Source organism: Anser brachyrhynchus (genome assembly GCF_964034855.1).
Source record: "Anser brachyrhynchus genome assembly, chromosome: 6".
In the NCBI taxonomy this organism is placed as follows: Eukaryota; Metazoa; Chordata; class Aves; order Anseriformes; family Anatidae; genus Anser; species Anser brachyrhynchus.
The window spans coordinates 38,594,838-38,655,785 of NC_137700.1; the positions used below are offsets into that span (position 1 = coordinate 38,594,838).

At 40.8% G+C, this 60,948-nt stretch overlaps 1 protein-coding gene across 5 annotated transcripts; it reads right to left on the minus strand.

Annotated features, from left to right (window-relative positions):
• Window positions 1-6,709: 6,709 nt before the first annotated feature.
• Window positions 6,710-60,647, minus strand: PRLHR (prolactin releasing hormone receptor). 5 transcript variants are annotated; one of them, XM_080598523.1, is made up of 4 exons: window positions 60,620-60,647; window positions 47,255-47,330; window positions 16,322-17,765; window positions 6,710-11,245 (listed from the first exon to the last, which is right to left on the minus strand). In XM_080598523.1, the coding sequence occupies exon 3, from the start codon at window positions 17,398-17,400 to the stop codon at window positions 16,366-16,368; it is 1,035 nt and encodes a 344-aa protein (XP_080454649.1). In that variant the 5' UTR covers window positions 17,401-17,765; window positions 47,255-47,330; window positions 60,620-60,647; the 3' UTR covers window positions 6,710-11,245; window positions 16,322-16,365. The 5 variants fall into 5 exon arrangements, 4 of the variants coding, with proteins under 4 accessions (XP_080454649.1, XP_080454651.1, XP_080454650.1 ...); XR_013953214.1 differs by lacking the exons at window positions 47,255-47,330; window positions 60,620-60,647 and having other exon boundaries at window positions 6,710-7,223; window positions 9,759-11,245; window positions 16,322-18,797; XM_080598525.1 differs by lacking the exons at window positions 47,255-47,330; window positions 60,620-60,647 and having other exon boundaries at window positions 16,322-17,532; window positions 17,699-18,797.
• Between the last annotated feature and the right edge of the window lie 301 nt (window positions 60,648-60,948).

Consider the following 60,948-nt stretch of genomic DNA (forward strand, 5'->3'; position numbering starts at 1 on the left):
TTCACAGTATGATAGGGGGGAAAAAAATACCCTAAAACACAGGCACAGTCCTAGAGGTATGAAAACTAGAATAAGCATCACAGTTTTAATAGGATATTTATGTTGTTGTAACACCATCCTGCTCTTCTTGGCCATGATACAGAGTGAGGCACTGGTGGGTCTAAGCCTCTCCTTGAATTTCAAATTGTAATATTAATACATTTGTAACAACTCAGACAGATTCGTGATGTATGTAACTAAAAATGCCTTTATCACAGTTAGCTCACCGTGTCTAGCTCGTAACACTGGATTTCAACTAAAGCCAACAACTTCTAAAAACACTAGAGGTCCATACACTATTTCCATCAACACTTATTTTCTAAAATCAGTAAAAGTAAAGATTAGGTGCCAAAAGTTACAGTAAAGTTTACAGTTAAGTTTACAGTTACAGTAAAGTTACAGTAAAGATCAAGTGCCAAAAAAAAGAAAAAACTATTTTTTTTATATACTTGTTAGATTTTCATGGTCGTTTGACACTTTCATTACCACCCTGCTAATAATGTCAGGTTAAAGCTCAATGGGCAGAGGTTAGGCGAAGTCCCTCTAGTTATGACCAGAAGGTGGCAGTGAAAGAGCACCCAACGCTTGGCAAGCCTGGTCTGCGAGCTCAGGTGCCATTTAACATCCCGGGCAGAAATAAGGAATACTTTACATGCCAGCACAGCAAACAGCGGCATTTTAGGGTATTTTAAGAGGTATCTTCTATCTGTGATACTCAAAGTGCCAAAATCTGTGGTCCCATAGTTACTAAGATGCTAATGTGTAAGGAAACACGTGGTCACTTTAAGAGAAGAAAAACTCTCCTCAAAGTGTTATTGCAAAAGACTGAATTACAAGACAGCTTTAATCATCTTAATTAATCAAACAGGTAATTAAATTTGAAAATCTGAATATCAGGTCCACTTTAACTGCCTGAAAACACAAAGGATCCTCACAGTAAGCAAAGGTCTCCGAATTTACCCAGCATCATGATTTACGTCTATATTAGTTAAGGAGCCTGAGCCCCCTTCTCTTTGCCTTTATTGCAAGGAAAACTTAATCAAACCCTCCACAGGGAAAGACAATGCTGTTTTAACATTAATTTAAAATATGTTACCATGAATAACATTAGTGTCCTGCAAGCTGCTGCAGGTGGAGGGACCTGCTGGAGTCTGGTTTTAATCCCTTAAAATGGAACTGGCACCTTGCTCACTCATCTGTTTTGTATTTTGCCGTTTAAAGAAATAGCTTGTAAAAGATCTTGCTCAAAAGAAGTGTGCTTGTGGGAAGGGGATTTGTCTGCAATCAGAAGGCAAAGCGATCTCTGCAAAACCTTCCACAAAAGAGAAAAATCCAGTAGAAAAACTGACCGGGATGAGATGGCAACTTTCTGCCTTGTTTCTTTTCTGAAGTGAAACTTCACTCATAGCCCTGGACAATCTGGGGCTCTCCAAGCTTCTCGAACCCAGGGGCTGGTCTGGCCCACCCCGCAGAGGTGCTGGGAGACCCCTGCTGCCAGGGGAGCTCCATGGTGGGGCTGCCAGGAGGGACAACCTGCGGGCATGGCACCATGGCCTGCCCCTGGGGAGCCCCAGGTCTGTCCCCACATCTGGGGGCTCAGAGGATGGGGTAAAAGTTCAGATTTGCTCACAGATACGGTGAATGGGGAATGCAAGGTTGAAGAAAAGGGACATTAAGTCTGAATTAGGCCATGCAGAGGTCTGCTGGCACTTCTCAGGGAGATGGGAGGGTGTGCTTTAAAGCTATGGGGTAATAAAACAACAACAGGGTAAAGAGACACAAGTAAACTGATGAGTTAAGGATAATCTGATGAAAAAATATATAGTGGGCAGAGCCTCACATCTGCTACAGCTCTGGTGGGCCTGACCTACTGGCGGTCCTTTGGTAGGCTGCGTCAAGGGAGATGAGTCCTGTCCTGACATCCTGATCATGAGCAGTAGGTGGGAGGAATGGGAACTTCTTCTTTCTTTTCCTAAATGTCCATTCCATCCATGCATCTTACCTCTTTCTCATCTCACCTTCTGTTTCGGAAGAGCCGGACTTCATCAAGACAGCTTCTGCCACAAGGCTGCTGTGAGCCCAAGGGCAGAAAAGCAGCCGCCGTCAGCAGGAGAGGCAGCGGGTGTTTGTACGTGCTTGCCAGACCACAGGGTGCCAGATCAGATGCCAGATCACAGGGTGCAGGATCAGACCACACGCTCTGCCTGTGCAGCTCCTGCAGCAAGGCTGCAAGTAAAAGCCAGCGCCAGCGAGAGAAATGCAACGCTCTGTCCCGTCCCTTGGTGAATGCTTGTCTTATTCTCTACTAAAGAGGGCAGGATCAGACAACACAGCAAAGAGACAGTAGAAATCCTTCCTATTTCATATTTTTGAAGGATACTTGGCTTTGCTTTTCCTCTTCTATGCTGTGTTCAAATAGAGATTTCTTCTTTAAAAATACCCCTTCAACAGGAAGAAAACAGACGGTAGTTGCTGTGAAAATCTTACAAACACCTATGATTCAAATGTCTTAGCCTTTTTAATTTTTTATTTAAAATTCAGCAAAAAAAAAAAGGACAGATTTTTCTTTCAGGAAAAGATTTTTGATGGATGAATGAATAGGGCGAAACAGGGCAGAACTCTGAATCAGGCTTTTTTCCTTTTTATTGGGCAGAGCAGAGACATTAATGCCTTCTCTTCTCAGCACATCAGAATTAAAAGCACAACCCTGTGAGCCAGCCAGAGATGTGGGAGAAGGTTCAGAAATGTGGGGAAAAGTCCTGAGTTCTTCATTCACCTTAAACATAGAAGTACCTACACAAAGGAGAGGCTAGATCAGGCTGCTGAGGCAAGTATGAAAGAATAGAATAAGCATGCAGAGAGAAAATTTTAAAACAACAAAGACACCGCATGGGAGATAAGGAATATCAGGGCTAGCAAGGAACAACTATAAATATACATGGGAGAGAATGAAAGAGAGCAAGCAAAGTGTTTATTCAGTAGCAAATCAAAAAGGGAAATCATCAGCACAAAAAAGCCAAGAAGGCCAGAATACTCGCTGTCTTATTTTGCATTTCTAAGTGAAAAGATCAAGTGCAAACGATGGCTGAAGTAAGCAGCAGCAGCAGCAGCAGCATTGGAGCCGTAGGATCTCCCCACAGAAGTGCACAAGAAGACATCAGTGCACTTAAGGAACTCCAAGGGTCTCATGATGCCTGAGACTGATGGATTTATTCCAGGAACCTGAACAAGAAGATGACAGAAGTAATGTCAGAACCACTTGTGGTTATCTGAGAGAAGTCAGGGAGTGTAAATAAGCATCAGAAGACTGGAAAAGGGCAAATGTATTCAGTTTCTAAGAAAGGAAGGAAAAGACTAATCAGGGATTTGTATATCAGTCAGCTTACCTTCAAATGCCAGAAAAACCCTGGAATGAATAAAATCTTTGTGAACACATGAAAGAAAACAAGGAAATAGTAAGAGTCAAAATGGATTTGTCAACTGCAAATCCTCTCAGAGCAAACTCATTTCTTTTTCTGAATGGGTTGAAGGTCTGGATAGAGAGAAAACAATAAATGTCATCTAAAATCACAGAATGGACTTTGATACCTTCACTAAAGACCTTCTAATTCAAAAGGTAGAAAAATGCATTCTACATGAAATGCTGATATAGCACAGGTCAAACATGCTGAGTGAACATGTCAAGCTAAGCAAAACGTAGCTGGCATCAGTGGCTCTTGGTCAAAATAAAAGAGCATAATTAATGGGATCCTCTGACAACTATCATGGAGTTGGCTGGATTAAAAATGCTTTTATTAATGACCTGGTAGGTACAATCGGGAGCTATACTGTTACAGCTCTAGGAGGAAAAAAAAAAAAAAAAAAAAAACTATGAAGAGATGTAAGTACATTAAGAACAGGCCTAGATACCTAAATGAGCTACACAAACTACAGAAGTTATATGAAGACAAACACTGGATGAACCCTTATAGAACCAAGTAAAATACGTGCAGTAGGTGGGAGTGATAAACTGGAAAAATAAGAGATGCAGAACAAATAGAAACTCCAGGAATCCAAGACTGTAGGAAATCATGAGCAGAACGTGAGCCAATGCTTTCCCGTGGTGTTGCAAAATGAAGGTAATCATCACTGCAGCCCAGGATACTGTTCTCTGAACAAAACTCATGATGTTTGCATATAATGAAGTGACATTCACACAGCACAACACTCAAACATGCATTTGAGCCGTTGTACAATGATCCATTTCCTCACATCATGTACTTTCACAGAGCAATTAAGCAAAATTGCTCATGTTCTGTGAGAACGAACCTTGCTGGAAGGGACTGCACTAAAGGAAGAACCTACCTCCCCTAATGGCACTAACTTGTTTCCCAAAGGCTGAAATTGCTAAATAACCTTCTGTGAGTAAAAGGTTTGACACATTTAAAAAAAAAAAAATAACAAAAAACTTTTCCTTCAGCTGGCCACTGCTGAACCTTCCCTCTGAGTTGCACATGAAGCTAATGCGATATCTATTGATTTGGCACTTTTGTAGCACATGCATACGAAAACAGAACCTTCTGCCATAGATTGTGAGCAACCTTCACTAGACAATATTTCTTATTTTTAACACTGTTTTCTCTTATTCTAGCTGTCTTGTTCTTGCCCTGTCTGCTAGACAGGAAGGACAAATATATCAGAAGAGTATCCATCCTGCAGGTTGTGGGAGGTTGATCTAGGTACAATGCTAAACACTTGAGCTAAACTCTTGAATATTTTCCCTTCTGTTCCAATCCTCAGGAGCTCCTGTGAACTAGCAGCCAGACAGCTGACATGGTCACTCCTTCCTGCAGCCATGGAAGTAAAAGCTCCAGCTCTTTTCCCAGGCTCCTTTTACCTTAACAGCAGCTCTGACCTTTACAAAGAACAGATCCTGGGTTCCAGACTACACGTATAAACACTTGTTTATATGGTGTGATAAATCAAAGGCAGAAATAGCCTACAGGGTTCCTTGCTACATTGCACACTGTGAACAAATCATTTACTTTCTGGGGGACCATTAATTAGTATTGATTTGTCTTCTTGCTCAGACAACTCACAGGCATATGGATAGAAGGCTGCGTGCCAGCTTGTTCAGCATCCAGAGCCTGTTATCCTGCAGCTTTCTACACAGGTTGGAAACATGCAAACAGAAGACATATAACAGTCTGAAGTTCAGTAGATCTTCAAATCACCTGTTTTAAGTGGCTGGTGAAAGGAAATAGATGAGGAGAGGGGATTAACAAAACAGAGAGGATCAAATCTGAAGCATGCGAAAAGACTCAGGCCACAGCCCAGTACCCATGAGTAAGACATCCCTATGAATTCACGTGGTGTGAGGCTAAAACCTGAAAGTCAACACTGTACCAGCCTCAGTTTGTGGGGATAATCTGAAAGAAAGACCACCACTAAATCTGGCTGCACAGGGAACACGTTGTCACAGCTATAGCCATCCTTCTGCCAGGGTAAAGGAAACCAGACTGAAAAGCAGTTTTGTATTTTGGTAGGTAAATGTTGTCTCAGCAACCCCGACTGAGAACGTGATTTCTCCTTCCCGGAGACCTTCTCTAATGCCATGCCGAGACGTTGAAAGGCCAAGTGTCCACAAACCCCCACGTTCTGGGGCAACGTGCCTCCCCTGGTGCCAGGAGTGTGACCGCGTGGCAGGCAGGCTGGTGGCTGGGCTGCAACAGAGGCTCAGCCCTTGCTGGCTGGAAATGAGGGCAGGTGAAGCAACTCAGGCAGCTTTGGGCAAAGAGGTAGCACTGATAATGCACCTCAGACCGGGCTTGAGTGACCATCACACCACGGTAGCTGATGTTTAATTGAGCCAGCTAGCTCTCCAGCTCCCCAAACAGTGCCAGGAGCTGTACGAGCAGACACGTGCCAGAGCCTGCTGGCAGCACACAGAAGCTCGATGTCACCACCAGTGAGTGTATGAGTGCCACGGAGCAGGTTGTACCGGGAAGACCCAGAGCCCACCACCTCTGGCTTTTCGCTGGAGGAAGCACGAGGAAGAGGGCTAGGGTTGAACCGAGCTCCTACTGATCGCTGGCACGAACTCCAGAGCAAAAGCCAGTGTTAGGTGGGAACAAGTCTGGCTTTGGACTGATTGCACTGATCCTTCAAGCTCCTTCCGCCAGACAGCCCCAGGATCAACAAGCATGTAAAAAATTGGCTGTCAGTAGCTCCTGTACAAAGAGACAGTGGTTATAATTAGAAGATCAAGTTTCTTAGAAAGCTTATAACAGCTTAGGGACAACATTTTGCTACTCCAGCAGAACCAGGAGGCCTAAAATGAAGTGGAACTTCAATTCCCTCATTGCTGCCTCCTCCCCTGCCCCAGTCTTTTTTATAAATTTTTGCTCTCTCTTTTCAATATCTATTTTCTTAACAGATTAGGAGGGTTCTTTCTATTTCAATAGGCTTCTCCACGAGTATTAGTGGGTTATTCTAATCATCCTTTTGCATATGTGGATTCTACTTGAATACATATAATAGCATCTGCTAATAATGCAATCCTGTAAAACTTGTTGTTTGGTAGCTAGAACTCTACAAAACACTCCCGTGCAACCCAGCCTCTGGCAACACTGCCAGCATTTTGTGTGGGGTCTCTGGGTGCCTATTCAAAGGCTTCTGGGTGGGACAGGTGCTGGAGGGCCAGCTGGTGGTGGTGGGAGGACACCGTGTTCTTCAGGAGGATGAGTTCTCCGAGGGAAGAGGGTGTGAGGTTGCCGAGGGTAGGGAAAGCAGCATTTGTTTCTCTAATTTAGAAAGAATAAAGGAGAAAACAGCTGACTAACAGGTTCCAGGGAGACAAAGAATAACTTATGACACCACAGTGAATAAAGATCTAGCTATTTTATTCAAGGTAAAAATGCTGAATATTAAAATTTTGAAGGGAAGCTGATATTAGTTCCTTGGACAGCTGGAGCTCGATCTACTGGATAGTTCTGATTTAGAGTACTTGTTTCAGCTCTGGATTAAGGTGATAATTATCTATACTGACGTTCTGCTTCATGGCTCGTGCCTCATGGATACTTGACAGTCCTACATCTGTCATAGGAGGAGATATCACTGACCTTGGACTCTTTTGTTTGTTAGGAACTGAAAGCTGTGCATGGAGGGGGGCATTGTGTTGCTGCATCCTGAGGGATTCTCATCTTCTGTAGCAAAAATAAATAAATAAATAAATAATCAGTTCAAGAATATTATAGAACAGGGAACTAATAGGGTGGAGTCTCACTTGTATACCACTTCTAGGAGTGTGGAGCAGGAAAAGGGAAAATTAAGAACCCCTTGAAAATACTCGTTGACGAATCTGAAATTAAGACTGCTGCTGACTTCAGTGGAGCTGGGGCCATGTTTCTGGGGTACCTGGGAGCAGCCCACAGCATGACCAAAGGCCTTGGTTCCCTGTGCAACCATAGAGGCATAACTTGTATTTTCTTCTCTTACGTTCTGTCCAAATATCCTTCAAACTCAAAACCTGCCACATCACAGTGCTTAAATGCTATGAATCACATAGGTGTTGTATATTCCTATCAGGCTTCTCTCTGCTTTTCAAACGCGATACAGCTTTCAGTGACAGCTTATCCCACCCTGCTGCTTATTTTGAACTAAATGAAACTGTTACTCTGTGGCAGATCCTCATATGGCTAATTAGCACTTAGTGGCAAATACACGTGGGGTTGAGATTCAATGAATAATAGGTATCTGTTGGATACTTCTGCATTAGAAATCAGCATATTTCTGATAGCCAGATGCTATGTCGTTGTGAGTAGTTTCTTCCTTGCTGTGTTTCAGCAGTTACTAGCATGTTAGTACGGTGATTAAAAGCAGCAGTATCTAGCTCAGAAGGAAAGGATATTTTCTAAAAAGAGTATTGCTCTCCCTGGAAACATCACTGCTCTCGAGCTGCCAAAACCAAATGCAGAAGGCAGAAATTCCAGGTCACAAGAGTTACAGTTTCACAGAAAACACCTCTAGCTATGTGAAGATTAAACAGACTACTTCAAAGCTTCCAACAATCCTCAGCCATTTCTTTTGGTTTTAAAAAGGTTTAGTTGTTGTAAATAGGGCATTAGCAAGAGCTTCTATTTACATGACTTGCTGTTTTCTATCCTTTGGTTATGCTGTGAATGTTAAATTAAAATCTTGTGGATATGCACCTCAAAGCTCATTTTGAAACTATTATCTACAGCAGAAAATCACGTAGGTTTGGCTGAGGCTCTGGGCTGCAACAAATAGGAGGCAATGTAGACACAGTAGTCCCTGCTCAAACCTTTATTTCCCAAAGAACTTAGGCTTTCTGCAATGAAAGGAGAAATCAAACTGCAGATCTATGTGTCAAACATCTGCAATTTAGGGCAATTTGGAGGGCCTGCTAGGTTTTTAAATACATGACTTGCAAGGCTTAATGTAGCTCTAGACCACTTCTACCCATCTCCTCCGGTCTCAATATTTGAATGTGAATAGCTTCAGATTTAGAAAGCTGTACTGACACTTTCCCTTTAGTCTCTATTCACTGCTGTCAAAAATGTTAAGGTTATTCTTGTACCAGCTTGGCCTTCCCACCTTCCACCCCTGATTTCAAACACTTCACGTTAGAACGGGGAGCAAAAATGCTTGCCTAATTATCTCTAGTTCCAGTACAGCTAGCACTGCAAATTAGACTGTGTTTGTTGAACAGATATTGCAGATTCAGCTGGTCCAGCTAATTCATTTTACCACTAAAAATCCAACACTTTTTCTTCTTGCCCTCAAATTTTCTGTGCTTTTCTGATCCCTCAGCAAACCCATAATGGTCCAGAAAGCTACCAAATATTTCACTTGCATATACCTTCTTCAGCATTGGGCAAACATTAAAACATCTTCTACCTCTCTTAAACGTGTCCTAATGCCCAGGAGTTAAGGCACTTTAAGAACTATGTTGATCTATTAATGTTGATCCATTCTTTTAATATGCTTTGGTTTACTTGATAATAAATTTCACGTGTATAGCAAAGCTATTTAACCTAGGGCTGCTAATTACTTTATAATTGCAGTTTAAATTCTTGCAAAGCAGATCTGGGCTAAATCCACAAATCTGATTTAAACTTCTCAAGACTTTTTGGGTCAATACACAGGAGCATCCACAGCATCCCAGGCACCGTCTGTACACAGCCCTGGGAGAAGACCTCACCCAAAATGTTGAATGCCTATATGTTGAAAATATTGAATGCAGAATAAGTTGCTCTCCAAGCTGAACTAGCTGACAGCTGCCACTGAGGATGCAGAGTGAAGACGTGACTTTAAATCTTGCATCTACGAGTAGGTGCTTCATACTGGGATTCATACTGCCTCTGCATGAGAATGAATAGACTGGAACTCAAGCACCTTTTCTCAAAATATGCAGGGGGAGAAAATAAATCGTCTCATTAAGCTACTGAAAGACAACTTTTGAATACATAACCACATTTATCCAATAATGTAATGTCTTCTGGATATGGGTGGTCTGGCTTTTAATCCCCCTTCTGAAGTTTGAGCCTTATACCTAATCAGCAACATTAAAACATTTTAAACTTCTTCATGGGAAAACATGTTTCTTGATTTAGCAATTAGGGAACAATTTAACTAACTATGAGAATATGCAGATCTTTTCTGGTTGAAAGAGTTTGGAACAGTGCTTTCCACAATGCCTTAAAAACAAATAAATCCACCTTTTGTGAACTACAGCAAAACAGGGCTCTTCAGAAGACTTTGTTGGTGATGTTGCTAGAACCTGGTTTGGCTGTTGATGCTTTGCATTTCATCTGTCCTCAGTTTGTGGCAATCTTCCAAGAGGAGGCACTATCAAAATGATTTACAATTAGCTGTGACTGACAACAATTGCAAGGGTTGTACAAAAAGCTTTTACAAACAAACATTATTTTATATAACAGCTGTGAATACATGTTTTAATGGAGAAGTGATTCACACTGACAATAGTATTGACTTTGCTAAGATTAAACAGGTCTGCCATATGCTGTGTCTAGTGCTTCAGATGGTTTCACATTTATTTTTAATTTTTTTTTAAGTTATGCGTATTAACAACAGATGTTGAATTTTAAAAGGATCCGACAATTGAGGAGAAATCATTCCAAAGTTGAGCGTTGAAGGCCTTTCTTCTGAATGATCCGAAATAATTTGTACGCAGTGACTTAGGAAACAATTCCAGATTGGTGATGTAGCTCATGAATAGCTCTCGCACACGGTATTTTTATTATGTTCATCTTGGTTCTGCCAGAGCTGAATGCAGTTCCCACAGGTGCAGTTGCTGAGGAGCGTGTTGGTTGAACCTGAGCCTCAGAACTTCAGGCCCAGTGTTTCAGCCAGTTTCATAAAAGGCCCTTCCTCAGGTGTGCCCCCACACAGCTCAGCTGTCTCCGGGCCATATGCAAACGGTTCTGGTGCTGTGCGTGCACCTGACTTGCCTCTGTTAATGCTTGCTGTATCGCTGAGGGTCGTGAGGAGAGATGCAACACAGCTGCTAAGCTGAATGGCACGCTGCAGGTGAAGGGCCTCACTCACAAGAAGGCTCGAGCAGTTCCTCCTCCATTCATGCAGAAACAGCCTCCGGGTGGTCACAGATTCAGCCTTTAGATGGCTATCACTCAAGTGCAAAAATATTCTTTTTTTTTTTTTTTTCTTGCCCTGACTCCACAAGCCCAATAAAGGCTTGTTGTACAATACAGGGCATTGTACATCCTTCACACTCCCAAATGCAGCTGGCTACATGAACTCGAGATGCAAGGAGCATTAAAAACCCATGACTGCATCACAGCCAACTCTCCTCTAGAGTTTGCCTGCCTTGGGGTGGGTGTGATGGGGCGGTGAGCCCAGGTCACTGCGGTTGATAAGGGGTCCCCCCCCATGCAGGATTTGTCCTCAGCACCACACACATCACTGGGATCTCACAGGTCCTGGAGCTAAAACCCCTCCTGCTGCTGTGAGCTACAGGTTGCCTTTCTAGCACGCTGTCTGGAAACCAACAACTGCAATCAGCATGGAGGGAAATCTCACTGCTCCTTTGGAAGGCACCAAGCTGCTCTCTGCAGCACTGCCAGCTGCTGAAGCAGCATCTCCAGCAGCTAATGGAAATGTAGAAATTGTAGGAAATACAGATGTAGGAATTAAAGCCATCTCCTCCCATTCTTTTGTATGTTTCCTGCAGAGAAGGAGAAAAAAATAATAATAAAATAAAGATAAAAGAAATTACTACTTAATGGTGTTAATTAATATATACAAGATGCAAAGAATGCAAAGCCCAGTCAGCTGCAGATAGCTGTGATCCTAAATTGGTTTCCAGTGGGCTCCAGACACAAAGCAGGGAGCTCCTAAGTGCATGTTTTATTATTTATATCAATTACTAGCTTAATTAACTTACTTTGACAAACCAGGCTGGAGAAAGTGAAAGTAAACAATGGGCAGGAAAGTCAACTCCATCAGCTCCTTGGTGAAGAGATCCCAAGGAGGCGCAACTCCCAGGGAGATATATTTGAGCTTTATGCCCTCGACCCCTCACTTTTTGGATAATTCCTCAGTGCTCTTTTTGAGGAAAAAGGAAAAAGAAAAAAATATGGTGGGTTGGTGGTAAAAATTCTTATTCTTACAGGCTTTACTTCCTGCAGATAGTTTCCCTCTCTGCCCCCTTCTTGCCTGGTGGGCAGATTGATGGATGCTCTGCACAGTCTCGTCCAATTTGGCTTTTTATCCCAGCTGCAAGTGAACAGTTTTCAGCTTTTATCTGCACCGTGTATAGTCTTAGAACGCTAATTATAGCTCACCATTTCCACCTCAACAAGCAAGATTCACTCAATTAAAACTGCACAGAGCACCTGGTGTTCAGCTGGTATAAAAAACACCAGCCTTCCCCAGTCTCTCTAGGTGGGAGGCAGTCATTGTGCTCCTTACAGCAGGATCTGCCTCTGCCCATCCCAGGTAATCTGCCGTTACCCAAATACAATGCCTTCATTTGATACAATTATAGATCTCTCCCTTTTCTTCATCCAGCTAAAAGGAATGAACTTAAATCAATGCATCACACGAACCATTTATTCTATGGTGCCTGCTCCGGGGGTCTGGGAGAGACCAGCTCTAGCTGACCCTAACTGAGGTTTGATTAACTGTTCTTTTGCTTTTGCTGCTTGGTTTCACATTTAGTGTCCTTAGTTCTGATAATCTGTTTGGTTTTGGTTTTGTTTTTTTCATTTCTGCTCAAATATTGATTTGCATTTTTGTGTTGTTCCTAAGTGCCTTTTAATGCCAATCTTATGTTTGGCCATGGGGAGTAATTTATGTCTGATCAAGCATTTCAGTGTCTGCAGTCACTGGAAATACATTTGCTAGAATGATGTCCTATAAGTCTCTCCAACACATATGCAGAATATCTTCAAATAGTGAGTTTGTCATTCCTGCTAGCTTAATCTGTGCTCCCCACTCCAAACTGAGACATCTGTCCCTCTCCCACTTCTCCCCATCATCTCCTTTTGTATCTCCATCATCTCCACATTTAAGATATGCAGAGTCTGCTGGGAGGCCTGGCCCCAATTAAATCTCCCTGTTGATTTTAACACTGAGTAAAGGTGGTCCTAAATTGGACCCCGAAGCCCAAAACTCACCATGCCCTGATAACTCACCTGCTGGCTGATGCATCTACCTGAAAACATCGCCTGCTAAAACTCTCTTAATACATGGAAACAACTCGAATGAAATCCCAGCAGACAGGGTACATAGAGCATCCTGCTCACCTCACAGAGCATTGCAGTGAATTTATGTGGAAAGGTTTTGGTAGCACCTCAGCTCAGAAGCAAACCTTGCTCCATCCCCGCAGTGTGAGAGTCCTTGGATTTGAATGTAAACAAGAAACAACTAAAACCCTTGCAGGGAAAGTTAATAGGCTCACCAAGTTTAGAACTGCACTACTTTATAAAATCAAAGCATGTAATGATTTTTAAATTGTAATTAAAAATTATAGCACCAAAAATACTGTAGAGATGAGCCCTGGTCCCTCAGAGAAGCACAGCATTTCCCCAGAGAGGGGTGGAGATTAGAAAACACATTTCACATGAAGGCTTTTAATATAATTATTTGCATAACTGGATTAAAGAAGTGCACCAATGTGCCTCTAAATCTTATTATTGTTTATTACTCTGGATATCAGAGAAAAGAGTAATTACATTTAGCAGAGATTGCTGGGGCTAGGTTCAGAAGCAGGACTGCGCAAGAGCAGCAGTGCCTCGGTCCCCTGCCACTCTGTGGGATGGGATGGGAGGGGAATGGGATGGGATGGGATGGGATGGGATGGGATGGGATGGGATGGGATGGGATGGGATGGGATGGGATGGGATGGGATGGGATGGGATGGGATGGGATGGGATGGGACGCCCAGCCTCATGGTTCCAGCCAGACCTCCCCTGGGCCACATGTGGGGAAAGCCTGCAAAAATGGCTTTGTGGCGCCCCAGGACTGAGGGAGCAATCACTGTGGTGGCAACAGGATTGCTGAGGAGAGAGAAGGAGTCTCAGGATCCAACACCAAGATGATTTTGGGGTGTATTCACAACACCTACTCCTGCAGGTGACAGTCTAAATGCAGCGTTAGCAGCAAAGCCCCAAGTGCAGATGCAAGCCCTGGCAGACTGAAGGCATGGGCACATTACAGCTGCGCTAACAAGAGGGTGCCCACGGTGCTGGGCGCTCCTGAGCCCCCCCTTGAGATGCAGCCCTTGGTGCTGCTGTGACTGCAGCTCTAGAGACTGGTGGTAGAGAGATACACTTCCATCACTGTGGGAACAAGATATGCACAGAACAACAGCTCGTTTCTGTCTTTAAGGAAGAAAAGAAAAAAAAAAAAGGCAGAGAAATCCAAGCTTGTTTGCTTCATACAGCTCTTTGCAGCAGCCATCTGCAGGCACTGCACAAGAGAACATTAATAACCAAACTGCCATGCCTGCAAATGAGGGTAAAAACATACTGTGTAGGAAGGAAATGATGCCAGGCCTGCTGTGGTTAACAAGTCTTTCTAGTTACTCCACTGGGCTTTGGATCACTCTGTATTAAAGTGCTGTCTGTATTTAGTGCATGGGGTTGTAAACATTATGGGCCATCTCAGTGCTAATTGGCCTTTACAAATTGACAAATTAAGAGCTTGAAGTAGCACAGTTCCCTAGAAGAAAAATCTGTAAAACTCAGGATTTTGTTGCTAGTTCCAGCTACTTTCATCAGTGTTGTTTCAGTGCTCGCTCTTGATGCTCTGCTCTCTGCTCTGTGCTAAAGAGCCCTGAAACACAAGCTGAAAAACTTATATAATCCGGTTGGTTTGTTTGGAAGGTTTTTTTGCCGTTTCAAAATCTCCAGTTATTTCATATATTGAGCTTGATGGAAAACGTTTTCCTAAAATTTAGCGAAAGAATCGTTCAAAAAGCCATTCGAATTAAAATCAAGATAAGCAAGGCAGTTATACTTAATCACAGAGCGAAAGCAAGCAATGTCCACTTTAAAAAGATCTCCTTGATTTAATGTCTCTGTAATGAGCTTCTAATTCAACTCCTCATTACAACAGAACAGCTTGAAATTCTAAGGAAAACTGCGAGATTTGTAAAGAGGGATTTCAAATGTGTTTGCAATGCCTTTCCCAGTGTGTGTATAAAGCATCTGTGTATTTTTTTTAACCAGATTAGCTTACTGAATGTTGATGAGCAAAATGACACTCACTGTTTCACAGCAGGAGTACATTCAGAAACTAGAGAGGCCATAAGCTCTTTCTTCCTTCCCCCCGGGCCCATTTGCGCTGCCTTGTAGCTCGTACATCTCTGGCCTGGCCAGGTGCAGTAGGATGAACAGGGCTGAAACTGCCCCCAGAAAGAAGCTGCTGCTTATCTGGCTGATCTCGGATGAATATCAAACAGCTTCTCATGTCATCAATGTTCTGGCTGGAAGAAACCTCTTCAGCACAAATATCTGCTGTCAGAACATTTTCCCCTACATTTATCTATTACCTATTTTCAGATCAGACAGAGGGGGAAGAGACTGGAAGTCATTAGGTTGGTTATAGCTTTTACCTCCCTCATTCTATCAAAAGGCGAATGCCAAAGGAAAGTGTTTCTTCCCAAAAACTCCTCCAGAAGAGAGCACTTGCCACCCCACCTTTGACAGCCTTTCTTTTACTGGTCACGCAGTGCTCACACGCAGCTCTACGGCAGCAGCCCCGACCACCCGCTGTCTCTTGGCACACCCAGAAGTGCTCTTGAGCACAGTAGCAAAGTCTCCGGCCGTCTCTGGAGATCAAAGCTGATGGCAGCATTACCGCACATCAAGATCAGCTCCTGAAGGAATGAGCAGAAAGGTTTTTGGCTCTGACATGACTACGATGAACTCCGCTCCGTTGGCTGGGATCGTGGTCACCTGGCTGGAGGGTCAGCGCGTTGGGGTTAGGTGAGGCAACGGCGAGAGCACCGTCCAATGTCCCTGTTGGTGGCCATCTGTGAAGCGGTGGCATGTCTTAGTGTTCTCCTGCTTGGGTGAATTTCCACCACACGCTGTGTTTCCAGCTCACGTCGCTACACACTGTGCTGCAGGTTCCAAGACACACCAACTTTGGGATCACACCATGATGTCGGGTTCAAAAAGTGTAAAGCAAAGATTTCCGCCCAGTGCAGCTGCCTGTAGAGAGCAGAAGAGCAGCCGGGCTGCCAAGGCTGCTATTCCCTCTGCTCGGCCAGCAGCAAGGAGAAAGCAGAAGTGAGGAAGGGAACGGTGCCGTGCAGACACAGCACACCCCTCTGATGGCTGCATATATGGATGCATATATGGCATATATATGCATGATGGCTGCATATATGGATGAATTGCCAGTCCTCTACCCTGCATTGTGTGCTGGGGACTCGACTCTGGGTAGATGCACAGATTTCATTTTTACTCAGCCCAAAACATTTCCTCACTGAGGTATCGAGGTATTTTATTCATCCTTGCTTATCCTTGTCCCCAAATCTACGCTGCCAGCAACATCTGAAACAGATAGGAAGGGTCCTTGTAGTTTACATAAGGAGATCTTTCTGCACTAAGAACTCCTTGGCCTCTAACTCCTGTCACAGAGATAAAACATTTTGGGGACTTGACCTCTGCCTCTCCTTCTCCAGTGGGGATTTAGGTGCTGGGGAAGCTACCTGGAGGACTCCTGCTATGACTGAGCCCTGAGGACAAACATCAGGAACCAGGACTGATTAAAAGTGGAAACGACTTACAGTGTTACTGCACGAAGAAAGTCCACGCCCACCAGCTCTCGTGTTTACAGCACCACACTGGCCATAATGCAGTTTGTAGTGGGTCCAATTTTCTTCTTTCTCCAGGCAAACATTTTCTTCAGCTCCCCTCTGAAGCTGTCATGGAGCCAGGCATAGAGGAAGGCATTGGTACAAGCAGACATCATTGCAAACCAGTGGCACAGCAGCTGGATGAAATTGAAGTACTGCTTGTCAATTAAGCCGATATCTATGTCCTTGATCATGTTGAAGATGTGCAAAGGCAGCCAACAGACTCCAAAGGCTGCCACCACTAAGACAAGCAAGCGAAAAGTCTTTCTCCTCCTTGCTCGGTCCCACTCAGCCTGGCCCTGGGTGACGTTGCCTGGGACCACGCGGTTTTTCAGCTTGACTGAGATCCTCAGGTAGGACAGGGAGATGACGGCCAAGGGCAGCACGTAGGTGATGATGAGAGTGCTGTAGGCGTAAGCCAAGCGGTCCCTTTTCATGTGGAACCAAAACTCCTCGCAGATGGAGAAGTCCAGCTCTGGGAATTCTGCGTGGTAGGTGTGGACCAGGGCTGGGGCAGCCAAGGTGCAGCTCAGCAGCCAAATGGCAGCCAGGATGTAAGCACAAATGGGGATGGTGAGCCTCCTCCGGAAGGGGTGTACCATGGCGTAGTACCTATCCACAGCTATGACAGTCAAGGTGAAGACAGACACAAACACGGTGACAGGCTGCATCAGGAAAACGAAGTAGCACATGAAACGCCCGTACACCCATCCTCTGGGCTCAAAGGCATATGCGAGTGTCAGGGGCACACAGGTTGCACACATGAGCATGTCGGAGAAAGCCAGATTGCCCACCAGAAAGTTGGTCACATTGTGCATTTTTTTGGTTTTGCAGATGACATAAATGAGAAGATAATTCCCAATGACACCGATAAAAACCACTAGGGAGTAGCAAGGGATGATGAGTGGCTTGAAGGACTGAACAAACTGGAGCCCTGAGAATAAATTGCTGGCATTGCTATGAATTGCAGAGAGGAAGCTTCGGGAGGTTAAATTGTCCGAATTCATCATTTCCCTCCTTTTGTCGTCTGCCGTCAGCTGAGTGAAGTAGTTACCACTGCACTACTCTCGCACTCAATCAGTCAGGATAATGAATGGATTACTGGCTGTCCAGAGGTTGCCACATGGGTAGTAAACAAGCATCTGTAAAAGCAAAAGGTGAAGTTGTAATCCTCGAGAGGCAGCTTTCAGCAATTCCTAGGAAAAATCAAATACAGCCAATTTCCATTAAAGTCCTCCTGTATTTACTATTAAATCTAGGTCTTGACAGCATGCCACTTAATAAATATTTAATGCAGGGAGTACTTACTGCTGTATTTTTTTAATCCCATATGATTTTCCTGTGGATGCCAAGAAGTGCCCTAGATGTCTGGCTTCTGCAAATCCAGGAGCGTGTGTGTGTGAGAGAGAGAGAGAGAGAGAATATATGAGTGAGAAAGAGGGTGATGCGCATTTACAAGCTAAGTGGAGATCAGTGTTTTTAAACAGTCTTCACTACTAGGTCATGACAGATTTGTGTATAAGCTTTTATCCCTATTGGCTGCCCTGGGTATTACGTTGCTCTTTGCGTGTGTCTTACTGATAGTAATTAGTTCTTGAATATCCTTTCAAGAATTCCCTTCCCTTTCCAATGCATTTGTAATTGCCCCTCTCAGCTGAAAATCAATTTACATTCATTAACACAAACCTGCACAGTGTCTAATCCTAGATCCACTTTGCCACAATCCTCAGAGTGTCCAAAACAGCTACCTGTGAATTTGCTGCTATAATGTGACCGTAAAATGGAATTTTAATAACATGCTGAAGCCAAATAAATGTTTATACCACTAGAGGGACTCAGCTACGTACCTGGTGAACGAAGTGATGGTTAGGAAGGTGCACGTAGCACAAAGGATCTTCTTTCCTGATGCTGGTAAAATGTTTGCTCACCCATTGTGAGTATTTTCAGTGGGGTTTACATATCCTTAACAGTAAAAGCATACAAAGATCTCAAAGGAAATATTAGCATCCAAATAGCTTATCTGTAAGGGCTTACCTGCAGTGAACTACAGCAAATGTTTTTTAACATTGCAGCTGCCCAAATATATTTGGGGTGTTTCTTCACACCTGCAGTATGTTTGTAGTAAATAAAATTTCCATACCAGCCAACATATGCTAACCATTCTGTAAAACAGTGCATATTTGATTTGTGTGGTTCAGGCATTAGAAAGCAAAAAATTAGGATAGGCGCATAGAGAACTCACATTTAAGCAGACATCAACATTAGACTCTTATTGCCCTAGTTCTCCTTCAACTTCCCACCATTTCAACCACTTTGGACCTCTGCTGGTGAAAAAATCAGAAAAACTCCACGGCATCTATTTACACCAGCTAGAGATACTAAAAAAAAAAAAAAAAAAAAAAAGGCAAAAAAATGGAAAAGGAACAGCCTAACAGCTTCTTACTTCAAAGCAGAGAACATTGCAAGGCACTCAGGGGATTTAGACACAACTTCAATGGGCAGTTTATGTCCTAATCTCTTAGACTACTCTAAGAAAATATTGACCTGCTATTTCCTATAAGGCTATCCATCTCTTGATTTGATGGGAACTGTGACTGACAAAAATATATATATATATATAAATAAATCAAAATACATTTCAAAATTCATAATTCTTTCCCGAATTTTAAAACAGGAGTTAATCTTCTGTAGCCTTTGTTCAGACTCAAGTCGTTCTCCCCCAAATTCACTTGATGGATGCGTTTCAAACCTAGTAAGTGCTGATTTTGTGCTACGGCATTTATGGTTAGATTATGCTATGGACTGGAATATGGCCATACTTCCAGCCTGAGGGAAGAGCAAGAGTGTAACTGAAGTGCTCAGAAGTAAGTGCCATCTTTCACTTTATGGACGTAGTAACCTAGCCATGACCCATACAAAAAACAGGACGTTATATCCCTCTTCAGAGTCCAATCTCACGTATCTGAGCTGGAGGGGACCCAGAGGAATATAGCACCCATTTGTCTCTATATACCCTAATCCAGAACGGCAGAGAGACCTCAGGGTAGTGATTGCAAAGAGGTGATGAAAAAGGAGATTCCCACTGTTTTCACCACCCTATGCAACCATTATATTTGCTTATAAACGGAAAGCCACATAAACGGAAAGTATTTCCTAACACTCATAAATACAATTGGTTCACTTACTGTGGGAGAAAACTGATGTAAATCCTACTGAGATCAAGGTGAACCTTTTAACTGATCTCAATGGGCTTTGGTCCTGGTCTCTAGGATAAGCCAAAGGGGAAAAATGAACAGGGAGCATTTGTAAATAGCCTGCATACTGCCCACATCCTACTGGAATTTTAATGCTTATGCTGGGAAAGAAGCCTCACAATAATATCAGTGCCCACATAATATTTGAAAATCACATTTTTAACCAGGTAATCTCCCTGTTTCTTTCTGAAAAGCTGTAGAGTAGATCCAATGAATACCCTTATTATATTCCTATGTGAAAACGTTTATGCTTTGCTATATGAGAATAAAAATCAAACAAAGTATCATCTAAAGTAGCTCCCAAGGTCACCTTAATGTTGAAGTCACAGAAACTTGTACATAAGCTTAGAAGTTCTTTTATTTCAAGCTGTATCAAGCAGTTTTCCTGCATTTTCTCTAATCTTTACAAGTATTTTCTTCACTTCTGAAGCCAGTAACTGGTATACCTTCTGTATGAAGGTTCCCAACCTGTTTCTGTTAGTGATTTTTTACTTGATTTTGCTCCAGACAGAAAATTTCTTCAGTTCAGCTGTATTCTAAATCCAAGACATAGAAAGAGAATATTTACTTGGATCTTGAATAGAAAAAGTATTTCAGCATTTTAGCCCAAATAAATCCTCTTTTTTCCTTTTAAAATTGCAAATATTAATCTTGTCTGAAATTTCCAAGATTAGATGACAAAGTCCTTCGTGAACTGAGCATAAGTCTATTTCACGCATAGAATCTTATTTAAAGAGAAAAGGTCACAGAAACTGCATTAGTGTCTTATTAGAACTGTTTTGACATTCCAAGTGTTTAAGGGTGTGACACATAGGAATGCTGATTAGCGTCTAATTGAAACCCCCATCTTCCTTGCGTCAATGTAAAATGTGATATTTAGAGCCAGACCAACACTTCACAGAACCATTTCACAGCTGAGCTTTCCTAATCTCTCTTGCTAACCTGACCAGCTCTGCACAGACACTCTGAGCAGAAACATTGCTAGCTGCTCTGTGACTTTCGTAAAGTGGTAAACCTCTTAAAGCACTAAAGCTGTTATGTACATGCATGCCTAATCATCCCGGCAGCTCCTGACTAAAACAGCATGAGCCAAGAGTGAGATCTGATCATAGCTATGCCTGTAAAGTTCAACAGTACTCCTTAAGCTAGTAGGTCCTCTCTTCCATTATTTAGCTTTTACAGCCTTCAAAATGTTTCTTCTGTCCTTTAAGATGAACAGTTTCAGGTGTTAGCTTTCTATGTTCTTGATTTGTTTTGTTTTTGTTGTTTGCTTGTTTTTGTTGTTGTTGTTGTTGTTGTTGTAAGAAAATACCTTTGAACTCAGTCCTGTTGTACTGAGCCATCACAAAGTCTAAAAAGTATGTTTACCATTAAGGGTTTTGTTTGAGTGGCTTGGAGGTTTCGGGTTGTTTTTCTCAAATTCAGGATGCCAAACTTTGATAAAGTCAGGAAACAGCTAAAACAAATCACTTAAACTGAAGAATTTAACAACTTCAATGAAGAGAGGATCTGAATTAAAGTCAAAATATGCTTGAAGTTGCACATTAAGTAAAGAAAAGGGGCTCTGCTCTTGAGCTAAGAGAGAAAGGATACAGAATAGGCTACCAAAGGAAGCTCTTGCCATGTTAACCTTCCATCTATGAGCCATTAAACTGACATTTATTTATTTATTTATTTGACTTAGGATCTGTAACAGTTTTTCTCCATTTCAGCTAGCACAAGTCATAAGATGTGGTGGCATATGAGGACCTGTCAGCTATACCAGAAGAAACGAAAAGTCTCCTAAGAACTGTGAGGTAGGCAAAGACTAGCTACATTGATGAGGAATTGTGCCAGAAGTCAGCAACCATTCATGCTCCTCAAGAACTTTACTTGGCATTGACTAGCCCTGGGAGTTCTTTTCATTTTATTACGTTAGCACAAAAGGCAGGCTAGCACCACCAAGTTTGGAACCAAAGGTGATATGGAGGATGACTGCAATATTACACATAGAGACTCTTAAAACTGACAGGTGAATGGAAGGAAGAAGGTTTGATAGCATTACAGAGGAAAAACTTATCATAAAAGTAAGAATCAGGGTCACCTAATAATAAGCATTTTCACCATGGCTTAGGATGGAGTAAATTCTACTGCAGGCCTGTACAAAGGAGCAGGCAATCAATTTGAAAGTGCAAGGAAAAAATCTTACAGCTTTGTGACAGACTATGGGGTGAATTTGCCTCTAGTTTACAGCAATCTCTGGACAATTTTCCTGCTCCTTCCTCTATTAACCAGAGCAGAATTATGTTGCATTATTTAAAAACACTGAGGAGAATGGTAAACTCCAGGGCAAGTAAAGAGGGTTTTAAGATAAGGAACAATACGGATGAAAGAATAAATTCACCATGAACAAATTTAGGATGGAAAGTAGAACACCTCTAAGTGGGAGGGCAACAAATTGCCCTGTGGAACCACTGGCTTTGGGAACAATCAGTGTACTATGGGGAATAAAACACCTGCTTTTAACAAAAAGCTTGATCTATTAATCACATGCATGCAGTATAATTGTTTGCACAGGGATTGGGTTTCAGGAGATTCATTTCCAGCACACATCAATACAGTTTTAGACTTTGGACTTCACTCACTCCTACTTCAGAATAACACCACTGACAGTATTCCCATTCATAATGTCAAAATGATAAAATTAAAATTTATACACTAGCACACCCACACATATGGGCACAACAAAGACTAAACCCTAAAACATTTATAGTTTCTGTTTTGTTTTGTTTTGTTTTGTGGTTGTTTGATGAGAAGATTTGTGCACTAGTGCCTATGCAGCTCAACTAGAATAGCACTTGAACATTTGCCAGATGAACTTTCACTGTTACTGATCTTGGCACCTGCTCAGAGCAGCCGATCTACAAAGTAAGGAGAAGGGCAGGGTCAGCAGAGTCACTCCACAGGAACATTTCAGCCCCAAGGTATTTCAGTCAGTGCAATCGCTGACTCTTCTTCTCTGCTCTTGCCTTGTAAAAACCCCACTGAAATAAAGCCTTATCCTGTTAGCATCCCTACTACAGTGAGAGACACAACACTAGAAAAGAACTGGTGCAAAATTTTTAGAAATATCAGAGCTAGAGATTTTCTTATCCATTTATAACTACGATTTTAGGCAATAGTGCTGACATAGCATGGCAAAGTGTGCCTACATTTTATTTACAGCTAAATCAAGACTAACCTGGGAAAAGGCATGTGAATGTCTTTGATCTAAAGGCTTAAAGGTCTCACTTACAAAGCAGGATTAAACTGGAAATGTATGGAGGTAGATTTGCATATCCATTGGAACCAGCAAAGGATCCAACATCAGATCCCCAGACAAACTAGCATTTCTCCTCTCCTCACAAGCCCTGGAAGGATGTAGAGTGCAATACGAGTACATACCCCAGGCTAGAACAGACTGTGGGAATCAGCTCCCAGAAACATCTGCAGACTGAACGCTGAGCCCTGGAGAAACTCAGTGTTAGAAATGTTCCCTGCAGATGTAAACAGCCAGGAGCCAGGGTCACTAAATGCCCCAAGGCACAAGTGTGCAGCTGAGCCCTGGTGGAGCAGAGGGCTGCCAAGAAAAGCTGAGAGCTCAGGCCTGGTGCTCAGCAGCACCATGGACAGAACCTGCACCTCACCGCACCGCACGGCAACACACCGCTGCTCTGCCTCAGAGCACTCTGTCCCCACCATGTGCCAAAGAAGATCTGCCCACAGAGCAGCTGAAAGGACTCTGAAAATCCCCCTGCACCTGTGATTTCTCTTGCTACTTGCGAAATTTACTTTGCCAACAAAAACTCTTCATGAAAACTGTGAAAAATGGACGGGCCAAAATTCATAGAATCATAGACTGGTTTGGGTTGGAAGGGACCTTAAAGATAATCTAACCCCTCTGCCATGAGCAGGGACATCTCCCACCAGACCAGGTTGCTCAAAGCTCCAGCCAGCCTGGCCTTGAACACCTCCAGGGATGGGGCATCCACAGCTTATCTGGGCAGCCTGGGCCAGTGCCTCACCACCCTCATAGTCAAGAATTTCTTTCTAATGTCTAATATACATCTACCTTCTTACCTTCTTTTAGTTTAAAGACATTATCCCTTGCCCTATCAGAAATAAAATATATATATAAAATAAAAGACGCTTCCCAAAAAAAGCCAAAGATGGAAAAAACATTGCCTACTTCTTGAGGTATCCCAAAGTGCCCATCTACCCTGATTATGAGTAACGAGCAGAAACAGGAGACATAAGATGTTATCAGATATTCTGTAGTAACCACATCACCGTAACTAAACTTGCTGTTTTCATGGGGTAGTGAGTTCAATTAATACTTGTCAAACAGAACTGGAATAAAACCCAGAGGACTGACACCATTTCACCTGTTTTTAGTTGTTCATATAAAGTAATAAAATCCAACTTCCATTTAATTACCTATCCCACTAGCAACAATCTGCCCTGGAGCTTCGAAAGCTCTTAAGACTAGAGGTGTGTCTGGAGGACTGTCATCTAGTTTGATTATAGTTTACATAATAACACTCTACAGAGATAAGAACAGTATTTGGAAATGCATTGTTGTGCTCATTCATGCAAACTCAAATATGAAGAAAAGGGGGAAAAGAGAGATTGGACTTTAATAACCTACATAGTCAGGAGTAATAAATGAATAAATACTCTTCTAATGAAGCCTTCTGTATGTTTCCAACACAGTCCCTTTTACTGTGAAGAGGTTATATTTCAAAATAAATTAAAAGGAAAATAGAACATTTTACAGGATATTGACGGTCAGGCTGGTTTATGGTCACCTCCCCTCCAAATGTACAGATCTGTGTTTGCTACCAGGACTATTTTTTCACTGTGTATGTGTGAGTGTGCGTGCATTGTATCCATTTTAGATATGTTTCAACATCTGCTTATTTTCTCTGTTGCACTCAGCAATCTTTGAAGACATCCATTGTTAGATGAAGCAAAATATGAAACAAAAGGAAGGGGTCAATATGGAGGAAATTAGAAGAATATAGAAGGTTAATATTCATTTCAAGGTGGCTCCTGCTGCCATGACTTACCTACACACATCACTTCTATTTCTTATTCTTTCATCCTATTCTGACACGTAGCACTGGTTATAAATGGCTACACTTCTGACTTGAGATACTCTTCTCACGAAAATCAATGTGAATTTTGCTGCAGATCTCAATATCGCCTGGATTTTCCCCTGCCCTTTTCTTTAGCATGTTTGCTTTAGAATATTTCTCTCTAGCTGTTACCCTTTCCTCATCTTTTTGTCAAATACAAGTTTGAAATCAGTCTGTCAGACTTCCTTTACTGCAAGTCCTTTCAGCCCATTACTTTCATCCTTGACTTTAGATACTCTTCCACTATTTAGTGAAACGTACCAGACAGAAATCCAGCCTCATCTGTAAAGTTCCTCAATTCATGATAGTCAGCCCTATTATTGCTCATGGATACTATCACATCCTTTACCTTACTGCCATCAGATTAACAGTTTTGTCTCCAAGTATCTTCCCTCTAATATTCCACTTCAAAAATTGTTTTGTTCATTTTATGACTGCATTTGTGTCAGGAGATTCGTTTTTATGGGATTTTTCAAGTACACAAACAGAAGAAAAAGTCATAATTTGGCTCTAATTTTATCAACACTTGTTTTCAACTGAATCCATTTAATTAATTAACATCAATTAGAACACTTGAACACGCAATGTCTGCAATAAGTATCTACCCCAGAATTTATCCATTCTTCCACAGACATTTTTATTCTACAGAATGAATCTATTTTACTTAGCAAGTATTTCTAAGTGTCTGATGTCCATGGTCAGTGGTTTCAAGTTTGGATGCGACCACCATCTGACGGTGGCAAATGATAGCAAATGGGGTTTCCAAGGCTTCTCCTTTGTTGTAACTGCTATGCTCTGTGATATTCTACTTTGGGCTCAGTCTCTGTTTCATTATGTGGTTGAACACCACTACTTTAAGTGTTGATTTCATATTCATTAACAAAAGCATGTGGCCACCTTAACTTTGAATTTTATGTTCTGTAGACTTTGGTAAACCCTTGCAATAGATCACTGTCACTTCAAAATAACTAATGGATCAAGTTTCATTCCTAGCAGTCGTGAATCATAAGATCCATATCCTCACTAGAGTAGAATGACAAAGCTCAACAGGAGTAAACTGATATAAGCTATGTTGGACTCCTGTAACATAATTGGTCTAGTAGGACTCCAGGGGTTCAGAGATACTTGCAGAGAGGATTACTTATTGAATAAGATAAGATCTTTTCAAACAGAAGACAACTTAATCACTGCAAACTTAACAAGCCAAGATTCTCACAGTATTTCATACACAATAATGAATGTCTTTCTGACAGCAAGTGAAGATCACTGTCATCTCCCACACTAGAGAGGGTGAAGCTGAGGCTGGATAATTTTTACCCTGTAGCAGCACAGATTATTGATGGCAGAACTGACAAAGGAATATAGATCTGTTGATATCCTGCCTAGGCAAACCACTTTTCCCTATTATTATATTAGGTGTCATCACTCAGAGGAACAAGAAGGTAAGACAAGAATTTCTAATTAACCCTTCTCCCCTTCCCCTATTTTTTTCCAGCATTGCAAAAGCTTAGATTCAAGCAGACAAAATCAAAATACACAGCCCTAGGTAACAAACTACTCCAAAGCTTTTTCTAAAGATGCCCACATGACCGTATTTTCGAAAAATCCAAAACTGTATCCTACATCAGTAATAGTTCCTATTTTTATTTTTAATAGGCAAAAGAAGCTTTTAAGCCTGGTTAGGATTTTACTTAGCCAAAACATTATACAACATTTTTGTTAATAGAAAATGAAGAGGAAAATGCACTGAATTCTCACCACACAATAAGACTCTCTAAGCACTAAAATAGTCATGAAGCCAAACCCCGTTCTCTTCAGTAGCTGGGAGAGAACTGGAGCTCTTCAAAAACTGAACAGAAAACATTGTTGATATTGAGTGATTAAGTGTTACGTATATGTAGAAATTCAGAGGAAATGGAGTAGATACATCAATTTAAGCTATGCTTTTTTTTTTTCATTTCCCTCTACATATTTTAATTTAAAAATGCTTATGAGCACTTCTAGAATATTCTGATGGTACTTTAGAAAATATTATTAAATCTTGAAATAAAAGGAGAGGCTTGATGCCATGCTGAAAGACGTGAAATACTTGGGGGAGATGTGGGATGACAATGGCAATGACATACAGTTTTTGTTGCAAGGCTATGGGGGTCACAACCTTCAGAAAAAAAAAAGATAAAAGACTACTCTGTATCCAGATCATGAGACAGAAGAAATCAAGTCACTTCCTTCTAGCTCCCCATTCTTGTTCTGGTTTGTATCAACTAGCCACAACAGACAGGGATCTGTGCTGAAAGAAGGCAGCAGACATGTAACCACATCATGCAGATCGAAGGCAGGCAGAGGCCATAAACAGTGTGATGTGGGTCCCCACAGCTACAGCCCCCCTTTCACCCACCCCTGTCAGCTCAGACATGCTCCCAAGCAAGACAGAGACCTTCTATCTCCTCAGGTAGCACCTTATGAACAACAGATTTGCCCTTCATGTTTTTCCAAAGCTGGCATGGACCCACCTGGATGGAGGTCACCCCTGAATGAAGTCCTACCATGAAAAGAGATTCCAAAGCTTCTGCACCACTGCAATCCAGAGGCAGAGAGAAGCGGTGGGCCAACAGACCAGTGATGAGGCCAGCTATTTCTACAGTGCGCAGTTCTTGTTTTTCAGGATAGAGTTTGTAAAGTCTCAACCCTTGGTCTTGTCTATAGTGAAAACTAAAATCTTTGAAAGTATTCCATTTTCTTCTAGTTCCTCTGAGGTAAGTGTTATGCCGCTAAGTATCAGTGAAGTCAATGGCTTTAGAAATGTGCTTCAAATCTCTCCACTTGTATATTCAGGAAAAAGGAGCTACAATGAGTCTGAAGCCTGAACACCTGAGGTCTGTTCCTTGGTCAATGAACTTTTACATCTAAGACTTGAGCTCAAAAAAAAAAAAAAAAAAAAAATTGCCATCAGTGCAATAACATATGGGATGATGAAAATATCCCCTAATTCTGGCTTTAAATACTCAAGATTATAATTCCCCTCCACATAACCTTTGAACCAAACCTACATAGCCCTGGGTTCACACCTCACTTCATGACGGGAAATTTTAACAAATTGGAACGAAACCTCAATAGCTGAAAGCCAGACAAAAGCATCTTTTAATTGTCAAATTAGCTGGAGGGAAGAGCTGGAACTGCTCTCAGTCTGGAAAGAAGGGGAAATCATTAAAGGAAATCATCCCCCTTTCTTTTTCCAAGTAATTAGAAGAACCATCTGTATGTTCATTCCACTACAGTTAAGGGTGCAGATTAGCATTTCAGAGAGATTTGAGTTCAGCCAGCATACTTTGATGTGTTAACATGAATGATGCTAAAATTTCTAAGGCTCTCAATGTTATACAAGTTAAAAAGGGTATACATGTCACTTTCCAGTCACTCTTTTTAAACGACTATTCAGTGGAGCCAAATTTACATTCAGAGAATTTTCTTTTTATCTCTGAAAGCATATTAAAGGTATATGTGTTCACATTAAAATAAATATAGTACTTACATGATGCCCAGCTATAGCCCTATCTATGTATACTGCCAGACTATGCAGCACACATTGGCATAATAACATCAAAATTGTACAAAAGGCTTATTAAAGCCCAGATATAAACAAGTTGAGTAAACATTGCAGTTATGAATGTTTTTACCCAACAGGAAAAATAATTCCTAAAATATTTCTTCTGTGATTCACAAGTGTATAATAAAATTTAGGGCACAAAATCATAAATAATGAAAGCACACTGAAAAGGGAAAATGAAAACAGAAAAGTTCTACAGACTTAGTTTCACATATATAAAATAAACATTCTCTAGTGTGGGACCACCTCTGATTAATCTGGAAATAAACCTTTCCCACTATTAGTTCTCTGAGTACTATAGAAATCTGCATTTGACCTGAGGCAGAATGGAAATTATAAGATAATATAATAGACCCTACAGATCTCATAAATAAAAGACCATGGGATGTCTAAATCCTTCAATACAGACCTCTCTCCACGATTGAAATTAACTCATATGGATAAGCAAAGCTGAATTCAGTTTCCCTAAGATCCTTTGTGACAGTCCAATTCTCTTAATATATTTGTTCAAGTCATTAGACACAGTTCTGCCCATCTATTTACCAATAAATGGTAAACTTCAGCTCCAGCAAGGTTAGAATTGCCCTCCCTGAACCCAAGTCTGTCCTCATAATCCATCATTATTACTAATCATCCTCTAACTTTCACATGAAAATAACATGTCCCTGGAAAGAGAACTTTTAAGTGATGATCACAACTTTAAAACAACACAGTGGGAAAAAAAAAAAAATTAAAAAAAAATAAAAATTAAAAAAAATTCCCCTGAAAGAAAATAAGCTTGCTAAATCATGATGCTCTAGAGCTAGAGAGCTGGGCACTGCAAACCACTAACAGCTCTCAGCATTTCCTATAGGCTTCAGTTCAGGGGAAACAAAACCAGTGGGCTTTGGGACTCTGGGGAGTTCGTCCTGCCACCAGAGCCAGGCTGTGGTTCCTTCATCCAAATTCCCCTTCACCACCTGTGAGCTGGCCATTCCCCCCGGCACTTTCTGTAACTTCTGTCAGCTCCTTGCTCTATTTTGTTCAGCATCTTTCCATGGCAAGTGCAGTAGTTTCTCACGGTCTGTTCAGTTAGCTAACGTTCGGGACAGGGACCGGTTATTCACCTGCCCACTTAACACACCCTGCCTGTTGAGGGACTTGTGCTCTGCTGAGAGAAACACCTGATCCTCTGGGTCTGGTGCCAAGGAGAGACCTACCTGTGTCACTGCCAGGTGGTATGCCTCGTCTCATGGTGCATTTCTGGTGGGACCTCCTGTGACCCACCGTCACCTGTGAGAGTGTCCTCAGCCACAGTGGAGAAATTGGTCTTCTGGACCAATTTCCAAGACACTATGATGACAGCTAGCCATGTTATTTTGTTCAAACAATCAGAAAAGCAAAATAATATATATATAAAGATGGTATGCAAAAGAAGAGAGGTCAAAAAATGAAATTAATCTGATTAAAATACACAAGAATTTATTTTTTTTCCCCAGACTTGGACATGGTCCATGGAGAAATTGAGTTCCTCAAATCTGGAATTTTTTATCCCCAGAGCACACTTTGAGGAGGAAAATACTGCCCCTTAACTTGCAAAAGAGGAACAAAAAAATGAAGTAGATAAGTTACTTGCTCAACAGCAAAAGAAACAGACAGAGAGATCTTAAACTCCTGCGACATTAGTAACCCCTGCAGTAGCTTTGTTGGGTAAATGAAAACAGAAGTTGGAGGATGCATGTCCAAATGACAGTGGTTCAAAATCTGAAGAATGACAACGGAGGAAAGAAGCAATTTATTTTGCTGCATTAATTTTGCAGAAGAGCTAATGTCACGGTGTCATCTCAACACTATGTCCAGGAGTTTTGTCCTTGATTTCTACAGGGCAAGAATTTTACCAAGACAGTGTTAAAATGATTTGTCTAATGTACTCTACTGATTAATTCCATTTAAATTAAATGCCACCATGTGCCATACTGATCTGATTGAATTTGAACACACACGTCCAAGACAAAATGGTAATCTGTAATGCCCTCTCAGCATTCATGTTTCATAATGAGAGAATTTCCTGCTAAAATAGATTCTCAATTAATACTGTATGATGGTCTGTGGCAGAGGTAGGTATTCACAAGGACTAAATTTAGCCTAGCGAGATATAACTCCTTGGGCTTCCTGTGAGGTCAGCGGAACACGAGACTCAGAGGTGAGTTAAAAAGGAGCTAAGCTCGTCTTCTGGATCACTGACAGGAGAAATCTCGCTTTTCTTCACCCTGTTTCATTCTCCTTTCCATTCCCATTCCTTACTGAGGAGCAAGGGGGGATTAGCCTTTTGGATATCACCCCAGCCCCCTTCTTCTCTATCATACCCCAGTGCTATAAGAGTATCCTTCTATAATACATCAGATAAGGATGAAGTCTTCAAAACTTAAAGTTCATTCTGTACCGATAGACATTTCTGGTATCCTGAAAAATAAGATTAAAAGGCACACACAACAATTCAGGGGTTTTCAAAGCAATGATCAAGCTATCATTCCCATTCTCTTTCACTGGGAAACAGTGTGCTTGGTGTTTTTTAACACTAGGAAACACAGTCAATACCCAGATAAGTTACAGGAGTTTCCAGTGAACAGCTAGCAACTTTGAAGTGTCCTAACCTGGCAATTCAAGCTAAGTCAGCAGTGGTTAGAGCTCAGCATTTTCTGAAAATCCGTTTAATTTGTATGAGGTTTCAGTACTCAGACTTACCAATCTCTTATACAAATGACACCCAAGGATCTAATACGTAGTTTCACACTTTAGAAAATCTTAATCCCCATGTGTGAAAATATGAGATTTTTCTGTTATGTCTGTTTTTTGGTGTCTTTTTTGTTTAATTGTTTATTTATTTATATATTTTTTCTATTCTGTTAATCTTAAGCTGTTTAAGAGTTATTACTCAGATACTCTTTAACTTACTTTTTGCCATATAGTGCAGAAATTCAACATCAAAAGGACCTAGAAGAATGGATCTGAATGAGTAGAGTAAAATAATTTAATATAGCTACAGTGCTTGCCCACATAAAATACCCCATTACCAAGGGAGCAGTTTCCCTTTTGTCACAATTCTCTCTGAAGTTAATGCTGCTTAACTGCAATGAATCACAGTAGATGGTGCTTCCCATTATCAGGACAGCATACATAGTTTATAATTCATAATCAGGGAATGTTTAAGCCACTTGAAATGCTTATTGCACTTGGAGTTACTCTATTTTCTGCCTTGTAAAGCACAAGTTGCCTACATCCAGTCTAGCTGATTGGTTGCTATAAGCAGCCCTATTTCACATGACTGAAATTAGGCACTGCTCGAAGGCTACAGAAATGCTGCAGAAGCAGTGAGGAAGAAACAAGATAGCAAAGAGATGACGGAAGTTGTGACTGGCTGAAAAACATGTTTCATGTTCAAAGGGCATAGAGGAGACAATCGTGAGAATTTGCTCTTTTGTTACAGGTGAAAAAGAGAAAAAGCTCTGAGAGCATGAAATGCAAAGAACTGGATATCTGCACATCTTTAGCATGGAAAAAGGTGCATCCAAGTTGTTGGAGCAATTTGTATACATCAGTTTATCCAAGATCAGAGACATCCATAAACTGAAGAAAGAGACCTTGAAAGTGCAGCTGGAAGTATACATTTGGTGCAATGTGGATGGCAAAAGAAGGCACATAAGTTCCCCTACAGTTCACTATGTCAACCTGAGAGCACCTTCCAAGCCATGTATTATGGGCATGCCTTCGCTGCTACATAGCCACCTTCAGCCTTAAGAAGATAGCTGGAAATGGCTTACACCAACTACAAAAATAAGTGTAGTTCTGTGGCTCCCAGGGTCTAAATGTGTGTAAAGCAGCCAATTGGAGAGTCTAAAATTGCTAAACTGGAAGGATGGGATGTTAACTCCAGCAGCTGAAGGAATCATCTTGCTGTAAGATTTGTGTGGGGAGACTCGTGCTGCTTGGCAAGGTGTTATTGACACTGGGTGGAGAAAATGAGTTGTCTGCATTGTCCCTGCACATAATGAGGCATTTGGAGTCCTAATAAGTCATCAGACTTTCTTTCACTGACTACCACACAAACAACTTAGGGTCCTCAGTATCACAGCAATCTAACAGGTTGTTCCATAAAATGCAGAACAACAAAAGCCTGGATCCGTATAGATACATATCTTACATTTCCCATACCACTGTAGCTGTCCCACACTCATGCTCTTTGTGACCTGCTCACACATTGGTCTTGGCTCCCCATTATAGTCACCATCTGGTGAGGAGTGACTGGCACTGGGAATATCTAGTCGTGAAGCTAGTCCTAGGGATAAAAAGAAGGTGAAGAACTAAATCTATTGCTGGACTCATTTGTTAGCCAGATGTTTCTCAGGTTTTCTAATTCAAAAATAATATAATCTTTCAGGAACCCCCTCCCACTCAACACACATATGTACTGTGCTATCACAGCAAATAAATTTTACAACTCAATAAAAGTTTGGTGTTGAAAGCTTAGCCTTTCTGCCTAACACTATGAAACAATTATTTTGTGCAGGTTATCTACATATACACAGTTATCTACAAAATATCTGTGTATTTTGAAAAGAAAAATACAAGTTCTCAGACAAATAAGGTAAAGGGTGGCAATGAGGCACAATGATATGTGAAAAAAGGATCTTTTAAAGGTCTTTCAGAAGGAACATGAAGGATCGTGCAGTTAATGGAATTTATGTTTCTATATATGAATTATACATGTCTTTGATACTTCCATAGAGTTTGAGCTCAAGTCTCACTAGAAACATGATCTAGGGATGTAAGTAAGATCCCAAAGGTATTAGTATGGAAGGACAAGAGAAATTCCCCTAACATGAGGTGAAAGGGGCAAATTATGGTTACAAAATGAGCTGTGGAAAAGTAACTACGAGTTCAACACTAACAAAATCTTTCTGTTCCTTGACCTTGAGTACTTTTTGTGACTTTTTGAGTCACAAGCTAAGTCCATGATAAAATGAATTGAAATTGCATAATAGAAGAATGGCAGCACTGGGTCAAACTATCTAATCCAGTCACTTATCATTGTTAGTGTCTCTTGGAAGAAGGAAAAGGGGAGGAGAATCAGTATATATTCTTCCCTAAGATGGCTTTCCAGAAGTTACCATTTTAGGTTTATTTAAGCCAGCACTTAAATCCACATAAACATGTCCCATAGGCTTTTCTTCCACAAATTTTTCTAATTAATTGTTTTCTGATCTCAGTTCACCACATATCCAAAATAATCTCTGCCAAAATAATGTGCCATATTTTAATTATGTAGCTCTGTTTTTTAAGCCTGTTTCCTGACAACTTTATGAGTCACTTCCTAGTTTCTGCTTCCTCAAGCTCCACTACATAGCTTGCTTCCTATAATGATCCCATGAAGTTGTCAATCAGGCAATAGGCTTAAAACCCAAAGCTACAGAATTAAAATATGGCACTTTTTTGGCAGAAATTGTGTCTGACTGCCTGACATATTTAACTTACAGAACAAGCAAAAAATGTATTTAGTACTGCTGAAAACACAGATTAAAGTTCAAAACAAGAGACTATACACTACAACTACTACTTTTGCATAATTAGAAAAAAAAAATACTGTTAGGCCTTTACTACTAAAAGTGATCAACATAGCAGATATTACATGAAACAGAGATATCTTATTGTTAAAATTTAATAAGTTTTTGTCTTCCATCCCTGCCTCTGCAACTCTTTCCTGTCTTCATTAGTTAATTATTTCTGCCTGGAGCAGTAAGCTTGTGATGCTTAAGAAACAACCAGAAAATCAGTAACTCAAGAGACCCTCAGAAGCTTTGATCATTTGTTCGCTTATTTTAACCTACAAATATTTCCTTTTTTCTCTTTGAAAACACTTCTTATAAATTCCCACAGGAGAGTCTCAAATGTTGTTTTTGAGGTCCTTTCAGGAGAATTTCTTGTAAACATCTCCAATCTCATGTTACTGTAGAGAGATCTCTACAGGAGCTGGATGCCATGGAATAAATTCATTAACCAGCTAGTCAGAACTTATCAAAATGATTAAGCATCTTTAGTAATAAAACCAAAGATGTGAATAAGCTCAGCAATTTTGGCTTCTAATTTCAACCCCTCAACAAAACCTGGTATAAGGCAGCCACGAAACCATGACGAGCTGGACAAAGTTATTTGCCAATATTAGCACTGCAATAATTTACCACAAGCCTCATTCAAAATCAACAAGTGTTTACGTCTCCATACAACAATCACTTCTCACTTCTCCTTCAGTAATTTAATTAATTCACAATTTAATAGCCAAGAATATCTTGCATATATTAGCCATCTTAGCAAGATCAGCAGCTTAGTCTCAGATGAAAAGAAATGGAATAGTTTTAAAAATTCTGCATACTTTATCTGTAATCAATATTGATTTGGTTTGCATAGTTATTGCTAATAGCTATAAGCACTACTAAAAAGAAATACAAAGTATTTTTTTAAAATAGTTCTTCCTTCTCCAAGTAAGAAACCGTTTCATTGACCTCTTAATTCAAGTTCTGTTTGAATGAGATTCATGCATTTCCAGCAGAGTCACTGATTTCAGGTTAGGCAATTTATTGGAATTTGAACTCCTTTGTAATTTAAAGCTATACATAAAAGCTCTTGCATTTTCTTATTTATTGGATGACTGGAAAGTCAATATTGCAATAATGAATTTCCCAACTTAAACTGCTTCCTGAATGATAATCACACTGTAAAAGCCTGAATATAACTGTTTTAAAACACGGTAGTAGTATTCACAAACAAAGATGGGGGTATATTCCTCTATATTTATGTTAGGGAGATTTTGCTTGAGCCTCAAGAGTGTAAATGGTATTTTAAACAGAGTGCTTAGAAACACTTACCCCAGAAACTATTAATCACAGAATATTTGATTTTTAACACTTACCCCAGAAACTATTAATCACAGAATATTTGATTTTTAAGTATTATAAGGACAAGGATTTACTAGTATTTTATTCTGAAGATGATCAAGAGTGAAGATTTTGCTTGCAAAATTGACGTTCCAGGTCTAAACATACCAAAATGGTAGATGTCTTTTGAAAAATGTGCACCTTGACAAAGGTCACATATTCCCATCCTTCCATCACTGTCCTTGGAAAGGAATTCAGCTGACTAAGCTCTCAAGTTCTGGATCTTCCAAACATCAGCTTCCTGTTCAGTGTCAGTCCCCTTTTGGTTCACAGCAAGGACAGCCAAGGAGCGTTGGTGACTGCCTGACAAGCACATGGATTCCTTCCTTCAACGCCTGCCAGCTCTGGGCACATATAGCACCCCGCAGAACCTGAAGCAGCTTTTCTTCTTCTGCCTTTACGGTCATGCCCAGGTTCAAATTTTTACATGCCTGTATTCAGCTAACTAGCCAAGAAGTGGCAGTGTCAAGGCTGCCATTACCCTTTGATGAGTTTATTTGCTTTGCTTTGAAATGCAGAACTCCTTTAAACAGCAGAGCCAGCTGATGTAGTTCCTAGTTCCTCTCTCTGCCTCCTACCAAGGACTTGCTCTGCCCCTCAGCTCTGCTGCTGAAAGCCTTTGGGCAGCTGCCTGCAAGCTGGACAGGGGAACTGATCTGGCTTAAAAATAACCCAGCAAAAAGCACAATGATTAATAGCCACGGCTGGTTCACAGGCTGTTTCCAAAACACACTGTCTGTGACTCAGTAGTCCCATGGGCCATATGGGGACAGACCGTCGTGCTGACACAGCTCCTTGTGCCTGATAATGGCATAAAACATGCAGGCGCTTGCAAAGCAGCGTGAGGGTGGTGCCCACAATTCTAATAAAGATCCCCTCTGGACCAAAAGCCAGGAGACTGCACTAACACCAACGATTCCTAGGAAAAACATATCTGACCAGATCATGTGCCCATGTCACCCCGAGATGTCCTCATGGGTGTCACTAGAAAGAGCCATTCACGTATCCTTAACATTTTCTGCATAAATATTCTGTTGCTACCCATAAATCCAGGTAATTTTTGCCACTTCTCGCATGCACACATATTTTTCAGTAAGCTGCAGACAGATCTGAGTCATCCTCAGAAATTATCTAATTACCTTTTTTTTTTTTTCCCCCCCCAAAGCAACAATTGGTACAAAATTCCAGCCCAGTTACTCACCAGCTCATAACAACATTTCCACCCCACACATGGGTGCAGCAAGGAAGATGAGGTCTGTGTCAAGAACCAGCGGGCTGGACATGACCTCCAAATTTTCCATTTTAACATTCATTACCCTGAAATCTGGCTCCACACACCTGTTTGCTGTATAGGCATAAAATATGGTCTTAAAATGGTCTAAAGGAACCAATCAGCAAAATACAGGCAATACGGAACTGCCACGCCTACAAGTGAACCAAAAAGTTCTGACAATAGGTAATTAAGAAAGAGAAAATCCTCTTTTTGTTTTTGTGTGTGACATGATCATTTCTACTGCTCCTTTCTCTGACTCTCTTCCAGCTTATCTGCACCCAGAAATAAGCGTACCCTTTAACAAGGTTTTCAGACCCTTTCATCAGACAACAAACCTTTCTGTTTCTTCTGATGAAAGATATTCAAAGTATTAGCTAGAGCAAGGCTGTGCAGGACACAAGTACTGACTGTAATTGCACTGTGAGTATCTAGCCATGCAGAATTACTTTCCTCCCCCTGGTATTGTGCTGTGCTCAGCACCAACAGGACTCTGCACCCACCTTCATTCATGCCATGTCCTATTAAGCTCTGCAGATCCACAGCTTGTAGAGACTCAGCACGGAGCAGATGTCAAGGGCCACGTAGCAGTGTGCCATGGAAAAAGCCCTGCCTGGCAAGCTGGGAATCTGATTTAACGATGTACTGCTCTGGACAATAAATAGGAGTCCTTTGAAGAGTTGGATCTGAACATTCACTGATTAAACTGGAAGATTTTCTTTGATACTTTCGCCATTAGACAGTCATCACTTTTTCTTTTAAACCTTGTTTGCTCTGTATAACAATTAGGTATAATAAGCATAATTAGGTATTAAAAGGATATTCATTTTTTATGAAAAGATGACTAAGTATCTAAAGTGTTCTTAAGTAAAATTCATATAAATAAATATAGAAATAAAGAGAGTGACTTACAGTAAAAAGCATTTGCATTTTTTTTAAATAGAATTCTATTGACTTCTGTACAAAATAAGGAACATGGAAAACACTGAAAGGAAAATTATGCTTTCATCTACACAAATTATTGGAAAGTAGTTAGACAAGGTGATTGTTATGCAAATGTAGATTTGCAATCATGAGTCCTGGGAGTATTTTCTAAGAAAGCACTTTTACTCTGTTTCTAACACATCATGTCTTCCCCCTTCCAGCAACCTTTGATACAGGCTTTTTGAAACAACCCCATGCATTTGTCTTAAAAGAAATATTTGCAGTTGTGAACATTTACACACAAATACACTTTATATTTTTCATTAAATACAAATTTGACTCATGAAAGAATCTGTGTTAATATATTTAAGCTTTTGTAAAGCATTTAATCTACTGGCACACGGCATATGGATTAAAAAACACAATATACACAAAACCAATGTATTGTAGAAGGCAAGCTCAGCAATAGATGGCACATATCTGAGAAAGTAAAAGACTATCACACCATCTAAGGGGAGAGACTTGTTTGGTTGTTTTTATAAAATTTGCAGATGTCACAAGCGGCAGGTTAGCACCAAAAGAGCAGCAACAGAGGTGCAATCACAGAGTGAAACAACACCATGCGTCACAGAGGGACAAAAAAAAAAGATCCCTGCACACATGCCTACATTCCTACAGCCTTGGCTAAGAGTGTAGGGGGTCACTGATCCCATAATATCCCTCATCAAATGCCCCTTGCGCACCAGCTTCTTCCTGTGACAAGTAGTGGTTGGAGGAAACTGACCCTACAGTGAAGAAAGTGTTGTCTCACGCACACGTTTTAAGTAAGGCTGTGTGCACGTGTAGTTAGTACACAGCAGCTAAAGAAGGTGACTGTAGCTTTGAGCTGCTAGAGTGCAAACTTGAGCCCTGGATGTAAAAGCAGAGGAATGTCACCCAGAGGAAGAGAAATGTTTGATGGCAAATGATCCAGCCTCGTTAGAAACTGAGCTGAAGCCCTGTTCAGGGACTGCTCTCATGGGCCTTACTAAAGATCAGCCCTGACACATTTCCGTCCCTGCCCTGACTTTCTGCATGGCCCCTCTGCTCACATATGAAATGCCCCATTTATTGAAGCAAGTAGCTAGCTCCCTAGGAAGCCTACCCCTCCCAGAGCACCCATTTCCCCCAAAGGACAGAACCAGCAAAGACTGTTTGCACACGGATTTTGGCTGTGCCCACCTCACTGCTGCCAGTTATAACACCATGGCTGGATGCTTCGTGTTTACTTTGCTATTTGCTCTGTCTCCATTTCTCAGTACCCTTGTGAAAGGGCAGTGCTAGAAAAACAAATACGCGGGTTGTTTTTCCTAGGCTGCACTGTTCTCATGAAAGACCCAGAGGAGCTTAATATAAATTCATCCGAGAGGAGGTTAAAAGGTGAAGCAGTTCCAATCCATATAGACATGAAGAGGACATCTAATAATGCAAGGATTATTAATCTGCCAAGGGTACAACGAGAGCTGGAGGCCAAAGACTGGAGCTGGATAGATTCATGCTAAAAATAAGGCACAAAACATTAGCTACAAAGTTAATTGGACATTTTCTGAGAATACAGATTCTCTGTTGCTTGAAATCTTTCTAAAGATTTTAAGATTTAAGGGTTGATTGTCTTTCTAAATGCTATTCTGCTGCCTACATAGGATTTACATGCTTGAATGAATAATTGAGTTTGCCTGTGCTGTATACGGCATTCGATTAGACAAAGAAAGCTCCCCTTGCTCCTGGAGACAATATATTCCTCAGGAAGTAAGAGCAGTATATACAGATCTATGTATTAAGAGTTAAACCCCACATCTGTGTATGTTGTACATCCCCTGTTCTTTGCCTGGGATCTTGATTGTGCACCTTGCTAAGGATTTTGAATTCTATTTAAGGCTATCAGCAAGGATGTTCACAAACTACATGCTACATCCCTGGGTCACAAGCACGATTTAAGATCGAGTCTGGAACAATAAATGGCTGCGAGTTTTTATTGCTCTGTGATGAGGAAGGCTCAGAAGTGAAATTAAATTACAGGGACAGCAGCCGAGCATTTCCTAAACAAAAGACCAGTACTGGGACAAGTATTGACACATTAAAAAGCTAAGCAGAAGCAATTCAAGAATATGACGTATGTTCATTGTACTACTTCAAAGTGTGTTTCACTCCCCATGCTATTTGAATGAGGCAGCAATGCACAGAATTAAGGCACATTTCCCTCATCACACTCTGTCTCTTCTCTGCGTACCTCCTCCATCTGTACATCTTCTCAGCATAGAGATTACCACACAGCAGAGGGACTGAGCAGTTTTATTTTAAGGTGAGGAAAGGCAAGAATTCTACTTCTATATGAGCCTGCTCCCACATCCACAGGTAAAATTTCATACGGGTTATAGCAGACTGTGTGTCTGGCCCATAGTTCTGTTGATTTTTCCTGCTAATTGTGCAAAATACCTGAAATAAATAAGAAATCTTTGCAGGTTGGTTTAGTGTCTTGTTTCATTCTGTTTTAACGACAGTTATAAATTAAAAAAAAAATGGTGTTTTTCCTATCATCTGTTGGATTTATTTATTGTATGCCATGACAAAGATGGAACTGTTTGAAGTCCTTAAATGGATCCATAACAAGCAAAAACCTTAAATTGATCCATAACAAGAAAAAACCTCCTTAAGTAATATGTGCAACTTTTTATTATTATTACAAGATTCGACTCTTGTAATATCAGGCTCTCGCACACCTTCCTAAATCCCAGCAGTGGATTCTAAAGGGGTCCATTTTTTGCATACAGGCACCAAAATTACTGTGCCTTGCCTCAGAGTGATCAGCTACCACCCTTTAAGCTGCTCCACTTTTGATGTCCCTGTTGGTTTTGTTGTGCTGGTTGTGTCTTTTCTTTGTCTTCAGCAGTTGGTACAAGGGAACTCCGCAGTGCCTGGTGTGACACGCAGGATGCCACGCACCTCGTCTGCAAACATATCAAACCTCTGCGGAGTTGTTTTGTGTGCTTCTCTTGGGAAGTCCCTCACAGTGTGACACATTCCCCTGTACGCTGCCTTCATATTGTGCATGTTATATACACAACCACAGGGAATGCAGTTAGCTATTAGCAACCCACCACTTGCACAAGTCATGCTTTTGAGAGACTGACACACTATTCTCAGGACTAAGATTTGCTAGGTGTGTAGCTTTTGGCACCATCCTTCGAAACAAAGCAAACTGGGCATGAGTCAAGCACGAAGAAGCTTGTGCCTCAAATATAACTAGCTTCTCACACAGGGGAATGCTTCTGACATAGTTTCAACCAATTACCAATGTATTTGGTAGGTGTAAAGAACAGTGCCAGAGCACTAAAGCCCTATAAGCCCATAAAGCTGATGCTCTCAAGTGCTTGTTCAAATCCACCCCCTCCTATCCCGCAGGCACAGCCCTTCACTTTTCTGCTTTGCCAATTACCAGCTGCTTCTTTGCAGTTCATGTTAACAGAATTGCAGCTTAATACATTGTCAGGTACGATGACTATTCCGGTTCGCTGGATGAATAATGGATTTTTCAGGTTGAGAGAAGAATTATGAAATGATTCTAAAAATTTAGGATAAACATAAGAAAAGAGGGGTTTGACTGGAGCAAAACAAGCAAACCAAACCAAACGTAAACAAGGAAAATTTTCATTCTGGGTGATGCTTTGCCTATTGGGGGCTACTCCAGCTTTTCTTCAATCACCAAAATATACCACATCAGTATGGAAAGTCAAAGTTTCTTTTTTGGGGAAAAACATCATGAAAACAAAATATTTGGGCAATTCTGTAGTGAAGCTTTTTCCAAATGTGGAAGAGAGACATGTTTTTAAGCATGTTTTAACATGTTTGTTTGGTGGGTTTTTTTAACACTTTTTTTTCCCCTCCAGCAGAATCTATTTCTAAAGTTCAGCTCAAATTTGCAAGTAACTTCTGTCCTCCCCTTACTCTCGAGAAACCCTTCAACCTTGCAGTGACTTTTGTACTCAAAGATCACACACACGCACCCCCCCCCAGCCTTTTGGTAAAGACACTTAAGCACCCAGCCCTCTCCGGAGTCTCATCCCCACTGCAGGTAATTTCCTTTGCTGGTACCTTCCAACACCTTCCCCTCTGCTGCTCCCACACACACCAGCAGCTCACCCCAGGACTGCTGAGCCTTTCAGGAGTAAAGGTAGAAGTTATTAATGGCACAATTTGTCTAGCTTTCCTGCATTTCAGGCTTTTGCTCATAGCATTGAAGAAGTGTTGGTGGAAAAGACCTTTGAAGGTCACCTACCAACAACATCCCAAGAAAACTCACAATATATCCATTCAGCAGTGTCATTGTTGTTTTGCTTGTTTGTTTTGGTTTGTTTTAAATGCAGGCTTGAAAACCTCCAAGAATTTCACAGCTTCCCTGAACAACCCATCCCAGTGCTGCCCCCTTCTCATGAAAATATTTTCTACCACCCAGCCTGTGCCTTCCAAGCAGCAATTTGTACCTGTGATCGTACAGGGCTCGATCCACAGTGGATTTAACTGGCTGAGTCATCTAACTGCAACTTTTGGTATTCCAGCTTGGAAGTACTTACATTGCACAGCAGTGATTATTGCTCAAAGCTGAAGCAGCATCCGCAGGTTTAGGATCTCTTCATCAGTGAGGCAGCCCAGCTGGTAGCCTGGGTGCTCTCCCGATCAAGCTTGAACCCTTCTCAAACAGTGGTTTCCAACAGCATCTTGTGAGATGGTTGCAAGGAACAAAAGATAAAGGTGGAAAACCATTGGCTTTTCCTACTCTTTTCCTCCCCACTGTTATTTTAGTATTGTGAAGGATATCTCATAAAGGATATTTCTACTATCAGGAAAAAGATGATGGAGGAAAGCAGCTCCTGCAGCCCAGAACTTGTAAGTATTTTGTTGGGCATAAACTTTGAAGTAAAAAACTGTTTGCCCTCATGGCTACACCTGGCAACCTCCACTCTTAAAATGTCAGCCATTTACTGCAAAGCATGCTCTGTGTCCATCCATACAGACAGAGCTACTGGACCTGAGTAAATCATGCTACCACGGCAGTCAGCACACTGATTTTAGTGCTTTGAGTTCATGTCCCTCCATTAACTTTAAATTTCCCCGGTGTTGTCATGCCTACAGAGCCAAAGCACCATTCAGATAATGACCCTGCTCCTGCATGCAGCACCTCCTCCATCCTGTTTACAACCAAAGTGCTCGGCCAGCCACCATGCGATGCAGCCTGACAAAGGCTCACGGACGTCAGCAGAGCAGGAGTGAGATCCTCCTCTCTCAGCTCCAGCTTAGTGCCCGCACTCCGTGTGCCGTGCCCTTGGACGGCTGCTGGTGAGCAGAGTCCTCCCCTCACAGCGCTCCGCTCAAACAGGTGGCTACATGCCTTCGAAGGGCACCGTGCCAAGCGAGAAGGAGAAATGCCATATAACAACCTGCATAAACACTGCTCTTCTCATTCCAGGAGCACGGCGAGCCCTGAAATTAAATAGATTCACGCTGCCGGGGCTGCTGCTTGCTGCCCGGACCTCCCCTGCGGGATTACGGCAGTGGTGGGGATGCTGCGGGACACTGCCTTAGGTGTGAAGGGGTAGATGTGAGTGGCAGAGCACAGCTGTCCTCTCATCTGTGACAAATACTCTTTTACAAAGGAGATGGAAACCAGACTCACATCCATCTGCCGGTGACACAGCAAGGAACCGAGTGTTCTTAGCCAGGGGCTGAGATTGCTAGATAAATAAAAAGAGCTTGTTTGCGTTTGTCATCAGACAATGCCAAAAATATGGGCTCTTGCCTAATCCTTAATTTTAATACATAGTATCTGTACTCTGTGAAAATTTCTGTTCTGACTGAGAGATGAAAGCCACACAAATCTGAAAAGTTCTGTCAGGATATCCCATCAGGCTACACCCTGGTAATTTAAATTTAGGAAACAGGACTTGAAGGGAAATCCTAAGGCACTGCCTCCAGCCGACAGAGCCACCCTGTGGTATATAATCCCTTAAATAAATAGATTCAAAGACACATTAAGAGCATGTTGTCTGTACAGGTACCTCCTGGGCCAGAACCTCAGGGCCTGCTCCAAATCCAGCTGCTGCAAGAGAAGCCTCTTCCGCTTGAAATTAAATTGGGCTCAGTGACAGCTTGATACCATAGTCCTGCCACCCAGCAGAGGGAAAGTCTGGGACCCAAAATTATGGGTACATTTTGGTAGACTCTATCCTGTCCTCACCTTAGTCAAATAAGGAAAACCACTTTCCAGCTCCTCATGTTGCCCTGCCAGCGAGGAGGCTGGGGGTGCCCAAGGAGCCGGGAGGGGACACAGCCAGGACAGCTGGCCCAGAAAGGCCAAAGGGACGTCCCATACCTTAAGGTATCGTGCTGAACAATAAATATGGGATGAGGTTGGGGGCCACTGCTCAGGGACTGTCTGTGCATCAGTCAGTGGGTGGTGAGCAATTGCATTGTGCATCACTTGCTTTGTATATTCTTTTCTCATTATCATTGCCATTATTTTCCCTTTCTTTTCTGTGCTAATAAACTGTCTTTTTCTCAGCCCACAAGTTTTTAACCTTTATTTTTCAATTCTCTTCCCCATCCCCCTTGGGTGGGGAGAATGAGTGAACAGCTGTGTGGTGCTTAGCTGTCTGTTGGGATAAACCAAAGCACTGGTTTTCTGCTCATCCTCCTGTGCTTCTTCCACTCCCCAAATCTGTACATTTTCTGTTCTGATAGCTGATTGCAGGGTTAAATAGAAATTCAGCCAAAATCAAGTCTGTCTCCTGCAGAATCCCATTCTCATTGGCAAATAGTCTGTGACATAATGATTTTATAAAAAAGCAGGCAAATAATATACTGAATTTGGAAAGAGTTATTTTGTCAATATTTGGCTGGTATGGAAAGATTTCAAAGTAAAAAAAATGTGAAAAGTGAATTATCCTTCATTGTTTCAGCTTCAGTTCAATTCCACAAATCATTTGCAAAGAGACACCTGGGTCCATCCCATCACCTGGATTTCTAATCTGAGTGACAATTAGAAAATAATCCCCAAGGTAATTTAAAAGCTGGCTAGAAGATCCTGGAGTTTTCCAAGATGATGGCTGAAATAAGTGCGGTGGAGAAGCTGCTCATCAGAAAAATTCTAACAGCTGGATTTTTTTTTCTTGCTTTTGAATATATATCAGCCCTATTGGCCTTTGCCAGATAGACTGCAAAGGGTAAGCAGAGGCTGTTTTAAAATGTGCTTGTTTCCACTGGCAACCAATGCAACAAAAGGATAATCGATTCAAGAGATGAAAAGAGGGAGAGAAAAGTCAAGATACAAAATGTAATAATTCTCATCAACTGCTATGAATTGACTGTTCCATAGCTTAATTTTGGCAAGGGCTGTGATTTTTTTCATATTTTCATCAGATGGGATCTCATTTCCAAACACAAAAAACTTAAATCTAGACTCCAATCTTTTCGTTTGGATGCTGATTTCAGAGTGGGGCCATTTTAACTTAATTTCCCCTTAATTGCAAATAATCAAAATAACTTTTTCAGTCTAAAATGTCATCTGCATTTCTCGTTAATAAATCTTGATACATGAATCATCTGTATTTTTATGCTCTTGCCAAAAGGACATAAAAACATTATACCCAAATTGGAAACTTCATGAAGCCAGATGACATTTGCAAAGAACGCCTTGTCAGAATAGTTTTCCACCTAACCTTTAATAAGTTTATTTTCCATGTATTTATTACTGTCAATAGAAGAACATCGTGTCCTAGAATAAAATATTTATGGCCCTTCTATGTCTTTGTTACCTAGGTCTCCTGGTTCAAAGAACTATTCAGAGGCTTTTAAACTGTTCACCATGTCATTCCTGTCAAGTAGTACTTTTGTGGGCTATCTGTCCTTTTCCTGGGGAAGTTTTTCCTTGAAACCTAAAGAGTTTTCTAAAATGCATTTAGTAAAGTATTTATTAATACACATATTTGTAGTACTATTGCATTTTCTTAATAATAGCGTGACTTCAAGTGGCTTGAAATGGCACCACGGGTTATATCCAGCTTACAGAGCTCATGTTCCTGAGGCTTGATTTGATTTTTTTTTCCTTTGTTTCTTTCTTAATAGCTCTAAATATTTGTGTACCTTATTCAGAATACTCAGCTTCCAGCTCAGCAATCACCTAAGCCTTTTTTTCCCCCCTGAGTACTGCTTTCCTGTTTATATTTCACCATCCAGCATGTACCTTATGTTCTTTGTGAATTTTGACTATTCATTACTGAATAGTTTTGTGTGCATTGGTGTCCTCCTTTTGGTACCTGCAATGTGTCCTGACACCCTCATGTCACAGCCTTGGCCACCCTGCCCTTACAGAAGCAGGCAGAGGCTTTGGAAAGAGGCATTTCCCCTGCGGTTATTTCGTCGTCAGTGCCCAGGAAGTATGTCAGCAGGAACCTGGGTAGAAAGCAGGATTCTTGAACATACCTCCTGCTTTTGTTTTACTCACTTCCCTCTAATTTTGCCTGTTCTTTTCCTAAGCTTTATTATTTGTTTCCTTCCATGGTTCCTTTTAAGCTGATTCCCAGATGCACATTTCATGTATGGTCTAACAGCATATTCTTTTTTATCTCTCAGGGTAAAGAACATGAAGCAAACAAGAGCAGAAAACACCTGCTCTTTGATGAGAAAAAAGCCTGTGTGATGTTTTCCAAGCCGCCACCTTGTGATGAGATTTCACTACCTGGGAATTTGACATGATAGCCTAAAGTGAGAATAGGATGTACGTTGCCAACCCACACTGTTCTCAGGGCCTGTAAACCAGTTCCAGTTTCTCTTTGAAAGAGATCTGTTGTTTCAAGCGTTTGTCAATATTCATAGCCTTTTCTCAGGAGTTGCACAATTTCTCAGCTTTAATGAGGAGGCTGAAAAGTTGATAAACAAGTTGAGGAAGGTATAAGATAATAGGGAAAAGGTCAGACAGAATAAAGATTGCACTGCATCAAGGACCAGCATGAAGACATCCTTTCTGATTTATTCAGTACACAATGAACCACTCCAGATTTCTGCACTCTCAGAGCAGACAGCAATTCTCCACAGGACTGAAGGTGAGAGGTGACACTGGTACACATGAAAGGCAGGTCAGGAAAACATTAATTATATTGCAAAGTACTGGTAAAAAAAAACCATCTTTTTAAACATTCATTTTTGGCAAGAGAGAAAGAACAGGAGATCAAAGTTCAAGGAGATTTTAATTACTGTTATGTTCACTGTGTTCTATCAAATACATGCTAACAAGAAACTTGTTTCATCACATTGGAGAATGGCCACAGGCATGCATGGGGACTGAAAAAGGAGCGAAAGGATTATACCCATCAGCATAGCCTCAGAAAGTTTACTGCTCTTGAAGACCTAGAGTTAAACTAGGAGATAAACCATGTCAAAGTATTACTTATCAATCACAGCAAACCAATTTAATGCCTTTTTCTGACTGCATGACAAGCCTTAAAGATAGGCAGGAGCAAAAACTATCACACATGCCAACTTTCAGGAGGACTTCTTGCTCTTGTATGAACAAACTAAAAAGCATGCTCTCTCTAGAGCAAAACATAAAGACTAAGGTGCAAAATCCTTTTCAGACACATCCAGCAATACTCACTGTCAAACATGCTCGTCCTACATAGTAAGATTTCGAGGAGAAGGATCTTGCCCCATCCAGTACTTCTAGTGTGGACCTGGATAATAGATGAGAAAGGATGCCTATTAAAATGCATTCAACAACCATCTGGAGCTGGCTTCAGGCATGTTCAAGGGTAAGGCTGGAATACAAAAGGATCTTGTCAGACAGGAGAAGTGATCTGAGAAAAATAGCATGTGATATAAAAGTGGTAAATATGAAGCATTATGCTGGAGAAGGGATAGCCTGCAGCATAGACATGAAGGGTAGAACTACACGGATCATGAAGACAGTCACCTTCAACACCTGACTACAGGAGAAAAAAAGCTGGTGAATAGACAAGCTCCAGGTAACTCACTCCTTACTTTACGTGGATCCCTGTGCCCTGTGAAATGCTTCCTCTTTCAATGTCAAGCCAGTGTATTTTGACAGAAATTCCCTAAGGAAGACACCCACTGGCCATGCCAGCCTTGGCCCCAGTGGTCCAATGCTGTAGAAAGCTCCTGGAAATCAGCAGTTTCTGTGGCTTACAGGTTCAGCCAGAGGAACCAGAAGTCTAACGTCCCATGTCAACTGGCCTCCCCAGTGGTAAGGACATCATCCTATAAATGCTGTCTTTCCATTAGTTCCCACCACCTGCCCTGTGATCACCAGGATAAGTGGTGCTACCTCAGACCCCTCAAAAGCAAGGTGCTGCTAATCAGCCCCCTCCCAGTGTCCCAGCACCTGCACACAAGAACATGCATTTCAGTACAGGAAGGCCATTATTCTTCCCCAGTACTCCACACATCAGAATTCATGCCTTTCTTTCCTTTAAGGGTCTTGCTATTTCCAAAGCTAATCTACCAACAAAGAACACACTTCGGGCAACAATTCAGATCTAAATGAATTATGGTTCCCTTTATCAGTCTTATTTTCATCTGATCCATTTTTCACTTTCTTATCTGTTATTCCAGGGGGCCATTGCTTGCTGTACATTCAGAAGCTGAAAGCATGCTTTTATTATCACAGATCAGAGTTAGTAAATCTTTTCAATCCTTAACCGTCCCTTCTTTTCCATACCCCCCAACACCTACTCAGCAATTCATCATGCAATCTAAGAGTTTTTCACATCTTTGTTTTCCTTACCAAGTGAAAAAATATCTCAGTTTAGAGGTTGTTTAAGTACTGAGAATAGAGATAAGGATTTTGTGTAGATCCTCTAATATATTCCATTCACCAGGGAAAGCAAGATGGAGATGTCTTACGGCTTGGTTAAAACAAACCTGCTGGCTATTTTTAAAAGATTTCAGTACCAAGTCCTGCAGGCAAATCTTCTATTAACTCCAGTGGCATACTGGGGTGCTCTGACCAGACAGACACAAAGACGAGCAAGTTGTTTTATACTTGCAAAGTACCACTTGTGGAAAAACATCAATTTATGGCTGGAACTGACCTTCAAAGACTGGGCTGGCTCCATGATCCAACATTTGTCCCCGTAAGGACTCTAAAGAGCCTCTTGATTCACATGAGCTAACGAGTAAATGCAAATAAGTAAACAATTAGTTGAAGAACCTTGCACTGGGAGCTTCCACTGAAATGTGATGGGTTGAAGGATGAACCAGATAAAAGAATGCATGATCAGATCATAAAAATTTCAATCCAGTAAACTGTGGTCTAACAGTTCCTTTTCAGTTTCTCTGATGTCCTTGCTGTACCAGTTTTACTACTCTGCCATGAAATGTCCTTCAGTGCTAGCCTGTACATTTAGGCATTGATTTCCAAAGTAGTATTTGCAATTCTCTTTTCTATATCATCAGTTAATTTTTCCACTCTCAAGTGTCCTCAGGTTGGTAATGTCCTTTCAGGAACTACCTAAGACCTTTGTGATTAGCAAAGCTATCCTCCAGCCGCATCTTGCCCACCCCTCCAGAGCAGGGTGCGCACCATCCCCTGCCTGGGCAGCAGTCAGTGCTCCCCACCGCCAGCTCTGTCCTGGAGCGTGCCTGAGAAATGGTGGGCAAAGCGAAGTGTGGTGAATATCTATCTCCTCTCCCAACCAGTGTTAGAGATATTTCAGGACTGTTAGGGCACTGCAGTTTGATGCAGACCAAACTAGTCCAAAGGTGAAAATATAAGTGTTAGAGCTTGAATTGCAAAAGACAGGACCGAGACATGCAAATTCACGTATCGGCATTATGCTGCTATAGGTTTCCAGCTATTTCCTGTTTTCTTCTCTAATACTTATTATTTCACTCTTTGGAAGAACGACTAATACTAATTTTATATGATTAAGCTATTGATCAATAAGGGGCAACTATGATTCATTCAATACTTGACTGCAGATTAGATAAAAACCGTTGTTCTGAGTCTATCCTAAAGAACAAAACTGAAAGATAGAAGTAGATGTCTAGAGAAAGAGAAAAATCACAACAGTCCTCTGATTTTTCCTCCCTTCCAGTCTCATTACAACAGAAATTACAAATGTTTTTATTATCCTGTCTTCAGCAGATGAGCTTCTTGACAGTGAACAATAAAGTCATGTTATTTTTATGAAATTCAGACAACTGTGAGAATAAAAATATATGATTGTAAAAGCGAAGAAAAAAACTTTTGGGAGATTGATTGTTATATACTACATAAGCCTCAACAGATTGCTGCCTGAGTCACTAAGCCAAGATTTAGCAGATCAGGAGGCCAATCTCCACAAAGTATTTTATGGCTTTGTGTTTTGGAGCAACTGCAAACTATAAACCAGATTTGCTGTTGTTCTCATGTGTTGGCATTCAACCATTCCTATTGCTAACTCTGCTAGATAACAGTTTCTCAAGGAATTGAAGTCACTGTGGCTTCTGTAAGCTCCTTGGATTGATTATTTAGATACTGTTTAGATTTTCATTAAAGCAGTTAGGAGGGTATTTTCATGGAAATTTTCATGATTTGGTCATTCTAAATACCATATCAAATAGGGTATCATACACTGGTCTGGAGATGAACTGTGTGACTGGAGGAAGTTAGGGATTTTCCATCTCAGTTTTCAGGAGCACTGCTACACAACTATTCTTGGTCTTCCTTGCACTATATAATATTTCCACAAGACAGCAGTGTGCATATTGAAAGATAAATATGCCAGGGAATATTTTAGAGTTATAATAATTTAATACAAGCTGTTTTCATTATCCTCTGATGGGAATTTAAAAAAAGTCAATTCTGAACATAATGAAAGACATTCTTTTCCTTCATGTCAATGACTTTTAAGATGTATCCTGCAATGGTGTATAGAAACATTTTTTTTAAAATGGTTTTTAAGTAAAGAGCCAAATATTGTGCAATATGATATTGAATTTCGGTAATTAATTATGTGCTGCCAAAGTTCAGCTATATAGCTTGTGGTTTTCCTGAAATGTTAGCCCTTGTTTCAGCTAGTCTTCATGGCTCTGTTTCAAAAACCATTGAAATGGATCACAATTTCTCCACTGATTTCAAGTGATCTTGACTCTAAATACTCAATGCTAAGGGCATTACTAAAACTAAACAAAACTAAACAAAACAAAAAGCTAAGACCAAGATTCTAGTCTTATTCACAGAAGAAGAGAAGTGAGATCTCTGGAATATGGCATTAATTAAAATGTCAGCATCCAAGCTCTGATTTTGCACATATTAAAAAAGTTAAGAACAGGAAAATCATGTCTACTAGACTTTAGTATCTGATTAGTGCGTATTAGAAGAACAGAAATAATTCTAGAATTCCAGATGTTACACAGAATATTCATTTGTCTTCAAGAAGGATTTTTTTTTCTGTCAGTAGGCCCAAGTAGAATATGCTATAACAACACAAAACAGAAACAAACAAAACTTGAAAACTGAACAGATCAATAACATCTAAGGCTACAATACATGCTAAGGTACCTGTTGTTAAGGCTACAATACATGAAGTCAGACAGAGCTCCATACATTCCTACTTTCATGATCATGTATCAATGAATAGGTCATGCATTGAAGCATTTGAAAATTTGAGAATTTTAGCCCATATTAATCAATAGGAATTTTCCCTACCGTACGTGTTATCCACAGTATAACATGCACGGGTATCAAAAAGACAACCATACTTATCAGACTTAAATTCTTCATACAGCATGTGTGTTGTATGCTTACCCTTTTCATACATTTGTAAATTCTCTGTGACTGGAGTCCAATAAAAAGTTGTCTTCCACCTGTGTACCTTATGCAACATGTATTTCTTCCCTGGCAAGTTCCACACGTAGATCCAATAGACCTTCCTGTAAAGCTGAATTGCCAAACATGAAATATTGCATGACCTCTTAGTAAATGTCCTCCTCCAATATTCCTCAGGGAATTTTGAAAAGCCGAGATAGGGCCAGGATCTGAAGGCAAGGGAGTTTATTCACAGCTTATTAATATCACTTCACATGCTCTTAGATTTAGACATAAAAGTTTAAACCAATCTTATCCATATAACAGGTTTTCTTATTATTTTGGTGTGGTGACTGAAGCAAACTGTTAATATATGAAACCTTCTTAGGCCTACCACATAATGTAAAAATAGGATTTCTCTCTGGCAATCTTTTTATTAAATGCTCAGAGTAAACCATGGGCCCCAAAGGAATAATAAAACCAATTTCTCTGTGAGTGATCATTAGAATGCACTCTGGAATACCAGTTGGGCACTGACAATTATTTCAGCAGGCTATTCCCTCTTCTGCTTCAGATGTGCTGCACACTCACTCTCGTTTCTGAGAAATTTCAATCCACTCCAAGGAAATTTTATGCCATCTTCAGTGGCCAGAAGCACCAAAACAACCAGAGTAAAAGAAATAAAAATCTTCTTGAGTGATGTCTACCTTCACATCCGACAGCACAAAGCAGTCAGCCAACTGTGTTTTGATCACGTACATGTTACTAATGCCTTTCTCAAGTTAACGTGGGACACACTGCTAAAACAATAAGCTTACTCTGTGTTGTAACATTCCTAAAAGGAATGGGTTTTAACTATAAATCATGGCTGGTCTGCACGAGGGATATCAGGGCATACGAATGGAGGAAACCCTGAACCTTCCCAGTTCTGAGTGCCTGAGGCTGTGTCAGGGATGCTGCAAGGAAGTGATGTACCCTGCCTTTGCTCTTCTGAAGAAGCAAACCCCAAATGGCCAGGAACTGGATCCTTTTCTCTCTCCTATCTTCCTAACTTATGACGCAGCCCGTGCAGGGATACAGAGCAGATGTCCCCAAGTAGCCACAGGGAAAGACACCCTTCTCCCAGAGGTGCTTACCTGCTTCACAGGTGGCCAAAAGTCCTTCCTGCCCACATCTGCACACTTGTTTTCATTTTTATTTTTCCATTAGGCCATGTGGCAGTGAGAGAGGAGAGCCAGGACAGCCCTGGTGGGGTGCTGTTACTGCCCGCTGAATTCAGCTGGAGAGCAGTGAGTGTTGCTCCATCAACACGTTGCCCTCATACATGCAAAGATTGCCGCTCCAATAATAGAGAATTTTCCTGTTTTACATCAGAGATCTTGGTTACTAAAAGAAAATCATTTGTTTCTAAGGACTGTAGATAACTTCCTAACAGCAGGCCAGAATGAGGTGATTTAAGCTAATCTCCTTTTCTTTGCACATAATCATTTCCTGCCTCACAGGACTGCACACAGTAACATCTCAGAGCTGGCAAATGTGATTACCTAAGGGCTGTTATGATATAAGGATTAAAAAGCTAGTGCTATATGGCAGTAAGGAATCAATCCAGATGTCTAAACATAGGCTCCTAAGCATGTATGAGACATTTTAGAGCATTTAGGATATTCACATGGGGCTGGAAGATAGGATGCAAGACCAAGGATGTCCCACACCTTCTTGGAGCCACAGTTGGGTGACAAGAAAGATACATGAAAAGGTGTTAGATCCCTGTATTTAGGCAACTTAATCAAGACTTAGTTAACACAACATGAAAAAAATCTGCCATGTAAGAGACCTAAAAAAACCTGTTGTCAACAGGAAAATCATTAAAAGAAGCATTTATAGTCAGCACTTCCATTAGTAAACTGGAAATATAAATTAATATAAGTGAGTATCAATGATTGATGTGAAAAGGCCAGGCACACGGTATTCACTGTCATATTGGAAATGGAGCTTATTCAAACTTAAAAAATGAAATGAAATGAAATGAAATGAAATGAAATGAAATGAAATGAAATGAAATGAAATGAAATGAAATGAAATGAAATGAAATGAAATGAAATAAAATAAAATAAAATAAAAGCACAGGGAATTCTTTTGGGTGTGGAATGTATGCTGAAGATACTTTTTTAAAGCAGTGATAGGACTTACGACAGGAAACTGAAGCCAGACAAACTTACATGAAAGGAAAACAAAACGAGTAAATTCATTGTAAATGCTCAAGACCATTCCAAATGCTCAGCAGTCTCCATTCCTTCTGATCCTCTTAGCAAGCTGTGATGTGCCTTCCTGAAACCTATGCTTCAGCTCAAAACAAAAGCTGAGCCCAGGATGTTGGGTCCAGCATAGCAATTGCTACTGAAATTTAATGGCCCATGGCAAACTGTAAGATCAAATGGTCTCTTCTGGCTTTAAATACTGCATCATTGGACACCGAGGGGGAGCAGTGTAAAGTATTATCACCTTTCATTTACAGCTGTTCACAAATTCTGGGATGGCTGAGTCAAATATGTCTCAAAAAACAGAGGCTGGGATTTGTCATCTTTGACTGTAGTTATCTAATCTTAGTAAGTTATCAAGTCTTCCTGTAATCAATGTAAGAAAGCTGATGATTCATTTCCAGCTGCAATAAGTGTAGGCACTCTTTGTGGCTGTTTTCTCTCTACGTCTTGCTTTCCATAATGGGACCTTGGACTAAGATTAGACACTTACCTTCTATGTTGCTAAACTAGGTGTGATTTTTCAATTACTGCTGACCCAAATCATTCTCAGCTGTTTCATATCCAGCAGCTCCAGAAATACACATCCTCCTCACTTTCCTCTCATTCTGATAATGGTTTACTTGCCAGAAACATTGTCCAGAGTGTCAGCACTTACCAGGTTTTACCCAGCAGAACTTGCTAGTTCACATGAGAGGTACATTTTCATATCATTGGTTGGAAACAGGAAAATCAAAATTCTAGTTTAAAAATAATAATAATAATAATTAATAATAATTAATAATAATAATAAAGCAAATCATAAGTACAATTCCCAATAAAAAAAAAAAGAGTAAAGAGTAAACAGGAAAGATACATGAATGACGTGGGAAAGCCCCAAGTACTTTTAAATAAAACAAGTGTTATCCTTTTCTACCAAAATTCCGTGTCAAAAATAAGTCACTCCTGCAAATTTCTACCACTCTTCATAGTGCTGAATTTCATTCTAAGTTGTACTTCTTAGATTTACAGCTGCCGTGGTTCAGTTTTGTAAAAACAAACACTCATACAAGAAATAAACAATGATCTGGCATGATAGACGGTTAAGAAACTGCAAGTCTTACAGGATATGGTGTCAAATATTTAACAATTCTGAAGTTGAGACACAAAGGACAGGCCCATGCACACAAAACTATTCTTATGTTACATGAAAATCCCAACATCAATCAAGCATTTTATTTCCCTTGCCTTCATTTGTTCATGCAGTATTTTTTCAAACAGCCACTCATGAGTATCCAGACACCTAAAAATAAGTGATCATCACAAACAGAGAAAGGCCAGACAAAAATGATCTCTGGACTTCTCTGGACCAGAGGATTGTGTGTTATTTTTGCTGTCCTTGGTTGTATTTCAGAACTGTAGAATTGCAAATGTTTTCACTTTTGCTTCTTTTCCCTGAACGCTGAAGGAAAATAATGTCTAATCAAAATGTTCTCCAGGCATTTTTAAACAGTCCTTTCAAGAGAGAACAGAAATAGTTTAATTTTAAAAATATATATTACTTTAGTTCTCTATGGGAATTGAACCTTGACTTCTCAACACTTCCACTCTCCCATCAGAAAAAAAGCAACTGCTATACCTGGAACTACCCACAATCAAAGGAAGGTGATCCTTGTGCTGATCCAGACCCGGAGAAACAGAAAAAAAATAAGAAAACTATGAGAATAAGGGAAGACCAGAAAAATTACCACGCCTGTATTATCATTAATCATTTAAAAATCTGAATTTAAAGAACACCAGGGCAGTTATTTTTGAGTTGAAGAAACCAAACCAACAGTCCTAATAACTGATGCTGAATTCTATCCCTGGAAATTAGACTGTGGTAAACTACAGCAGAATGCACACCAGGAGCTGTCTCTTCTGCTAGATTTTCTCTTCCAACAGTTTTTCACGATACAAGGCAAGAACCTTAGAGCTGTCTCTTGTTTCACTTGAGACAGAGTGCAAGATCCTCTGGTTTGGAAAGCCACTGCTGTATACTTTAAGGAAAGGCCAAACCCTTATTCAAATGAGCAACCTTGTATAAAAGATATGCTAATTCACTTTTAACGGAAGTGTTGACATTAGATATAGAAGACGAATTACAGTAACAGATATCAGAACAATCTAGTCCAAACTGCAGGATCCCCACATTATGATTAGCATGCACTGCTGTGTGACTCCTGCCTGTAAGGAATGCTAGTAGCTACATGAATCCTGCCTGGGAGAAAAACTACATGCAGCTCATGTTTCATTCCGTTTTCTCTAACTTCTCTTCTGTGGGAGTAAACTCTCCCTCATCTCACCTGCAATAGATACAGTTGTTAAGAAGCCCAGAACCATTGGCACTTGAGAGGAATTCCCAGAGCAAGAGGGGAATTTAGAGAAAGTAAAAACTCTTTTTCATGTAGGAACAGCTGAGGAAAAAGATGCTGACCGCAGAAAGAAGGGGACTCCTGGAGTCAGGGGAGAGGTCATGCAGACGATGGTTGATCTTTGATGTCTTGAAGGACTGTGACTTGTAGTCAAAAATGTTTTAGAATGATAAGTGTACTTGAGCAGGACGAATACTTCATTTTATGTTTTTGTCTAAACCAGGGAAGGTTGGATTTTGAACATTTTGCGAAAAGCTCAGGGGCTCGATGCTTCTGCTGCCACAGATCCCTGATGAATACAGGGTTAAAGCTCTGAGACCGAGTGCTTAATTTTCAAAGGTCTCTCCCAAGAGCAGGGTTAGTCCTTGTCTGGAAGGTGAAGGTCAGCTGTACCAGAAGATGCTGCTTACTGGAAGAGGCATAAGAAGCTACACCTGTGAGGAGGTGCTGCTGAAAGACTTGCGAACTATAAAAGATTGGTCTCAGCTGTGCTGGGAAAATTGAACATCTATACTGTTATATCGAACTTCTGGATGAGAACTTCCCTCACTACTAATCTTACCTGTGCCTTTTACAAGAACATGACCATGACTTTGAGAGCAGGAAGGACATCCTGCAGTTAGTTGTGCCTACCGGATTGATTAAACATCAAGGCACCTTAAAGAGTAACAAAGCAAAAAGTTTTAAAAATACATGGTATATACAACACCTAGGGTTTGGGGGATTGAATTGTCTCACCAGCATGCCTCGAAACAGATAAAACACACTGAGACTGTTAACCTCTAAGTCTGCTGCCGGATGTGTTTAAACTGCAGTTGTGGATCAGGCAGTCGGTCAATCTGAGCGATCAAGGCTGCCAAGGGAACGACATAAATCTGTAAAATAATCCTTCTTTAGGTTAGAGTTTATCAATTTCAGGTTTGCCTGAACTAAGCCTAGCCTCTTGCATCGTCTGACAGCTCACTACAAACTCTGCAGCCTCAGAATACCGAGACCATAAATAACTCATTCCAAAATCAATTGTAATCTACATATTTGAGCCAAACATGTACTCTCCCCCAAATTGGGAAGGGAAGGGATTAGCCATTGCTTATGCCAGGAGTTTGCCTTGCATTGAAGATGATAGCACAAGTCCAATAAATGATGTCTGGTGCAGCACCAGCCACATGGAAGTTCAGTGTCAACTCTATTGATATTCACTCAAGGGAGTAATTCAAGTCAAAGTCCAGTGACCTGAGATGCAGAAAAAAAAAAATCCAAGAAAGAAAGTTTGCCCGTCAGCTTGTGTACGCATTCATTACTCTTGCATCATTTCCTTCTACATACTGGGGATGCGTTTTTAAGCTGACATTTGCAGCAGTTTCAACTTACTATGGTATATTGTAGCTAGGTTATTATAGCTTTTTGAATGGGAATACGGATGGATCATTAACAAAAACAGCACAAGCATAACCATTACAAGAGATCATTAGAAACCATCCAGGGTGGGATAAGTACCTTTATACAGAAAGCAACAGCTTTCCAAAATAGCATTCCAGATTCTTGGGGAAAGGAAAGGGCTTACACAACAAACAGTTTTCCTAATACCAGCCTCAAGAGTATGGGTTTGTTGTTGTGCAATTGACTCCCAAATCCTTCATTTAACAATAGTTCATGGGAAATGCATCATATTGCATTTTCCATCCTTAGGGTACCTATGCTGTGGTCAAAATTATATATATATCTAACTTCCTCCTTCAAACCTGAATTGCATAAAATCCTGTCCCTGATGACACTAGCTTTTAGCAGCTCTTATTTTGTAATTAATTGCTCTATTCATGGCCTAAATCTGGTAGAACTGCAGCTTTGGCGGCAGGGGATGGGATGGATCTATTTTAAATATCAGCCAATATTCAGTAGTACTCTTTATTTTATTTGAATTGACAAGGTAATTTGTCTATTTCTACTTTTAAATCATACTTACCAGTCTTTACCTACCTAATGCAGGATTTGGAGCTTGTTTGCTGCCTAAGTAAATCTTAGAAGCTCCAGGAGGTTTACAATCAAGCCCCTGCAGCACTGGGCATAGCTGAGGAGTACTGTTTTATGCAGATGATTTCAAGCATCATTCTGATCTATTATCTAATACAGTCTGGCAGGACTGCAGAAATTAAATCAACAAGAAAAATCACTCAGACTTAAGTAGTTTCTTAAAGTTAAGCCAATACATAAAAGATGTCCTAGACGTGGACTTTTATGCACAATTTGAATCTTTTACATTGAAGAAACATTAAAAATCATTGGAACACATTTATCTTTAGTGTTTTTATACGCTGTAATAACTACAGATAAACAGCTATAATGACTGAGCAGTTTTATAACAACACCCAAACCACATAGAACTTTATAATGGAGCGTTATAATCAGATCAGATCAATATCTGCAGCTTCTGTTCTGCACTTTAGACCCCTGCTGAAACACCAGCTTGCGCTTTAAGGGAGTGCATGTTTGTTTGGGACATCGTAGGAACTGATTTTCAATATGCTGAAAATCCATGTGCTTCACTATTATCTACAGGATGCACAATCCCTTGCAAAGTTTACCCTTTAGTGTCTCTGCTAGTGCCTCCCCCCCACACACACACACCAGTTTCCACTTGGCAATGGAGCCATCACCAAATTTAGAAGGGCAGGTCATGAAAAAAAAAAAGAGTAAGAAGCTGGAAAACCAGCTCAGGCTACTTGTTACACCTTTTTATATGCAGTGGGAAAGAACTTCCAAAAGCACCTCAGTGGTTATCTCTAACAGGTCCATGGGCAGGATAAGCTTAGACACTTCAAAAATCATCTAATAAAATACCGTTGATGGGGAAATGTCTCTGTTGAGAGCCTGTATTCTGACTTCCTAGGAGTATATATTGAAATGGGAAGGGCAAGGGAGAATGGAATTGAAAGAAGATAATGAAGAATTATTTATTTCAAAAGCATGTGAAATTGATTTTTATGTGTTCAGGATACAAAGAGCTATACAAATGTCAGAACAAAGCATGCACTTTCTGCTGTGAATGGGATATGCTAAAGCTATCGACCACTAAATAAGCCCAAGAAGCACATTGAAACACCTAAAGGAACCGTTTAGAAACAGTTTAGGCACTTTCCCATTAAATAATGTCAACAATAGAAACCCTGTCATGTTTACAGCTCCCCAAATCATTCCTTACATATGATAATAGAAGTCTGACTAGTCTAACATTGTCATTTTCATTAAAAGCTCTAATCCTCCCAACAGGAACACGTCAAACAAAATACAGCGGGGATCTCACTCCAACCTTATGAGAACAGAATATTTTCCCCTGTAAAACGATAAACTGGTGGCATATTAAAGCTTGTTCTTGCATGTATTCCATACACAAAGATCCATAGATGATCTTCAGTAATGGAATTTTATGGCAGATTCAGTTTACTAACAAGAAAAACAAAATGATCTCATGAAACTTTTCCCCCTCAGAGAACATTTTCCTGAATTCTTTTTTTCTGAAGATTTTTCATCCAGAAGTTTCCAAGAATTTTCCATCATTGAAAAAAAAATAACCTTCCAATTTTATCAAAAAGTTTCAATTAATTTGAAATCTGCTTTCAGACTACCTTCTGCTAGAAATTGTCACATTTTATCAAATTTGTGAGTTACGTGTTAAAGAGAAAATCTGTTTTCCAACCTGTTCTATTAAGCAGCCCTTTTCTGCAGAGTATAATTTTTTGTGTCCATACACCTAAATTTTTCTGGTAGGTCTAAATTTTCAGTGCAGGAGATCACAACAGCTACTATAAATATCAGTCATATCTGCTAGCTGGAGCACAGCCTTCTTCGACATGCTGCACTGTTTGTCAGACCTGGAGAGCTCCCTTAACATTCACAAAATGTAGTTGGCACCTATATATTGTTAAAAATAAAAAATAAAAATAAAAAAGATTAAAAGTCACACTGGCACACATACAAGCGGAAGGACCATAAACCTCATCAGCTGTTAAATACATTGTCTTTCTAAGTGATTGGCAGCAGCACACATTGCCATTTTTGCCTTGCAAGAGGAGAGAGATTCACTGAAATAAATATTGAATAGTTGACCCAGTACACTGATCACTTGTTATTTGTAAGCAGCAATCACTATCTTCCTTGTTCTATGCGAAGAGGCCTGGAATATTTTTGGATATCTTTACATATATATAATATTCAAATTGAGCAGTCTAATCATCTTGCAGGTATTGGTATGTACCTAGCAGGTCACAGATATAACACACATGCATTTCTGAGCATCAGCAAGCCAAGAACACTCTCAAGGGAAGTTATTAACACTCAGGAGCATCTCAGGTGGTAACAGCAGAGATCAGCAACTCTCGCTAAGAATGGCTATCGTAGTAATAGCTTTGCAATAAACTTCTCTATCTGCAGAGAACAAAGGACAACCAGCAACATACATTTTTGCTACTTTGAAAATAAGGACATGCAAACACTACTGGTGCTGTGAGACTAGTTCCTTCACAAAACCACGCAGAGGAGAAGCAAGGAGAAAGTGCAGTCCTCACCTCTGAAGTGAAGTTTTCGCATAGCGTAACAGTTCAGTGGGGTCACAGCCCCATTTTCTGTCCTCCATCCCCAGACAGCTCCTTGAATTTGGGTTAGTCCAAGCTAAAACGTTCTGTTGACACTTGCTCTTCAACTCCAGCCTCCAGATGCCTGTCCCTGTCCCATCAGGTGTCCTGGGCCACTAACAGGCTGGGACAGCTCAACCATCTCAGCTGGTCATCCCCTACGAGCTCTTTTGGCCAGCCCAGGAGAGGTGTCATCTCCATCTGGCTGCCATCGCCAGAGGTCGGTGGACCGTCGCTGCTTCTCAGGGCCCCCACGAGTGTGT

What these genes read in the sequence shown, in the direction of transcription:
- PRLHR (XM_080598523.1), bottom strand. Translation starts at nt 17,400, where the DNA reads ATGATGAATTCGGACAATTTAACCTCCCGAAGCTTCCTCTCTGCAATT.